This window comes from Pongo pygmaeus, chromosome 21, assembly GCF_028885625.2.
Source record: "Pongo pygmaeus isolate AG05252 chromosome 21, NHGRI_mPonPyg2-v2.0_pri, whole genome shotgun sequence".
Lineage (NCBI taxonomy): Eukaryota > Metazoa > Chordata > Mammalia > Primates > Hominidae > Pongo > Pongo pygmaeus.
In genome coordinates this window covers 915,245-987,333 of record NC_072394.2, presented here as the reverse complement: position 1 = coordinate 987,333, position 72,089 = coordinate 915,245, and the positions used below count along the sequence as shown (strand labels likewise).

Below are 72,089 nucleotides of genomic sequence, written 5' to 3'. Positions count from 1 at the left end.
TATTCCCTCATGAAACATACTTTATGGAACTCCTTGTGAATCAACAGCATGTCTATTTGTCACTGAACTATTCCATTTGCACACTTCTAGCCATGAATAAAAACTACTTTGGAATGGAATCACATGGAATGGGATGGAGTGAAGTGGGGTGGAGGGGAGTGGAATGGTATGGAATCAAATCAGATTGAAGGAAATGGAGTGGAATGCCTGAGAATACTGGTAGCTTGCCAGAAGAATACAATAAAACCCCAATTGTACTCTAGTTTTAACTTCCAAACTGAATTACACACACAATTATACCTGTCCCCCATCCTCACTATCCAGCCATGGACTCTTACAAAACAGCCTTGATTCTTGGATTCTGGCAAGTGGGTCTATTTCCAGGGCACTAGAAATAGATTGGCTCAGACCTACTGTCCTGAGATGTGGCAGGGTCATGGGTAAAAGCTTAGGCCATAGCCTTGCTGACTGAGTGGATCCATGTCTGGTAAACTGATGCACTAATGTGACAAGATACCCAACATCTGCACTCACGTGTGCTAGATACTCAATAGATGGATATTGCTAGAATCAGGGAAGCCTTCAGAGACCTGCTTCCATAGAAACATGGACATCTAGATTTGCTTTGTCCCCATCTCTCCAGATCTGTCTGTCTCCTCTGAGTATTGAAATACTGTGCCATTCTTCTCTGAACGACTAAAGCCTGACCATAGATTCAGCAAATACTCTTTCTTTGGAGCCCTTGCTGATCCTCTAGTCTACTTCATCTTTGGATTCCTACTATTTTATTTTCACTGAGGCTGCACCGGCAGGCTCTGATTAAGCCCAAGTTCCAGAAACCTTTTATTTGATACCCGTATCTAGTTTCAGCTAGTCCCCTGACTTATCCAGAGCTAAGTCCACCTGTTCCTTCCAAACCATTTCTACCTTATCAAAGGAGCTTGTGCCTGCTTATTTTAGAAGGCAGAAAGAGAGGAAAAGAGGCAAATATTCTTCATCGAATAAAGCTCTTCACTAAAGTGAAGTCTCCCTAAGCTTTTACCCATGACCCTGCCACATCTCAGGACAGTAGGTCTGAGCCAATCTATTTCCAGTGCCCTGGAAATAGACCCACTTGCCAGAATCCAATAATCAAGGCTGTTCTGTAAGAGTTCATGGTTGGATCTAGCTAGCTGCATACTCTAAGTTTAAGATGTCTTTTTTTAGCAGTTCTTTCTTGTTATTAAAAAAAAAAGAACACAACAGTACCTGACATACACCTAGTTATCCTTATTCCACAATTTTAGTAAATGGAACTTTCTCTAGCCCCCATTTCTGAGTCCTAGGGTTGGTTGGTGCCTCCAACACCATCGCCTAGTGTTTCTAGGAATTATAGTTCTGCAATAGACTCCAGCCCTTGTGGACAGTAGACCTATCACCTTTCCATTTTCTGGTCTCTGTCCACCTTCTGAGGCCCCAGCCTTTGCCTACTGCCAGTTGCCCCTGATTCTCACTGACTTTCTTCCTCATCTTGTGGAACCTCCCCAGAGAGCCTCTCATGATGGCTGCTCCGGCTAAATCCAAGCCTTGGCCTATTCCACTTTTGATTGAGCCCTGCTTTTCCCACATCTGACTCCAATTTGTGCATGTGTGCAGCAAAGCAGGTCAGTTTTGAAAGGGAAGACAGTTAAGGCCAGATTCTAGATAACCTAGCTTTTATTCGACATTTGCGTGATTTCTAAAGTGGTCAGTTCTTCAAAGTCAGAGACACACCTACCAACCATCCAACAGATTCCAACTCTGGGGAATTTTGTTTCCCAAGAAGAAAGACTTTTCAGGGGAATGATTTATGTTCACATGGCCTGAGTATTCTCTGTTGAGGTCTGAATTTCCAGGGTGAAATGTATCTCTCGGCTGCTTAGAAGTCTCCATGTCTCTAATTGTGCTCCTAGCTTGGAAGCTGTTGGGGTGCTTGGACCCGCAGAGAATTCCTAATGTGTGATGCTTCCATGGGAAGTACTATTTCAATAGCAGGAGGCCAACACATCTGATGGGCAGACTGCCCACTGGGCCATCTTGTCTGCCAACACTCCCACATTTATTAAGGTTCTTTTGTGCGATAAAGAGGTTGGACACCTGGATCCTTCCAAAAACAAAACAAAATTAAAGCTGCAATTACCTGTCTGCCCTGTGCAAGGCAATCTACCCTGCTGTCCTTTTGGTTTTACTGGTGACAAGCAGATGTCACCCAGAGCAATTTGGAAACCTGAGCAAACAGACTTCAGATAAGGTTCAAAAGAAGAACTTAATCCAAAAGTAAAACCTACCTGCCAGACAGTGAATATAGGAGCTAATAGACAGGGAGCTGGAAACAAGCAAAGAGATTCATTATACTGACTCTCCTGGGCCCCAACCCTCCAACACTCTTTCTTCTGCTAGCTGAGGCTGCCTCCTCCTGAGCTGCCAGCTAGTCTTGCTCCAGATTCTGGAGGCTTCATGGGAATATAAAGTACTCTATACAACTCTTGGAATTAAATTTTAGGTAAAATTTGCTGTTTCAGGTTTAACAGTTGATCTTCCACTTGGAGCCTACAATCAAGACATCATCTTGGGTCCCTGTTGAGGCCTATACTGAACTTCCAGTACATGGAGATCTGAAGCCAACCTCAGTTCTGTGGAGAACTCTCTTAAAGAAGTATTGCTGCATTCATTGATGTGAGAAGATACTTTGCATGCATGAAGTACCATATAATGGCCTTCCTTTTGTGCTCAGCTCATTCCATGTGTATTTTGAGTCTTCACTGAGTATAGCCATAGAATATGTTACAATATGCCTGGCTGATGATCCCTGTTACTGGATCTGGGTCTGTTCCCAAATGTCTCTCTAATTCCTGGTTCTATCTTCTCCCAGATTGCTCCTTTTAGTTTCAACAACACTTAGAGTTTCTATCTTCCTGAGAAAGCTACAATATTTCATTCTGCCTTGCATTCCAGTGAGTTGTTTACAAAGCTACCTTGTCCACTCTTTTCGTAAGATCCTTGAAGAACAAGACAAAATTTTATTCTTCATTACAGTTCCTACAGTGTTTTAAAAGTGATTTTCTGTACATAGTAGATGCCTAATAAGAGATTGTTGAATAAATAAATGAATGAAAATGTAAATCAGAAACACTCATCTCAATCAAAAAGAAGTGGCTGTGGCTTTTGATATAATAAAGAAAATTACAAAATATGGGGCAGATAGCATATATGTTCAATAGAGTATGAGTCCATCAATATCTGCTCAATTAAACAAAGGAATGCAGGTCATCCACAATGGCCTGGAACCATAGCTGGTTTTCTAAAGCATCATAGTGAGTTCAAACAGACTTTATAAAGAATCATACCGAAATGTAAAGACCATCGAGACTAGGAAGAGACTGCATCAACTAACGAGCAAAATAACCAGCTAACATCATAATGACAGGATCAGATTCACACATAACAATATTAACTTTAAATGTAAATGGACTAAATGCTCCAATTAAAAGACACAGACTGGCAAATTGGATAAAGACTCAAGACCCATCAGTGTGCTGTATTCAGGAAACCCATCTCACGTGCAGAGACACACATAGGCTCAAAATAAAAGGATGGAGGAAGATCTACCAAGCAAATGGAAAACAAAAAAAGGCAGGGGTTGCAATCCTAGTCTCTGATAAAACAGACTTTAAACCAACAAATATCAAAAGAGACAAAGAAGGCCATTACATAATGGTAAAGGGATTAATTCAACAAGAAGAGCTAACTATCCTAAATATATATGCACCCAATACAGGAGCACCCAGATTCATAAAGCAAGTCCTGAGTGACCTACAAAGAGACTTAGACTCCCACACATTAATAATGGGAGACTTTAACATCCCACTGTCAACATTAGACAGATCAACGAAACAGAAAATCAACAAGGATACCCAGGAATTGAACTCAGCTCTGCACCAAGCAGACCTAATAGACATCTACAGAACTCTCCACCCCAAATCAACAGAATATACATTTTTTTCAGCACCACACCACACCTATTCCAAAATTGACCATATACTTGGAAGTAAAGCTCTCCTCAATAAATGTAAAAGAACAGAAATTATAACAAACTATCTCTCAGATCACAGTGCAATCAAGCTAGAACTCAGGATTAAGAATCTCACTCAAAACCGCTCAACTACGTGGAAACTGAACAACCTGCTCCTGAATGACTACTGGGTACATAACGAAATGAAGGCAGAAATAAAGATGTTCTATGAAACCAACGAGAACCAAGACACAACATACCAGAATCTCTGGGATGCATTCAAAGCAGTGTATAGAGGGAAATTTATAGCACTAAATGCCCACAAGAGAAAGCAGGAAAGATCCAAAATTGACACCCTAACATCACAATTAAAAGAACTAGAAAAGCAAGAGCAAACACATTCAAAAGCTAGCAGAAGGCAAGAAATAACTAAAATAAGAGCAGAACTGAAGGAAATAGAGACACAAAAAACCCTTCAAAAAATAAATGAATCCAGGAGCTGGTTTTTTGAAAGGATCAACAAAATTGATAGACCGCTAGCAAGATTAATAAAGAAAAAAAGAGAGAAGAATCAAATAGATGCAATAAAAAATGATAAAGGGGATATCACCACCGATCCCACAGAAATACAAACTACCATCAGAGAATATTACAAACACCTCTACGCAAATAAACTAGAAAATCTAGAAGAAATGGATAAATTCCTCAACACATACACCCTCCCAAGACTAAACCAGGAAGAAGTTGAATCTCTGAATAGACCAATAACAGGAGCTGAAATTGTGGCAATAATCAATAGCTTACCAACCAAAAAAAGTCCAGGACCAGATGGGTTCACAGCTGAATTCTACCAGAGGTACAAGGAGGAGCTGGTACCATTCCTTCTGAAACTATTCCAATCAATAGAAAAAGAGGGAATCCTCCCTAACTCATTTTATGAGGCCAGCATCATCCTGATACCAAAGCCTGGCAGAGACACAACCAAAAAAGAGAATTTTAGACCAATATCCTTGATGAACATTGATGCAAAAATCCTCAATAAAATACTGGCAAACAGAATCCAGCAGCACATCAAAAAGCTTATCCACCATGATCAAGTGGGCTTCATCCCTGGGATGCAAGGCTGGTTCAATATACGCAAATCAATAAATGTAATCCAGCATATAAACAGAACCAAAGTCAAAAACCACATGATTATCTCAATAGATGCAGAAAAGGCCTTTGACAAAATTCAACAACACTTCATGCTAAAAACTCTCAATAAATTAGGTATTGATGGGTCGTATCTCAAAATAATAAGAGCTATTTATGACAAACCCACAGCCAATATCATACTGAATGGGCAAAAACTGGAAGCATTCCCTTTGAAAACTGGCACAAGACAGGGATGCCCTCTCTCACCACTTCTATTCAACATAGTGTTGGAAGTTCTGGCCAGGGCAATTAGGCAAGAGAAGGAAATCAAGGGTATTCAATTAGGAAAAGAGGAAGTCAAATTGTCCCTGTTTGCAGATGACATGATAGTATATCCAGAAAACCCCATTGTCTCAGCCCAAAATCTCCTTAAGCTGATAAGCAACTTCAGCAAAGTCTCAGGATACAAAATCAATGTACAAAAATCACAAGCATTCTTATACATCAATAACAGACAAACAGAGAGCCAAATCATGAGTGAACTCCCATTCACAATTGCTTCAAAGAGAATAAAATACCTAGGAATCCAACTTACAAGGGATGTGAAGGACCTCTTCAAGGAGAACTACAAACCACTGCTCAAGGAAATAAAAGAGGATACAAACAAATGGAAGAACATTCCATGCTCGTGGGTAGGAAGAATCAATATCATGAAAATGGCCATCCTTCCCAAGGTAATTTACAGATTCAATGCCATCCCCATCAAGTTACCAATGACTTTCTTCACAGAATTGGAAAAAACTACTTTAAAGTTCATATGGAACCAAAAAAGAGCCCGCATCACCAAGTCAATCCTAAGCCAAAAGAACAAAGCTGGAGGCATCACGCTACCTGACTTCAAACTATACTACAAGGCTACAGTAACCAAAACAGCATGGTACTGGTACCAAAACAAAGATATAGATCAATGGAACAGAACAGAGCCGTCAGAAATAATGCCACATATCTACAACTATCTGATCTTTGACAAACCTGACAAAAACAAGAAATGGGGAAAGGATTCCCTATTTAATAAATGGTGCTGGGAAAACTGGCTAGCCGTATGTAGAAAGCTGAAACTGGATCCCTTCCTTACACCTTATACAAAAATCAATTCAAGATGGATTAAAGACTTAAATGTTAGACCTAAAACCATAAAAACCCTAGAAGAAAACCTAGGCAATACCATTCAGGACATAGGCATGGGCAAGGACTTCATGTCTAAAACACCAAAAGCAATGGCAACAAAAGCCAAAATTGACAAATGGGATCTAATTAAACTAAAGAGCTTCTGCACAGCAAAAGAAACTACCATCAGAGTGAACAGGCAACCTACAAAATGGGAGAAAATTTTCGCAACATACTCATCTGACAAAGGGCTAATATCCAGAATCTACAATGAACTCCAACAAATTTACAAGAAAAAAACAAACAACCCCATCAAAAAGTGGGCGAAGGACATGAACAGACACTTCTCAAAAGAAGACATTTATGCAGCCAAAAAACACATGAAAAAATGCTCACCATCACTGGCCATCAGAGAAATGCAAATCAAAACCACAATGAGATACCATCTCACACCAGTTAGAATGGCAATCATTACAAAGTCAGGAAACAATAGGTGCTGGAGAGGATGTGGAGAAATAGGAACACTTTTACACTGTTGGTGGGACTGTAAACTAGTTCAACCATTGTGGAAGTCAGTATGGCGATTCCTCAGGGATCTAGAACTAGAAATTCCATTTGACCCAGCCATCCCATTACTGGGTATATACCCAAAGGACTATAAATCATGCTGCTATAAAGACACATGCACACGTATGTTTATTGCGGCATTATTTACAATAGCAAAGACTTGGAACCAACCCAAATGTCCAACAATGATAGACTGGATTAAGAAAATGTGGCACATATACACCATGGAATACTATGCAGCCATAAAACATGATGAGTTCACGTCCTTTGTAGGGACATGGATGAAATTGGAAATCATCATTCTCCATAAACTATCGCAAGAACAAAAAACCAAATACCGCATATTCTCACTCATAGGTGGGAATTGAACAATGAGAACACATGGACACAGGAAGGGGAACATCACACTTTGGGGACTGTTGTGGGGTGGGGGGAGGGGGGAGGGATAGCATTGGGAGATATACCTAATGCTAGATGACGAGTTGGTGGGTGCAGCGCACCAGCATGGCACATGTATACATATGTAACTTACCTGCACGTTGCGCACATGTACCATAGAGCCTAAAGTATAATAATAATAATAATAATAATAATAATAAAAAGAAAAAAAAATTAAAAAAAAAAAACCTGTCCTTTCCCACATTGAATTGTCTTGGCACCCTCATTAAAAATCATTTGACCATGAAAAAAAAAAAAGAAAGAGAAAGATGAGTGCTAACTTGGAAAGAAAGAGATTTAAGTTCAAAAATATAAAATTTGAGAGTGAGGTGGCTCTGATAATGATTTCACTGTAGCACTTGACCACACCTTACATATGAGATTGGTAATTTATACCAGAAAAAGTAAAAATGGCTAACAGTGCCAGCTACTGTTGTGAGTGATTTATACAGAATAATTGGTTTTACCCTTACAAACTTCCATATGAGATTTGTACCATTCCAAACCAAATTTACAGCCCAGGAAGTTAATGCATAGGAACAAAAACCAAACAAACAAAAAAAGTAGAATGAGAATTTATAAAGAGGAGAATATTCATGTTCAAAACCTTGACCCTAAAATTAATATAATTCACAAGAATCTAGAGGATGAAGGGAAATTGAATTAGAAGAAGTATCAGTAGGATATTGTTTTAATATTTTGTGGTAGGTAGTCAATGGATTCTCAAATTAAAATATTAGTTTAAAATTAATGAAAACTCTAAAACTCCAAACACTTCACATTTTTCATATCTGTTTGTTTTTTCTGATAGGATAATTTTAGGAACTAATACCTATAATTAAAACTGGGTTTTTTTTGAAGTTGAGTAACTTTGTTCCATTTTACTTTAATTATTATTTCTTACGATAAATTAGTTTGTTCAAATAACATGTATTATAACTCCTGTCTCTTTTTCTCTTTTGCTTTTTCTCTCACCCTAGCCCCTCTGAAAAGTCAAGTACAATTAGCATTTACTTATTTCTACCAGAATGCAGACGGTCCCCACCTTACGATGATTTGACTTATGACTTCAACTTCACAATCATGCCCATACAACCAATCTGTCTTTCAATTTCAGCAGAGTACTCAATAAATTACATAAGACAGCAGGCCCCAACCTTTCTGACACCAGGGACAGGTTTTGTAGAAGACAATTTTTCCACGAACCAGGGGACGTGATGGGGGCAGGGGGGTAGTTTGGGGTATGATTCAAGCACATTACATTTATTGTGCACTTTATTTCTATTATTGTTACACTGTAAAATAATACATAATTCACCATAATGTAGAATCAGTGGGAGCCCTGATCTTGTTTTCCTGCAAACAGATGGTTCCACCATTTTAAATCTATGATTTATTTCAGGGGAGACAGTGACAGATCATCAGGCATTAGATTCTCATAAGGACCGCACAACCTAGATTCCTCACATGAGCAGTTCACAATAAGGTTTGTGCTTCTATGAGAATCTAATACAGTTCCCTGGCATGTGCAGTTCACAATAGGGTTTGTGCCACGATGAAAATCAGTCCTGTCAGCCACTGATCTGACAGAAGGCTGACTCAGGCAGTAATGTGAGCTATGGGAAGCCTCTGTAAATACAGATGAAACTTCACTCTCTCGCCTGCCACTCACCTCCTGTTTTGTGACCCATTCCTAAAAGGCCATGGACCAGTACCTCCATGGCCTGAGGAGCTGGGAACCCCTGACATAAGATGTCCAACATTTTATTATACAGTAGGCTTTGTGCTAGATTATTTTTCCCAACTACAGGCTAATGTAAGTGTTCTGAGCATGTTTAAGGTCGGTTAGGCTATGATACATCAAATGCATTCTTTTTAATTTTTTTTTCATTTTTATTTTTTTAAGAGACAACCTTTCTCTGTTTCCCAGGCTGGAGTGCAGTGGCACAAAGTTAGCTCACTGCAGTCTCAAATTCCTGGGCTCAAGCAATCCTCCAGCCTCAGCCTCCAAAATCTCTGAGATTAGAGGTGTGAGCCACTGAACCCAGCATGCATCTTTTATTTACCACATTTTCAATTTATGATGAGTTTATCAGGATGTAACCCCATCATAAGTTGAGGAGAATATGTATACACTGCATGCTACATGGAGTGGGAAATTAAAAATAAATATAAGATAAATTAACTCTATAACTAAGGCCTACATTGGGAGAAAGAAATTATGTCTCACATCTTATCATCTACAGAAGCCAGCTGGAGGCTAGAAACAGAAACTTCCAGAGCTCCACTTGGACTTAGCTTCTTCCCCCATTTGTCTGTGGATACTTTGTACATGTCAAAGTTCTCATAGTTCTCACAGAAAACTTCAGGCTAAGCATTAAACATTTGATTTGTAATACTCATATCTCACATCTCTTTTGCTGGTCTAAGCCGAAGATTTCTTCAAATTAATAATCACCATATTTTCACATTCATTAAAATCCAACCATACTCCAAGAAGTAAATGACTCTCAGTGTGGTTGGGAGAAACCACACAGAAGAGAGAACAGATGACTGCTGTGTGTGCCTGGGGTGCAGGCCCTTGCCCTCAGAGTTAAAGCTAAGCCCAGGCTCAGACTACTCCCTTTCCCACCATCTCACACCAGGGCAGAGTCACTTTGCGGCAGCATCTGCTCACCTATTCCCTTCTTGCCTAGTTCACAAAGCAGTGTGTGAGGTTTCCTTGTCTTGGACACACAGGTTTCATTGGAGAAGATAGGGTTTGGCAGGTACCCCCATTGCTCCAGAGAAAGCTCATCATCAAGAACAGTAGAATGTGACCATTTCTGAGACTGAGGTGAGGGGAACAAAGGGCCTGGGACCAGAGGTGAAGACTGAGGTCTAGGACTTGATGAAAAATGAAAGAAACACTGAGAACCACTCATCCCCCCACCACACACAGAGCAGCCTCATTTGTAAGTCCAAGGCTCACATCTTTCATTCCTGCATGACACAGAAATGAAAGAAGGCTTCTTCCCCATGGCATGAGAGGTTCTCACCCAGTCCACAGGCTCTTTTGGGAAAAGAATGGGAGTCCATGGGGCATACACTTACTTGCAAACATGGCTTTAAAACGGCCACAAAGTGTTGATAATGTTAAAAAAATGACAAATCATTGTTGGGTCCTTTCTTCACCATCATGTGTTCTTCATAAGAACTTGGGTTATTATTTTCAATACAAATTTTTATTACATTTACACATAACAAAATAGAGAAAATATCAGTACTATAAAAATCATTTTAAATCTATGGTTTACTTTAGGGGTTTAGATTATAATAATTCAGAATCTCTAATTAGAGATCATTCTTTATTATACTCTCTGTTCATTCATACTTGGAATTCAATTTGTATTTATAACAATATTCAAATAACAAATTGAAAAATAGATTAGATTCAAAATATTAAACATGGGGAAACCAGTTATGAGACTCACTGTATTGAGTAAGAATCAGGATATTGGCAATGGGTATGAAAAAGACTATGAGAAGATAAAGGCTAAAATAATAGGAAATTATGCCTGTTTGGATAGAGGAATTGATTTAAGTGGGTGGCAGGGGGTTAAATGAAACTTTAGGATTTACTGCCCAGATATACTCACCTTGTTTTTATGTCTCCTATAAAAGGAATTGCCCAAATCCATTAGGTTCTTTGTATACTTCATTTCCCAGCTAAACAGCAGTGGGCCATAGCAAAAAACCTCCAGTGCAAGGGTGGAGCGCAAACATTTTTTCATCAATATATACATGAAAGGCATACAAATTATATGTTCAAAAATAATGCAAGGCACAGTATTTTCCAGGCTGTGACATCAACAAGATGAGGTAGGAGAGGAGTAAAAGTTGCATTCCAGTAGTCATCTTCCCATCCCTTCTTTCCTTTACCCCACATCACAAAACCTGGTGAAATGTTACAGCCCAGCTCCTGTGTCTTCATGAGTCAGACCCAGTGGATGGCATGTCAGGTTAGAATCATTACCATCATGCTCAAAAAGCACCCTGACTCCAAAATGTGTATGAGACAAAGAGAAACTGCTAGACGGCTAGACACTCTGCTGACCATCCAAGAGTTACAGTCTAAAATGCAGACTTTGGACAGTCAGATGACAGAGGAAGAAAATGTTAAATCACAACATCAAAGAACAATCATGTATTCTATCAACTTCCGAGTGAGGAGAAGTATTAGGTACATGATCAAGAGCAGTCCTTGAATCAGATAGACATCTAACAAGGCGAAATCAATGTAGATCCATACACAAAGTGAACTTAAGGATTTAGTGAGTCTTTAAGAGTTATTTCTTTTCTTTTTTTTTTTTTTTTTGAGACAGTGTTTTGCTCTTGTTGCCCAGGCTGGAGTGCAATGGTGCGATCTCGGCTCACTGCAACCTCCGCCTCCTGGGTTCAAGTGATTCTCCTGCCTCAGCTTCCCAAGTAACTGGGATTACAGGCGCTCGCCACTAAGCCTGGCTAATTCTTGTATTTTTAGTAGAGATAGGGTTTCACCATGTTGGCCAGGCCAGTCTTGAACTCCTGACCTCAGGTGATCCACATACCTTGACCTCCCAAAGTACTGGGATTACAGGCGTGAGCCACTGCGCCCAGCCAGGAATATAGCTTCTTATTCCTTGGTCTGTTTTCTCAGGGGAAGTCACCTGGCATGGGGCGTGGACTCTCAGTACTGAGAGTTAAAGACCTGAGCTCTGTTCTTGGTTCTATTGTTAACTTGTCCTGTCATTTTAAACAAAGTCTGTGTCTCAGTTTACCAATTTGTTAAATGGAAGAATAGAGCCAAAACAGACATTCCCCAACTGCTTTGCAAGTCATACATAGAATCAAGAGGTCCATATGGTGCTGAATTATATGCACAAAAGGAAACAGAGTATGTAGGAGAAGAAGGTGAAGATGAAGGGGAGAAGATGCTAGGATATAGTCCCATCCCTGCCTCTGCCAGGGCTACTTCAATCATCTCACTTTCCTAATATTAGCCTTCCTTCTAACATTTCTTTTGAAAACCATGTTCTGATTCTAAAGATGCCTAAAACTCACTGGGATTAATGATTATTGAATTAGGCCTTTCAATTCCATTTTAACTCCTTAGAACATTTTATTTTCTTTGGTTTTTATTTATTTTATTTTGGGTCCTGAAAAAAGCACTTTGTATCATTTTTAAAGGACCAAAGTTTTAATTTTCATTTTCATAGTGATTTCAGTATGTGTCCATATAGTCCGTCTGACTGAACCATTGAGTGTATATTAGGTACCTAGCTGATACTGACTGATTAAATGATATGGTATACATGAAAGCTTTTGGTAGATTGATTCTGCACTGTGAAATCTTGGGAAATGCCAAACATGAAATTTCAATTACCCTGACTGTAAATAAGTGGGGTGATACTCCCTGCTAAGCATAGTAATTATTTTTTGTATCACAAGCCTTCAGGTGTTTCCTTCCTTCTTTGCATGGATCTAGGCCTTTCCTAGCCCCTGCAGTTTTGCACTACTGCTTAGAGAAGACTAGTCGCATTCTTCAGCAGAATACCTCATCCATCTAAATTACACTTCAGTCAGTGGCTAAGATCTGTTAAGCCTTGTCAATAAAAAAAATATATGTTTCTGATCACCATGAAGGGAATGTGCATTTGGGTATCTTTACTGATTTGCAGAGCCTTAGCAGAGGAGTAAACAATGTTTAACTTCAGCTTTGCTACTGACACTTACTATGGAGTTGCATGAGCCAGAATTAACTCTGCCAGTGGTGCTTACTCACCTGTCCCAGTCTTCTGCATCACTTCCTGATGAGACCTCCATCATCATTTCTTCTTTACAAGCAAAAAAAGTCATTTCACCCAGCTTGAAATCCATATGAAAGCTAGCATTTGTGATCCTAGAGAGCAGATATACAAAGAAAGCAACTGATGTTTGACTCAGATTAGAGGGCTGATTCAACTATTACAAATTGCTGTGCTTTTAGCTAGGGAAAATTAGCAGGCAGTAAAGCCATGCCCAGCTGGAACCTAAGCTTCTCAAATGTTACTCCTTGCACAACATAAGTCTGCCATGTTTATTGCCCATTACTCATGCTGTCTTGAAATACTACATCATAGTCTAGTGAGAAAAGCCCTGGGGCCAAACAGCCAAGTTCTAATCTCCACTTCTGTCTTACTTTCCACCTTCTCTGTAGCATAGTTTCTTCTTCTTTAACATCTCTGTCCCACCTATTTCTTTCTGGAGAGGAACTAAGATGAGAAGATAGTAAAAAAGACCAAGTCACATAATTTTATTTCCAGAATCTATTAGGAAAACCAAATCCAATCCCTTTCACCATATCAAGTCTGAATTTACCTGGTCCTCCTAGAACTCTCAGTCATAAGAGACAGATAGTCTTATAGCTAGTAGTCTCTATTTATCATTGTTTTATCACCAACTAAGGTTATTTTCCTTAAAGCTCCTTCCATAATTATCTGTAAGCTTAGGCCCCTCCATTTCACCCAGTCAATCAAGGCCTTTGCTTTTCCTAGGCATGCCCAAAGAAGCATCTTTTAAATTCTTTAAGCTGGAGGAAGGTACAGTCGGCCTTAAGATGACCCAGGCACAGCAAGTATCATCATGTGCATCTCCAAGTAAGTGCCTTAAGGCTCTTCATCATGGGTCAATGCTTTTTTGTAATGGGGCCTGGCAAAGCCTAGAATGGATCCAGCCACCTACAACTCTATATTTCCTTCCAAGTTCCATTAAAAAGTAAAACAAGTCCTTTCTTACAGACAGCACCTAAACATTACAAAGCTCTTACCCCACACTTCTTTTACAAAGACTCTACAAAGGGAGTAGGAGACACCACACACAGCACTAGTGCTTCCTTTGCATCTCTGTCCAGGTAGTGAGGGCATCCTTTTGCTGGCTAAAACCCCGTTAGATGAGCTTAGCAGGGAATAGGAAGTCAAGCTCTGGATTTTTACAGCATAGTTAGGTTGAAGTGTAGAAATGTGAAACATAGGACATAATATAAAAACTTGTCCATCTCCCTCCCCACTATATTTTCTGTTTTTGAAACTGAAGTTGTTTTAGGAGGCTTATTACAACGAGGAATATAAGAATTTGATCTTCATAGGTACAGACACACAGTCTTGTCACCTATAGTAACAAATCCTCAACATACATATAGCAAATTCCAACTGTTAAATGTGTTGACAGTGGAAGTGCAGGTCCGTATGACTATATTCCTCCCTCCTTCCCTCTAGCTTATTCCATTAAAAGATCCCACCTGACACACCATTACAAATTTTATAGACTGTTCTACAAGGCTAAGTGAGAACAGATGTATCTAGCCTTGTTACTCAAAGTGTGGTCCTTGGACCAGCAGCATTGACATAATCTGGGAGTTGGCCAGAAATGCAGACTCCTAGGCCTGCATTTTAACTTCTAAATGTATTAAGAATCTGAATTTTTATTTTGCATTTTAAATTTAATCAAAAATCTGCATTTTAACAAGATTCCCTAAATGACTCATAAGTACATTAAAGTTTGAGAAACACTGTTTATAGCAATGGCTCTCAAACTCTGCTGCCTGTTAGAATTATCTGAAAAACTCTTTAAAATCTCAATGACTAAATACCCTCAGCCAAAATCAGTGAGTTAGAGTCCCTGGGGGTGGAATCTAGAAATCAGTGGTTCTTAAAACCCTCCAGGTGATTCTAATATGCATCCAAATGTCAGAACCAACATGTAAGGTACAAAGACGACAACCCATAGATTTATACCTTTAGGTGGTGGAGATGGGCAGAACAGAACTGAAGGGAGAAATCTGAGAAATGAGACTTTTGAGGCACACTTCCTATGAAATAGGTAGGCCCCAGACTCCCATGTGAGAAGAATGCACAGTATGAACCCATGATACACTCTCATGGCTAAGGCCACCTTGGGGAGTGTAACTATCGCACAGCCACATGACACCCAGATTGCTATGTCAGAAGTCCTCAGTAAATATGCAATTTCACTGAATGACATCTTAATAGTACAAAAATGGAGGCAATCTTCCCTCAATCATTTATCAAATTGGAATATTTTCTGAAAGGTGAAGAGCTGGGAGATTTACCTACATTTTCTTTTATCCTTTCAATAACCCATCAAGGTGGTTTTTATTATTCCCATTTAAGGAAACATATTATCAGGAAGCTAAAGCTTATGGGTATAAGGAAACTAAAGCTCTGATACTGTGTGAGTTTTCTCAAGTTAAACAGCTAGTAGCAAATAAATTGAAGGACTAAAATAAAACTCAGTTCTCCACAACTCTTGACATTGCAAAACTGAGTGCATGGTGAGAAAGAGAAAAAGCCCCTGCCAGCCAGCCTTGGTGATGAGGAACTGGCCTTGTGTTCCTAGCTATGTCATTTTTCTGTCCTGTCACACATACAAAATTTCCCAGAATACCAAGATCGGATAAATCCACTCTGTGACCATGATGGATCAAGAAAAAAACAAGACCGCTCCATAAACACATGTGAGCACAGATTAAAGCATAAATACTGTCCAAGCCAGCATAATGACTAAATACTCCTATATCCTGACTAATAAGAATGTCTGCTGATTCTTCACCAATTAACAGTGTTAGCCTCATATTATTTCTTTTGCCTTCTAAATAGGATCATGAAGATACCCAATCATAGAATTATCTCTGTACCAAATCATAAAATTGCTTCCCAACAGCCTCTACTTAAAAGCAAAGCTCTCCTTCCTTAAACCCTTCCTAAGATCACCCAGCACAAGCTAAAATCCCGTAAGTCCTTTCTAGCACCCACTTAGCGAGACACTGAAAGGTTTCCCGTGCCGTTGTCTTCCCTGTTGAGTTTATTTTAAGCTGATAACAACTTAAGTCCAATCACATCCAACTCTACACTTTTTATTATGCCCTCTTTACACTTCGTTATTGATGGCACAATTTACATCTACTTGTATTGTGTATCTCTTAACATTACTATATTTAATACTTTTAACTTTTAATTAGTATGCTAGAATTAAGTGATTTGCCCACCGTTACACTAATAGAATATTCTACATTTGTCTATATATTTACCATTAGCAACGAGTTTTATACTTTCTCATGCTTCATGTTCCTGTTTACATTTCAAGTTGAAGAACTCCCTTTAGCATTTCTTGATTAGAAAGTCAATGGATGCTTGTTGAGTTGAATAAGTTCTCATTCCACTTTAGCCTGACGTTTTCATCAAATTAAAGAACTGAACCCTCTCTAGTGATAGTAATTATGTTCTCCATGCAATATAATACAGATACAGGTTACTACATCTTGAAAACTCAGATGTAGAGTTTTCTAGTAAGTAGAAAAGGGAATTTACAAACAAAATGTTGACTTTCATATTTTTAAATGACCAACAGAAACTACAACTTACAGAATTGATAACATTCTCTCTAGAAAGAATGCCAAAAGACAGAATAAATATCAAATGATACATACCATACTGTGTTTGCTTTAGGAAGGGCGAGATGGAATGGTTGTTGGCTGAGGAATTTATAGGGTGACTAACAAGCATTGAGGAGGCTGTATACCACAATAATTAAGCACTGAGGTTCTGTAATCAGGAAGAACCGTTCAAATTCTGCTTTCACCAATTAATAGCTGGGTGTCTTGGGCATTACTTAACTTCTTTGATACGGCACTTGCCTAACACCTGACAAGCTCTCAACAAATGTCTAGAAAATTGTTCTCAACCAAAAATAGTTGCCCATTTCCCTGTCTTCCTGAAATGTTTACCATTAGTCTCTCCTTTAGGTGGGAAAATAGAAGCCTGCTATGGGAATTAAAACATTATTTAACAAGTTTAACAAATTTTGCCATTCATTTTCAGAATGTAATACTGTAGGGTAAAGATGTACCATTAGAATATTGGATATCCAAGGAGAAGAGGAGGATATAAAAATTGGAAAGAAGAGGCATGGAAAATAAACATTCATTTCTCAGTTTTTCCTAGGGCCATCCAGTTCTCACATAAGCCCCACCAAACACCAAATAAAAACTTGGTTCAAGACAGCTGAAAGAGAAACAGAAGGAACACGTGTGTTTCTACATTTATAAACAAAAGCATGATGTAGCTCAAGCTCTGGGAGTCACTTGTACTTCTTTAATATTTTAATATCTTCCTTAGCCTAAGTTTCTTTTTTTCTATTTCAAAGAAATGTAGAATGAAAACAAAATTTAGTGAGCTTCCAAAACATTGTGCTAAGTGAAAAGAGCCAGTTGCAAGGAACCACATATTTTATCATTCCATTTATTTTAAATGTTTAGAATCGGCACATCCCTAGGGTCAGGAAATAGATTCGAAGTTGCCTAGGGCTGGGGTTAAGGGATAGAGGAATTGGAGGAAGTGAAGAGTAGTGTGTAAAACCTCAGAAGTGCAGGGGTTCTGTAAAATAATTCAGTTAGTTTTATTTGCATATATTATTTATAGAGAAAGAAAACATTAACAGGAAATGACTCAAGCATGTCATGCAAAGTTGTCTATCATTTTTCTTTTACATTCCCCTTCCCTGTGTAGAGAGCTATATGTAAATATGGAAGTAAGCAATGGGCAAATCATTCAATTAATATCGGTCCTTGCAGGCATAATGCTTTCAGTGTGGAATTGTAGACAGATGTTAAGCAAATAAATATTCAAATCAAAAAAAGTAAGTACAATATTGTGTTGAATGATCATGACAAAGATCAATTATTGGGCACTTGGCCAACTCGGCCTCCTAGTACTGCATTCCCCCTGCTATTTATGCCTCTGTGGCTGCTCTGGGCATGTCTTGTCATCAAGATACTAAGTGCTTTGAGATAGAAGCTGTGCCTTATTCATCCCTGGGCCCAGTGCTCAGAACAGTAGCATGCACAAAATAGATTCTTAATACATGTAATTGACTGCATAACCCAAATATAAAAATCCTGTTATTACTGGAAATACAGACTTTGGCTGAAAATATTGAGAGAGGCAGCCCTAATCAATTGCATGCCTCAACAAATTGACTAAATATAGTCGTTCCTCACTACCTGTAGGGGCATTGATTCTAGACCCACTGCAGATAACAAAACCTGCATATGCTCAAATCCCTTATATAAAATGCAACAGTATTTGCATATAACCTACACACATCCTCCCTACTTTAAATAATTTCTAGATACTTACAATACATAATACAATGCAAATCCTATATAAATAATTGTCATACTATATTGTTTAGGGAATAATAACCAAAAAAAATTCTGTACATGTTCAGTACAAATACTTTTTATTTTCCAAATATTTTCGGTCAGTGGTTCCTTGAATTCATGGATGCCAGAAGCCATGAATATAGACAGCCAACTGGATATCCAAACAGAGAATATGCACCTCCTTATTAACAGGCCACTTTCTAAATATTTGGCTAGCTATTACTATTATAAGTGTCTATGACTTCCATGGTATTCTTTTTCCTCTCTCTCCATGTGAGACATAAATTGTAGCTTCTGCATTTAGAGTCTGATTTTTTTCTTTTTTCCTGAAGAGGCAAACTCAATCAATGTTTCTCAAATTTTAACGTGCACATGAATCCTCTGGGAAGCTTGTTAGACAGCAGGGTCTGATTCAGTGGATCTGCATAGGCCTGAGAGTCTGTGTCACTAATGAGTTCCCAGCTGATACTGATACAGCTGGTCAGAGACCACTCTTTAAACAGCAAGGCAATAAATCTCAGCACAGGATCTCTGGTGGTGCTTCCATTACAGGGGAACCCTTTCATTTATTATAGTGCCAAAGTAGCCTCAAGTCCTTCAAATAGAAGTGTAAAATCAAGCTTTAAAGTGGAGACTTTTTTTTTACACAGTGATTTTATTTTATTATTTCAAGATAGAGTCTTACTCTGTTGCACAGGCTGGAATACAGTGGCATGATATTGGCTTCCTGCAGCCTCAACGTCCTGTGCTCAAGGCGATCCTCCCCCCAGCTTCCTGAGTAGCTAGGACTGCAGGTGCATGCCACCACACCCAGGTAAATTGTTCATTTTTTGTAGAGATGAGGTCTCACTATGTTGCCCAGGCTGGTCTTGAACTCTTGGGCTCAAGGCAACCTTCTGCCTCGGCCTCTCAAAGTACTGGGACTACAGGTGTGAACCACCATGCCTAGCCTATACAATGATTTTAAAACATTCAAACTGGGGAAATTTTATAGGAAAATCCAGGTTTTTAGCTTGTCCTAAAAAGTCAGCAACACTGCTCCACCCTCCCTCCTTCCTACAAGATACCAAGACACAATGTTTTGTTGTCCATGGTCTCCAGACCACTGGCCTCTATAGATACTGAGGGCTTTGTCCCCTCTCTAAACATTAAGGAAATAAGAAACTAGTTCAGAACTCTTCTGACTTCTCTAACAAGGCTAACAAAAGGAGGCACAATGATGGGGAGCATTTATATTCCAGGTGTTGGTCATTGTAAGATAAAATGTTGGGTGACCTTACAGAAACTTGACTTTAAAGTTTAAATCTGAGTTCTTGAAAAAACTCTTTGCTATGTTTTCAAAAAGAAAATATTTTGAAATTCAAACAGAAAAGTAAAAGAAACCGAGACTCATCTGAGAAACATTGAGCAATTTCTAGAAAAATCAAAATGTATTTGAATTCCTTGAGTTCATAGTGTCCCGGTTGGGAATCTAGGACCTCACAGCCTCTGGGCTTTGCCCAGCCTTGTTGACTTACCCATGGTTTCATTTTGATAAAAATAAATTCCAGTGTGGTTGAAATCATGGTAAACAAATTCCTCCTCATATCGCTTCCTGTTTTCCCTTCACTTAGGACCTTGTTCTTTGTTTATGGAAGGTTATGAAATTTTCTGACTCAATGCATTCTATTGGTGGAGCTTCACAGAGAGACATTCTTATCACTTCTGCTCAGCAGAACTTGGGATGACATCAAAAATGTCTTCTACCACTTACTCAAAAATCCTCAAACCAAAAAGCACATAGTAAGTCTTTACTTGTGAACATTAAACAACATACCCAACATATGTTATTGTATGCTTTCCCTGTTAGAGCCAGAATTAAAAAGCATACTGACTGAATGTGTAATGTGGGGGAAAAAACTATGACAGTATGAATCAAACTCCTGGTGACTTCCAGGCAGTAAGTACTATATGAGTATAAATACTTGGACATTTATTCATTTATTGAGGGTTGTCTGAGGCTAGATTTCCCAGAAGCAAAGGGATGTGAGAAAGGATCCAAGTGCAAGTTGATTCACTGGGAGGCAATCCTAACAAGCACTGGGCAGAATGGGGAAATGAGGTAGCAAAAAAAAGGAAGTGAATAAATATTATGTTCTTAGGCAAGTTACCTCTGTGAGCACCTGGAGCTTAATCTAACTGGAAAACCCCTGGAGACAGTGCATAATACATTCCTCAGAGTTACTCTACCCAAGGGGCAAGGAAACCAGGGTTATTTATACACAACCCCCCATGCTTGAGAGTTGCTTCTCCGGCATTAACTCTTTGGCATTTCTGACTTGCCCTGTTCTTGAGGCTAGTGGGTACCTTCAGTCAAAAAAGCCCCAAGGAGAGTGGCAGGTGTCAGCAAAGTCACCTCCAGCATGTAGAGGTGAGTGCTGAGAGGATGTGAGCAGAGCTCTAAATGCACCTGCTACAAGGGCCATCTGGTGACATACTCTTACCTAGGCACTGGGATGAGCAATGAACACACAGCAACAGACAAGAAAAACAAGGCCACTGCCTTCAGTAAAGGACATCAGAGAAGATTTCTCTAAAATGCTGACATTTTAGCTGACTTTGATAAGCATGAATCAACTATGCAAAGATGTAGGGGAAGAACATTCCAGGCAGAGGGAACAGCAAGTCTACACGGCCCTGAGATACGAGCGAGGGACATATTAAAGGAGCAGAAAGCAAAGGCAAGTCCGTGTTGCTAGAGTGTAGTGGATGGGAGAGTGGCAGTTGTTGGGAGGGAGGTCATGGATCTAACCCTGGGTACAATGTGAAGCCAGTGGAGGCTCTACGCAAAGCGAGCAATAATCTGATTGACAAGGACACACACTATGTGGCTGCCAATGCCATCCCCACATGTCCAGGTGAAGGAGACTGTCCATTATGGCTTTGATAGTTCATTCTAGTTCATTGTTGACTGTTGCTTGAATGGCACAGATTATCTGCTTACAAAAGTAGAGCCTGAGACCTACATCCCCAAAGGGGAGTGAGGAGTTTGGGAGACCGAGAAAGAGAAGGAGGACTTGCCAATATAAGGGGTATTATTGAGGTCACCCATGTGGGCAACTGAGACCTGTTTTTTACACTTATAATAAGTGCTTAGTAAACATGTTTAATGACTGAATGGGCCAATAGAATTAGCAATGGAGATAGAGGGTCTTTGAGCTTCCTGATTAGTCACTTGTTTGAGTTCAGGATGAGAAGCAAAGCCAAAAAAAAGAACCAAATAGAATGAATATTAGAGTTTATATGGAAAGGGAAACCTGAATGTGAGCAGCTTTTGGTGGGTAAGGATTCTGTCTTCTGAGACATGTTAGCAGGTTCCAACTTTCAGGGATTTATGTCACTGAATGTCAAGGTGATGAAAAGTAACAGCTACCACAGCTGTTGTTTGTTAAGCCTCCTGCTGAAAGAAACATCTCCACATAGATGTTTTTCAGACATGCTAAACTTAACGTATTCAAAACCAAACCCCTAATTTCCACCAGACACTTCAAATATTCTTCCCTCAATCTTTCCTGTCTCAGCTAATGGAATTCTCCTGGACTCTCCTTTCTCATACCCATCAGTAAATCCTGTCATCGCCTGCTTCAAACTATAGCTGAAGTCAAACCATTTCTCCCCATCGAGGCTCTCAGCTCTCCATTCCAAGACACCATCATTGCAAGTCTCAATTTTTGCAACAGCTTTCTCCTATTCCCATCAGGATAATTATATCTCACCAATATCAATTTCCTGTAAGTCTTCTCTGGCCTTTACCTTTATGACAGGCTGAAAGGTCATGATTCTGCATAGCTGTTCTTCAATGGAGGCACAAACTGTATTTGCAGCATCACTCGGGGCCTTCTTCAATTTATTCTCAACTTTGTTCCTGGCCTCTTGGCTTCCACTCAGCTCTGAATTTCACCTCCTAATTCTAGATTTGCTCATGCCCCCTGGATATGTTGAGTAAGCCCGGTTTCCCTAGATAGATCTTTGCTATTTTGGAGTACAAAATTTATTCCACACTGATCTTCCTGGGCCATTATTCCTTAAGTCCCCTAAGTTAGGCTAGCATCTTTGCTCCTGTTCCCTGCATACGAATCAGATACCACCCCAAATAACAAACATCCAAGCACAGTATAATTTCCAAGGGAAAAACCACATGCTCTGGAATGAGGATCAAGTTAAGGGTTTTCTTGAGACAAACAAGGACTAAAGGACTTGGTGGCTGTGCCCTTCTTCACTTTAAATAGGCATCCTTGTATGTCAGCTCCTGAATGTTTGGGCATTTAATTCCCTAGAAGATTTTCTAGCTGTCAGAAATTACTAGAATTACCAGTCTTTTTGAAGGAGGTCTGTAAAAAAGACTGTCACCACCAAAACTGGGAAATTAAACATCAGCAATCAGACAATCTTAAATCTGTTAAATATGCATCATTCATATTCTAAGGAACCTACCATTATAACATTGCATCATTCTCAGTTGGAAGCACCAATTTAGGTAATTTATCCTGAGATGAGATGTGGTACTCTAAAAACTAGCAATATGCTACGCATTTCTACTTTTTAATTTTTGCATACATGTAACCCGAAATTAAGAAAAAGAGAACTAGGTGTTTTGTTTGCATAACTAAGAGTACCCCTAGTCCAGTACGTCATGGAGAGTTGTATTCCAAATTCTTTGATGGCCAGAGTTCCTTATAATAATAAAGGAAATCATAAGTCTTTCCATGTTCAAAGTTATGTTTCCAATTTTTTTGTACTCAAAATGGATATAAATAAGTATAAAATTCCTGAATTAAACTTATTTTCTTTGAAAACTTTGTAGGCTTTATTGTCCTGAATTATGTTGTATTTTTTGTGATTTACCTATTTTATTCATTAGTTTGAAAGGTTTATTTATATTGCTCTAAGTAGCTAGAATTTATTCATTTTTATGTTCTATAGTATTCCAATATTGATTTATCCATTCTACTATTAATAGACAAGTGGGATGTTTTTCTTTGGTAGCCAAAACAATACAAACAATGTTACTGCGAACATTCATATTATCTCTTGCAGTAAATGTGCAAAATCTCCCCTAGCATCTAGACCTAGCAAGAGAATGGCTAGGTCATAATGTGTGCCCATTTTGGACTACATTACATGATGTCAAACTGTTTTCCAAAGTGAGTATAAAAAACTCCCACTCCCACTAGCAGTGTAAGAGTTATCACTGCCCCACTCTTCACAGCCCTTCATATTATCTGAGAGTATGTATATATAAAACTGTTTTATATATATGTATATATATCAGCTTGAGTATATATACACTTATTCTAATTGATAGAGCGATAGAGGGAGAGAAAGAAAAAATAGGTAATCCATTGTGATATTCAATAGTATTTTCCTGAATGCTAATGAGGTGGATTTTTTTCTTTTCTGAAGTGCTTGTTCAAGTCTTATGCCCACTTTTCCATTAGTTTTTCTGGTTTTTAAGTTGATTTCTCAGTTTTTCATATATTCCAGATATATTCTTTATATTATTTATTTAACTTCTCTCACATACTGGTTAGTGTTTTGCTCTCTTTATTTTCTGGTTACTTTAATATAGGCATATGTATTCATTTTATGATTAATGTGGAGTAGATCACTGACCACCAAAATCTCTCTGTTATTCATGGGAGCAGAGCTACACTACAATTTCCCAGACCACCTTGCCATTAGGCAAGACCATGCGCCTAAGTTCTCTCCAGTGGGATGTGAACAGAAGTAATATGAGCCTTTCTCAAGTCTGGCCCTTAGAAAACTTCTATTATATTTGGGCTCTGTGATGCTTTTTATTTGTCTAGTGGCCTGAAACAGCCCCAGCCAGGTTAACCTTGGAAAGCTACATGATGAAGAAAGAAGCATGGCCTTCAGCTTATACCCATTAACAATTGACCCAAACACCATTCCTTCATTGTTACAAAGAAAGAAAGAAATATTTTTATCTGTAAGCCACCAAAATTTGGCTATTTGTTACTATACAATCTTACCCTAATTAATATAATTAGTGTCATTTTATCTTGTTTTTAAAACTCTTCCTTAGCCACTAGCAATAAAGATAGATATTTTCCATGTTATCATCTGAAAACATTACTGTGTGTCTTTCATATTGTGTATTTAATCCACCCACCTGGAGTTTATTTTTTGTGGATGGTGCAAATTGGAAGTAAATATTTCCAATAATTGGAAAAATTTTATTTCTTTTTCTCCATATGAATATCCAGTTTCCCTAGCACAATTTATTGAAAAGTTTGTTGATTCACCACTGATCCATAATCCACCTCTGCCACATTTTAAATATCCATACAAGTATGGGTCTGTTGGAGTGTTTTCTATCCATGATGTATTTGCTGTATCAGATATATTTGTTTATCTCTAAACCAAACCACGCTTCCTGAATTTCTATAGCTTTATGAGCCTTTATCCTTTGCTGTTTCCTGAAGAGTACATCATATATTTTTACCTTTTTTAAAAAAAAAGTATTTAATTTTTAATCAATACATTTTAATTGCACAGTAAGTCTTCATTTAACATCATCGATAGGTTCTTGGAAAATGTGACTTTAAACGAAACAACTTACTATATGCTGTGGGGACCTAATTCTTGTTTATATCAGTCTATGGTAAAATGAGTTTTGTTTTCCTGTGTTTTGTTTTGCTTAGTCTCAATATTCAAAAACTTATCAAAAATGTTAAATGAGGACTCACTATACATATTTATGGGTTATGATTTGATGTTTTGATACATATCTATGTTGTTTAATGTCCCAATCAGAGTAGTTAGTATATCCATCACCTCATCCATTTATCATTTCTTTGTGGCAAGAATATACAAAAGTCTCTCTCCTAGCCATTTTGTAATATACAACATTTTACTGTTAACCATAGTCACCCTGCTGTGCAATATAGAACATAAGGTAGGAGGAATCAATTCTCATGTTCTATATTGCACAGCAGACTATTAACCAACTTTTTCCTGTTCTCCCCCTCTCCCAGTCTCTGGTAACCACTGTTCTACTCTCTGCTTCTGTGATATCTTTATTTTTTTAGATTCTACATGAGTGAGATTATGCAGCATTTGTCTTTTTGTGTCTGGCTTATTTTACTTAGCATAACGTCTTCCAGGTTCATCCACATTTTTGCAAATGACAAGATTGTCTTCTTTTTATAAGGCTGAATAGTATTCTATTGTATATATACCACATTTTCTTTAACCATTCATCTGTTGTTGGATACTTAGGCTTATTCTTCATCTTGGCTATGGTAAATAGTACTACGATAAACATGGGAATGTGGATATCTCTTTGACATACGGATTTTATTTCCTTTTGATATATATACCCAGTCATGGGGTTGCTGGTTTATATGGTAGTTCTATTTTGTTTTATTTCAATAATTTTTGGGGGAACAGGTGGTGTTTGGTTACATGAATAAGTTCTTTAGTGGTGATTTCTGAGATTTTGGTGCACCCATCGCCTGAGCAGTGCACAATGTGTAGTCTTGTATCCGCCACCCTCCTCCCACCCTTTCCTCCAAGTCCCCAAAGACTATTGTATCATTCTTGTGCCTTTGCATCCTTATAGGTTAGCTCCCACTTATAAGCGAGAACATATGATGTTTGGTTTTCCATTCCTGAATTACTTCACTTAAAATAGTGGTTTCCAATTCCATCCAGGTTATTGCAAATGACTTTATTTCATTCCTTTTTATGGCTGAGTAGTATTCCATGGTGTATATATACCACATTTTCTTTATTCACTCATTGATTGATGGGCATTTTGGCTGGCTCCATATTTTTGCAACTGCAAATTCTGCTGCTATAAACATGTGTGTGCAAGTATCATTTTTGTATAATGACTTCTTTTCCTCTGGGTAGATACCCAGTAGTGGGATTGCTGGATCAAATGGTAGATCTACTTTTAGTTCTTTAAGGAATTTCTGCACTGTTTTCCATAGCGGCTGTACTAGTTACATTCCCGCCTGCAGTGTAAAAGTGTTTCATTTTCACCAAATCCACATCAATATCTATTATTTTTTTGAATTTTTGATTACGGTCATTCTTGCAGGAGTGAGGTGGTATCACATTGTGGTTTTGATTTGCATTTCCCTAATCATTAGTGATTTCAGCATTTTTTCATGTTTGTTGGCCATTTGTATATCTTCTTTTGATAATTTTCTATTCATGTCCTTAGCCCACTTTTTGATGGGATTGTTTGTTTTTTTTCTTGCTGATTTGAGTTCATTGTAGATTCTGGATATTAGTCCTTTGTCAGATGTATAGACTGCAAAGATTTTCTCCCACTCTGTGGTTTGTCTGTTAACTCTGCTGATTGTTTCTTTTGCTGTGCAGAAGCTTTTCAGTTTTTTTTTTAAAAAGAAGTGATATTTTTGATTAATATCATAAATATTATATGATTAATATTATAAATGTTATAGAAGTACACTTTTATTTTAGTTTTTTTTAAAAAAAGCTTTTTAGCTTTTTTAGTTTTAAGTACCATCTGTTTATCTTTGTTTTTGCTGCGTTTGCTTTTGGGTTCTTGGTCATGAACTCTTTGCCTAAGCCAGTGTCTAAAAGGGTTTTTCTGATGTTATCTTCTAGAAATTTTATGGTTTCAGGTATTAGATTTAAGTCTTTGATCCATCCTGAGTTGATTTTTCTATAAGGTGAGAGAGGAGGATCCAGTTTCATTCTTCTACATGTGGCTTGCCAGTTATCCCATTTGTTGAATAGGGTGTCCTTTCCCCACTTTATGTTTTAGTTTGCTTTGTCGAAGATCAATTGGCTGTTAAGTATTTGGCTTTATTTATGGGTTGTCTATTCTGTTCCATTGGTCTATGTGACATTTTTATACCAGTACTGTGTTGTTTTGGTGACTATAGCCTTATAGTACAGTTTGAAGTCAGGTAATGTGATACCTCCAGATTTGTTCTTTTTGCTTAGTCTTGCTTTGGCTATGCAGGCTCTTTTTGGTTCCACATGAATTTTGTCGAGGATTTTTGCATCTATGTTCATCAGGGATATTGGTCTGTAGTTTTCTTTTTGGGTTATGTCCTTTCCTGGTTTTAGTATAAGGGTGATACTGGCTTCATAGAATGATTAGGGAAGATTCTTTCTCTGTCTTGTGGAATAGTGTCAACAGGATTGGTACCAACTCTTCTTTCAATGTTTTGTGAAATTCAGCTGTGAATCCATCTGGTCCTGGACTTTTCTTTGTTGGCAATATTTTTTATTAGCATTTCAATCTCGCTGCTTGTTATTGATCAGTTCAGAGTTTCTATTTCTCCCTGGTTTAATCTAGGAGGGTTGTATATTTCTAGGATTTTGTCCATCTCTTCTAAGTTTTCTAGTTTATGTGCATGAAAGTGTTACTAGTAGCCTTGAATGATCTTCTGTATTTCTGTGGTATCTGTTATAATACTTCCTGTTTCATTTCTAATTTAGCTTATTTGGTTCTTTTCTTGGTTAATCTCGCTAATGGTCTATCAATTTTGTTTATCATTTCAAAGAACCAGCTTTTTGTTTCGTTTATCTTTTGTACATTTTGTTCCAATTTCATTTAGTTCTGCTCTGATTGCTATTTCTTTTCTTCTGTTGGGTTTGGGTTTCAATTGTTCTTGTTTCTCTAGTTCCTTGAGGTGTGACCTTATATTGTCTATTTGTACTCTTTCAGACTTTTTGATGTAGGCATTTAATGCTATGAAATTTCCTCTTAGCACCACCTTTGCTGTATCCCAGAGGTTTTGATAGGTTGTGTCAATATTATAGTTCAGGTCAAAGAATTTTTCAATTTCCTACTTGATTTCATTGCTGACCCAACAATCATTCAGGAGCAGGTTATTTCACTTCCACGTATTTGCACAGTTTTGAGGGTTCCTTTTGGAGTTGATTTCCAGTTTTCTTTCACTGTGGTCTGAGAAAGTACTCGATATAATTTCAATTTTCTTAAATTTATTGAGGCCTGTTTTGTGGCCTAACACATGGACTATCTTGAAAAATGTTCTATGTGCTGATGAATACAATGTATATTCTGCAGTCGTTGAGTAGAATGTTCTGTAAATGTCTGTTAAATCCATTTGTTCTGGGGTATAGTTTAAGTCCATTGTTTCTTTGTTAACTTTCTGTCTAGATGGCCTGTCTAGTGCTGTCAGTGGAGTATTAAAGTTGGTAGATCTATTTTTAATGTTCTGAGGAATCTCCACACTGTTTTCCACAGAGGCTGTATTAGTTTACAATCCCACCAACAGTGTGTGTTTTCTTTTTTTCACATCCTTGACAACACTTGGGGTTTTTTGTTTGTTTGTTTGTTTTTGTCTTGTTGATAATATCCATTCTAACTGGAATGAGGCTTATCCATTCTAACTCATTGTGGATTTGATTTGTACTTCTCTGATAAATAATTTTGAGCATTTTTTGTATATCTGTTGGCCATTTATATGTCTTCTTTTGAAAAATGTCTGTTAAAGTTTTTTGCCCATTTTTAATCTGGTTATTTGGTTTTTTTGCTTGTTTTTTTTGTTTGTTTTATTTTGTTTTTATTTGTTTTTCTGCTTTTTTTGTGGGGCTTTTGTTGTTGTTGTTGTTGTTTTGCTTTTGACTTAAGTTCCTTATATATCCTGGATATTAACCACTTTTCAGATGTATAATTTATAATTTGCAAATTTTTCTCCCATTCCATAGATTGTCTTTTCATTCTGTTAATAGTTTTCTTTGCTGTGCAAAAACGTTTTAGTTTAACGTAATCTCATTTGTCTATTTTTGCCTTGTTGACTGTAATTTTAAGGTCTTGTTTTAAAAACCATTGCCTAGTTAAATGTCATAAAGTGTTTTCCTGATTTCTTCTAGTATTCTAGTTTTTAGTTTTACATTTAAGTCTTTAATCCATTTTGAATTCATTTTTTAATATGGTGAGAGGTAAGGATTTAGTCTCATTCTTCTGTGTATGGATATACAATTATCCCAGCACCATTGATTGAAGAGATCACCTTTTCTCCAATGTGCATGAATTTATTTCTGGTCTTTCTATTCTATTCCATTGGAATGTGTTTCTGCTATTATACCAATACCAGGCTGTTCAGATTATTATCGCTTTATAGTAGATTTTGAAGTCAGGTAGTGAGATGCCTCCAGCTTTATTCTTTCTGTTTGGGATTTCTTTAGCTGTCGGGGGTCTTTTGTGGTTCCATGTGAATTTTAGGATTGTGTATTTCTGTGAAGAATGTCATTCTTATTTTGATAGGGATTACATTAAATCTTTAGATCACTTTGGGTAGTGTGGGAATTTTAACAATACTAATTCTTCCAATCCATGAAAATTGGATGTCTTTTCATTTATTTTTATTCTCTTTAGTTTCTTTCATCAATATTTTATAGTTCTCAGTATAGAGATCTTTCACCTACTTAGTTCAATTTATTCCTAGGTATCTTAATTTTTGTAGCTATTATAAGTGGAATTATTTTCTTGATTTATCTTTCAGATAGCTCACCATTAGCATATAGAAATGATACTGATTTTTGTATATTGATTTTGCAGTGTGCACTCTACTGAATTTGTTTATTAGTCCTGACAGTTTTTTTGGTGGGATCTTTAGGGTTTTCTATATTGAACTGCAATTAATTCTTAATTTGGAAAAATTTATGCATTTACCTATTCTGTCATCCAATTTGTGAATGTAGTTTATCCCTTTATTTAGTCTTTAATGTCTCTGAATTAATTTTTGTAACTTTATCCACCCAGATCTTTCACATCTTTTGTTAGATCTTGTCCTAGTTACTTCACGTTTTAAATGTATTGTCTAATTTCTTTTTTATTTTAATTGATTTTTCTTTTATATCTAGCAATCTTGCTGTACTCTTACTAGAATATGGTGGTGTATTGGAAACAAGGCTCTTTCTCATTGCTGATTTTAAACGTTTAGGTTGTCTGTTACCTTCATTGTGAGGTTGCCAAATGTCCATGAAATGTTACACAAAATGTTCTCCCACTGCTCAGGTAGGAAGCTCTGTTCACATATATAAAGTGCTGCCTACTCTACTTAACAAGAAGTTAATTAGGAATTAATACGGAGACTGCTGGCCTTCATGTAACCCATTATTTTCCAAATTTAATTGACATCAGAATCACCTATGGGGCTTATTAAAGGATGATTGCTGAGCCCCACCTTCAGAATTTCTGATTCTGTAAATCTGCAGTGGGAATTTGCATTAGTAACAAGTCCCCGGTGAAGCCAATGCTCCTCTTCTGGGGACCACTGTTTGAGAAGCACTGGTGTAAACAGTCAATTGAACAAGGATCCCCAGCAAAGTTTAATCGATGGGAACATTCACAGCTAGAGTAGGTAAGAGTGGTGTGTATTACCTACTAGTCAGGGCTTAGTTTTCATCCTGACATCTTAGAGCTAGTTCCTGCCACAGGTATGAATGTTCATTAAGCAGGGAAGGAAAATACTTTACACTCTTCTACTGTGTTTCCTGAAACTGGGGAAGGTTTGGCAGAATCATGTCGTGATTGGCTTGACCAAAGGATGTGCAAAGAGGAAAACATCCAGGGCACACAGGTGAGCAGGAAACCAATCACAGAGCAGTCTCAGCTAATAATCTCAGGGCGTTCAAGTGGATCCAGGGAAACATCAGAGGTGACAAATGGTGACTCTCCAACCCAACAACTTGAGTCCAGCAAGGTACTAAAAGGTAAGAAAATAGGATTGGCTTGACACTGGAGTTTTCTCACCTGGGGCTACTGCTAGCAGGCTGTCCCCACACTTTCCCCCTGCCGCCAAAAAAAAAAAAAAAAAAAGGTCTACATTGGTTCTAACTGGACATTCCAGAAAAGGCCTCATGAAGAACGTCAAGCTCCAGATAGGTTCTAAAGGCTCAGGAGGAGGCCAGGCGCTGTGGCACACACCTGTTGTCCCAGATTCTTGGGAGGCTGAGGCAGGAGGACCACTTGAGCTCAGGAGATGGAGGTTGCAGTGAGCCAAGATTGCACCACTGCACTCCAGCCTGGGTGACAGAGTGAGGTCCTGTATCAGAAAAAAAAAAAAAAAAAAAAACAAAAAACTAGGAGGAGATCCTTGGGCAGAGAGTGCTGGCAGAAGTAGGACAGAACAGGCAGTGGGATGACATTGGTCAATATACTGCTGCCAGCTAATTCACGTTCAGAAAGACCAAGAGCCACTTTGGCCAGAAACGACTATTTGATTGGGGAACTTTGTAGGAGATAAGGTGAGAGGATTGGCTGAACTGGTATTTGGATGGTCTAAAATGCTGTAAGACTAAGGAGTTTTGAAATTATCCTGTGGGCAATTGGCAATGCCAACAGTTTGAGAATGAGTGAAACAAAAGGGAAACATTTGAAGACTATTCTGACAGACTCGTGTATGCTATTGAAAGGAAAATCCTGTTAAGAGGCTATTGAAATAGCCTGAGGATGACAGATAATAAAGACCTGAACCCAATTTCATTTACTTCATTGATGAAACAGATACTGGCAATAGACTAGGTACTTGCTGGGAAGTATTACAAGTGGATAGAACCATAGGAAGAAAAACAAGACGCTATGTCCTGGACACTGGGCAACATGCAAAATAAATGCAAATAAGAATTTCTGTTCTCAAGAGTAAAAACTTTGTGGAGACTACATCTTTTTCTGGCAGGATTAACATTGACCAAGGCATTTTCATTGTTCTCCTCTTAAGAGCCCTTTAGTAGACTTTTGCTTCTTTCACACCTATCTTCCCCTAACAGCTCCCTGGAATTTTTGATGGTGGTAATGCCGAATGGATTCTTCCTATAAATACTCAAGTCTTACTTGCTGGAAGTTTCCTAGGATTTTTTTTTTTCTTTTTTGCTGAGTTGACTAACAAAAACACATGTGAAACAGAGAATAGAAGAGCTGTAAGTCAATGAATAGAAGAGTTGTTAAGTCAAACCTCCCTTAAAATGATGCACAGGATGTCTATTTGTAAGTGGCCTTGAGGCTCTTGGGTACCTTAGGAGAATTACATCCAGCAACTCTGTTTCAGTGGGTAAGTTATGGCTGTGTTGATACAACAAATACCAACTGCCAGATGGGAGCAAGCATCTGAGCTTCAGCTAACAATCTGTGGGCCAGACAATGAACTGATAGCCACCATTCTGGGTTCTTAACAAGGTCTCCCATTGCATACTGACTCTTACTCCTGGACTTGAGCAAATCAGATGTTAGACTGCAGCACAGACCAAAAGGCAGGCATATGGGTGGCATAGCACTGAGTTAACAGACATGAACTCCAGAACATTTTAATAAACTGAGTTACCCAAAGGCTTGGGCAGGGGGAATAAGCCATTTAACAGGAGATTAAATAGGTTCTTCTTACCTCCTGGTTTCCTGGAAAAGCCAAACCCAATCAAATTGCAGTGGCATGAACAGGGCCACATGGATAGTTTGGTGGGCTGTGGGGCTGGGGGAGGAATGCTTTTATATTAAAGGCAGTGTTTGTCTCTAGCATTCTATTACCTACAAACCAACGTGGTTTCAATTTAAGCTCCTGTTAATCTTGACCATTTCTTTCAAGTGTTTCTTATTTAAAATAGACAGTCCACCCTGAACATTTTAATAACATTAACTGTCAAAGCCAGCTGTGATCTGTTTTCCTTTCAGTCCTCTACCAGATGTATATATTTATGATTATTGATGCCCTATGTTTTTCTCCCTTTCCCTTATTAAATATATCATTAGTAAAATACAAGTCCAAAAGAAATTGCTTTTGGCTGAGAATCTACTATGAAGGAGTGAGGAAACAATAGCCAGAGAAACTCACAGATCATGGCAAGTCAGCCATACTCCCAAGAGGATTACATTGTTGCACTGGTACTTTAATGAGGAGTTACTACTTTATGATTTCTTCCATTGTCAGAGCAGATGTTTTTGCTACACAGGCCACAAAAGACAGGACAAGAAAATGAATGTCAAGTTCATGTCTCAAAATAAACCACATGCTTGAATATAGGTTTAAAGTGTATTAAAGCACATGAACTTCAAAGAAGTATTCCCAGAGAATGGCCAATAACTAGGTGGGCCATGTTAGAATGAACCCAGAATAAACCATATTCAATGAGATGAGCATGCCTCCCTAAAGAAATCCTAAGACCATCTTAATATACGAGAAAATCAGATATTTTCCTTTCAGTATCCTAGCAGTCATGACTGCTTGCAAAATTCATCTTTGTGATGGATACTTGGTGTAATTGAAACCAATGAAGGCAAGTCTGGAAACAGCTAGTAGTCGGGAGACTTCAGCTTCTTCACTTATAAGCACTAGAGAACTGCTTGACCAGAGAAGAGCTGCTCCTTTTAAGAACCCTGACTCTAATATTAGCATCCTACAGGCACACTGATCCACCTTTCTGAACTCACCATCCACACACTCCTCTACACAAGCTTTGTCCCTGGAAAGTCATCTACATACCATCACCTGATGTTACTCTGCTATTTCTGCCTCATCAACCTGAACTTTTTAACTCTCAAAAGCATGCACCTGTTCTCTCTAACCCAACTCTAGTTAACCTTCGAGACCTATCTGGCTCACATTCCACCACTTCTGTGATGAGTTAAAAGACCACCCACTTCTAGGCTTGCAGGTCACATGTTGTCTGAACTCTCCACACAACATATCAAGCATATCCTTGGAATATTGTCTAATTTTTTTCTTATACTTATTTTGAAAACTTGTGACTTTCATATTGGTTTCAAATGGAAACACTGAAGTGAAATATATCACAAAGACACTATGTATAATGCCTATAAAGCAGCACGGTTTCCAAATCAGTAGATGACTTACCAAGTGATTGGCAATATGTTAGTCTTGGCTCTTCTGTAGCCAAGACTAGTGATAACTAGTCTGATCCATGTACTAGCTTATGATAATTAGTACTGATAACTCATACTGATCCACGACACAATTATTACTGTCCAACTATTATTAGTAGTAAAATAGATTGGTTAGAAGGAAAAAAAAAGTCATCAATAAGGTAGAATATTGGGTCAAATCTAAGAAGATAAAATTTCATATTAACAGTGTTAGTCCTGAAACTGGTCCCCAAAAAGTTTAAGACACGCATGTTAACAGTAGCATAGGTGACAAAGACTGAAAGATCATAGACTTCTGTAAACTCATAATGAGTCAGTCAATTTTGTGGCTGCCAAAGTCTTTGAATCTTGGACTGCACTGAAAGTAATATGTCCAAAACAGAGATGGTTGTCACATCTGCTTGAGCCCTGTCCCATTCTGTGTTGCTCATACATTGAGTATGAAGTTTAGTTCTTTTAAAAGAAACATGCCAGGCACAGTGGCTCATTCCTGTAATCCCAGCACTTTGGGAGGCCAAAGCAGGAGGATCACTTGAGCTCAGGAGTTCAAGATCAGCCTGGTCAAAACAGGGATTACCCGACATCTGCAAAAAATAAAACAATTAGCTAGGCATGGTGGTATGTGCCTGTAGTCCCAGCTATTCAGGAGGCTGAGGTGAGAGGATCACTTGAGCCTGGGAGATACAGGCTGCAGTGAACCATGATTGCACTCCTGCACTCCAGCTTGGGCAACAGAGTAAGACCCTGTCTCAAGATTTAAAGAAACAGAAGCATATCCATTGTACAGTCACCATAAGAGTAATGAAGAACATGAGGAACCTAGTGATTTCAGTCAAATGCAAAGAGGTCTTGGAACAAAGCTATCTTCAAATACTTATAGGGTTGTCATAGGAGTGAGAGAGATTAGACTTGTTTCAACTGGCTACAAAGGAAATAACTATAATAATTATGGAAGACATGATAAGACAGATCTAGGTTCAAAATAAAAACTTCTTTAGCTATTAAATCATCCCCAGACTGTCTAAACTATTTGAAGTTCCTTATTGCTGCAGGTAGTCAAGACACAGGCATCTAACCACCTGATGGGAATATTATGGATAGAAGGTGAACAGACGGAAGAAATTATCCAACCTTGAGATTCTCTTTTATGAGTAATGGTGGAAGAAAACCGTGTATGAAATGAAGTTCATTTCTTCTGATTTATGTTTTCACAGAAGCCAAGTTTTTGGGCTTCCACATCCATCAAATCATATATATATTACACCTAGAATGAGCCTTATTTCAGAATTGAGTAGATTTTTAATAAATCCTCCCTTTACCCTGAGAATGATGAGCATGGAAACACTGTTACCACTAACTTTCAACAATTTTCTCCCAAAAAACGTGGCATAGTCCATGTGTCTTAACAAGACAGGCTCATGTCTTTCAGAAGTTTCTTCACAATTGCTGATAAGAAAATTATACCTAGTCCCAGGAAACAACAGATGCTGGTGAGGATGTGGAGAAATAGGAACACTTTTACACTCTTGGCGGGAGTGTAAATTAGTTCAGCCATTGTGGAAGACAGTGTGGCGATTACTCAAGGATCTAGAACCAGAAATACCATTTGACCCAGCCATCCCATTACTGGGATATACCCAAAGGATTATAAATCATTCTACTATAAATACACATGCACACATATGTTTATTGCAGCACTATTCACAATAGCCAAGACTTGGAACCAACTCAAATGCCCATCAATGATAGACTGGATAAACAAAAGATGGCACATATACACCATGGAATACTATGTAGCCATAAAAAAAGAATGAGTTCATGTCCTTTGCAGGGACATGGATGAAGTTGGAAACCATCATTCTCAGCAAAGTAACACAGGAAGACAAACCAAACACCCCATGTTCTCACTCATAAGTAGGAGTTGAACAATGAGAACATATGGACACAGGGAGGGAAACATCACATACTGGATCCTGTTGGAGGGTGTGGGGCAAGAGAAGGGAAAGCATTAGGACAAATGCCTAATGCATGTGGGGCTTAAAACCTAGATGACGAGTTGATGGGTGCAGCAAACCACCATGGCACATGTATACCTATGAAACAAACCTGCACATTCTACACATGTATCCCAGAACTTAAAGTTTAAAAAAAATTAAATATTGCCTGAAAAAAAAAAGAAAATTATACCTAATCCCCCCCACTCAGAACTAACCGATGACTCAAACTCTGCCTAATATTTGTAGTAAAGGAACATTATTACCAAACGTAAGAATTGAGGTAGTCCATCTTTATTAAGGTTTTGAGTCCCTATAAGCTGCATGTTAACACTACAAGGAAAGTACTATTGTTACCATTTTACACAGGAGAAAAGCTGAAACACAGCAGTCATACAACTAATAAATGGTGGAGTTGGGATCTGAACCTACACATTGGCTAAGAGGCTGGTGCAATTAACCACTAGCAGTTGACATTGTCAAATCTTTCCTGGATGACAATTCCAGAGTAAGACTGAATCTTAATGTAAGAGAGTCCTGCTATGGTTTGAATGTCCTCTCCAAAATTCACACTGAAACTTAATTGCCATGTAACAGCATTGAGAGGTGAGACCTTTAAGAGGTGATCAGGTTATGAAGGCTCTGCCTTCATGAGTTAATTAATGCCATGATCAAAGGAGTCAGTTAATTATCACAGGATTTTGCCCCCTTTACCTCTTTCCCTCATCATCTCTCTCACCATCTCTCAACCCGTCATGCCCTCTGCCATGTCATGACATAGCAAGAAGGCCCTCACCCAATGGGACCCCTCAATCTTAGACTTCCCAGCCTCCAGAACCATGAGCCAAATAAACTTCTTTTCTTTATAAATTACCCAGCATGTGGTATTCTGTTATAGCAGCAGAAAACAGACTAAGATAATTTATTAAAACAGAGTATAATCTAAATGCTTATATGTACAGTTGACTATTATTTTCCCTTTGTTGTGAAAGATGTTCTTAATCTCTTGTGTATATGACATTTTCCACAAATACCTGCAGTTAGAGGAAATTTTATCGAGATATAAAGGTTGTAATATTAGTGATACCCTGAATTTTTAAAAATCCCTAGGGAGAATAAGGGGTTATAAAGACTATAAGATTTTACAATAATGAACATACTAGGAAGAAAGAAAAGTAAAGACCATTGGTTGGGTCACCAGTAACATTACTAAACATTCTTATGCTTGGAATTATACCAATGAATTGGCAAACTTACAGATCTTGGGCTAGGCACAAAAGAAAGCATTTCTGGGCATCAATAAAAATAGAAAGTGATCCTAGAAAATAAACCAAAGAAAACATTTATCTAATATATACATAACGAATTAGAATATGTTGCCTTTTGATTGTACATATAACCCATGGACTCCTGCTTAATTCCCTTATTCTCATGTTCTACTCTCCCAGGCAACCTCTAGAGATTTTTCTCCTGGCCAAGGGCAATTCTCTAAAATGGGACCATCTGCTACTCTTAGCATACACCACTCACAGAACTGGGATAAATGGGATCTGGGTGGGCCAACAACAGTGTCTAGTAACCATGGTGTCTGGGGTATGCTGTTGGTACAGAGCATTGCCTTCTAAAGGGCAAATGGAGTCCAACAGGTCTATAACATAGGAGGTGTCCCTGAAGAAGGCAAGACCACAGAAGTAAAAATATCAGCTTGGAGCAATGCTCAGGTCATCACTAGTTGGACCACTGACATCCACCCAACAAGCATCAGTTCTCAGATGACATTAAAGATAGGAGGTAGCAAGTAAATTCAGTATCTCCACTCAGTGGAGCTCAGAATCAGGTCATCCACCCTGCAGGATAATTCGGAATTATCCTCATGATATATCCTTTAATTCTCTCCCCATAGCTGAACATCCAGAGCAATAGTCTGATAATAAGTTGTCATGTCCTGCTTTCCAGAGTCTACTGAAAAAGATTCATCTCCTATTCTGAGCTCCTCTTCGAACAGCTCACACAGCCATTTTGTATTTGACCTCACTGGTCTCTTACCAAGGCTCCTAAGCATTGCTCCAAGTTGATATTTTTACTTCTGTGGTCTTGCCTTCTTCAGGGATACCTCCTATGTTATAGACCTGTTGGACTCCATTTGCCCTTTAGAAGCCAATGCTCTGTACCAACAGCATACCCCAGACACCATGGTTACTAGACACTGTTGTTGGCCCACCCAGATCCCCTTTATCCCAGTTCTGTGAGTGGTGTATGCTATGAGTAGCAGATGGTCCCGTTTTAGAGAATTGCCCTTGGCCAGAAGAAAAACCTCTAGAGGATGCCTGGGAGGCTATGATCCCCAACCCTGGGGATATCCTGCAGCCAATAATTGACTCATATAAGGTAACAAACGCTTAGCCCTTTTGCCCCAAAGCAGGAAAACTGTGAGATGCCATTCACGTTCTAGAGTTTTCCATTGCCTCAAACTAGACATTAGCTGAATCCACATCTTTGCTTGGCTACCTCTTCTGCTTTCTTTACTTTTTTACAGATTTCTCCTGAGAGTTTTTTCCTCATTAAATCACTTACATAAGAATCTCCATCTCAGGTCCTGCCGAACCTGGCCAAAATGCAGTGCTTTGACTGTCTGGATACCTTCTTTTCTGCCAAGCTCACTTTTCCGCATCTTTCTCATCTCTGTGGAGGGGTCTAAATGCTCCATTTTCATCCACTCTGCCTAAATCAGCCACATAGACATTATAGTCATTGCAATGACATTTAATTACATTGCAAAGAACATCATCCACATAGACATCACAGCCCATGTCTCTTGGACAAATAACAATGGAAAACAACTACAAACATTTTCTCTCCCTCTGGAGAATACTGAGCATTCTTGAACATACTTTACTAGTTTATCATAGATATGTGCAATACCAATTAAAATTAATCTTTAACTTCAAAGATGGAGAAACTATGTATCATAAAGATAGTAGAAAATCTATTATCAGAAGAAAGTAACACAATAATTCAGTGACCACCCAGGAGCTGGTTTGATCTTTTTTGTCCACTTCTCCTCTTTCTTCTCTAATACCTGAGATTTCCAGTAGCTCTTTGAGAATGGTCTGAACACACTTAAAACAAAATTTGTTGTGGGATTTTTTTTTAACTCAGCTTGTTAGGAAAATGATGGCTCAGAATGTGAGCCTATAGCCATGGTCACTGACTTTGTGTAACTTCTCTTTTTCTTGATGAACAAAACCATGCAAACACATTTTGGCTAGCTGTATTATTAAAAGCTAAATTGCTAGAATTTCTGCATCTAACGGTTTTAATGGTTCCCACATAAAAGGCATTTCCCTCAGCACAAGTCTGTGTTTGTTGCAATGAAAGTAACATAGCAAAGTGTGCTTTTACTGAGGGAAAATAATTAGGGTTACCTGATTAAGGAGGGGAGGGTGGTTATCCCTAGTGTTCACATGACTAATTAATGAGCACCATGTTGGTTATTTCAGCAGAGAGGATGGTGCTGAACTTTGCCCTACAGGTAGAGTGGCAATTGAAGAGAATGTTACTGCAAACATACTGTCAAGGTTAAGTGAAGAATCTCAAATGCCTATTCACACAAGGTAATATGACATGCAATTTTTAGGGAGGAAGAGGGAGATAGTAATATAGTCTGGCAGGAATTATAAAATGCTTAATATTTTTGCCAAACTGTCATCAAAACAATAAAAAAAACCAAAGTTCAAGGTTCTAATTCCAACACTGCAAATACAGCCAGGGGAGCAAGGCACAGTGAATTATGATTGATGTTTGAAAAAGAAAAGAAGGAGATTGTGAGTTAAGTCTATGACATTTATATTTTTATTATTATTATTATTTCTTAAAACATGTGAAGCTGAAGAAGAGATGACTTGGTTGTGTCTTTGCAAGAGGATATTGAGTTCTAATTCAGGTAACCTAAAATAACATATTATTAGCTAACAGCTATTGATCACTTATTGTGTGTTAGGCACAGCACTAAATACTTTCTATGGATTATCTTTTTAATCCTCACAACATCCCTACAGGGCAGAGACTATCATGGTACAGTGTAGTGTAGTGGGTTTTAAAACACGAGCATACAACAGAAGCATCTAAAGTACCTCTTAAAAACGGATCTTTGGGCCCTACTCCCAGAGTTTCTGAAGTAGGTCTGGTGTGCAGCCTACAGGTTTGCATTTTAAAGATCCTGGCTATGCTGAAGCTGCATGTTACAGGCATAATAATAGCATCTGTTTTGTAGGGGGCTGGGAATGCCCTTATGACCTAGATCATGAAATTCTTGGCCTATAGCAGGTACTAAGAAAATGTTTACCAAATTATTTTACAGATGAGAAAAACTAAAGCACCTAAAGATTAAGTTAACCATTTCACGAGTAGCAACTGTAGGGTCTGCACCTGCACTTAAGCCTATCTCCAAGATGTTTTTTACTCTAGTAAACTATCTCTCAAATAATATTTTGAAAAACTATCTGATATACTAGTAGCAAGAAACTAGAAAGCAGTGGTTCTTTACCTTTGGTTCACGTTGGAATCAATGTGATTGATATTGATTCCAACGTGAGCCAAAGCTAAAGGAAATTAGGAAATAATTTTTAAAACTACTGATGACTGGATCTCATTCCCAGAGATGCTGATATAGCTGACCTGGAATGGGACCTGGGTACTGGGTTCTTAAACTTCCTGGATGATTCTAACGCAACCAAAGTTGTAAATCAGTTACATTCTAGAGCAGCAGTCCCCAACTTTTTGGCACCAGGGACCGGTTTTGTAGAAGACAATTTTTTCACAGATGGGGGTGGAGGGTGATGGTTTCAGGATGAAATTCTTCCACCTCAGATCATCAAGCATTAGTTAGAGTCCGTATGGGGCATGCAACCTAGATCCCTCGCTTGTGCATTTCACAATAGGGTTCAGGCTCCTATGAGAATCTAATGCCCCTGATCTGAAAAGAGGCGAAGCTCATGCAGTAATGCTTGCTCACCTGCAGTTCACATCCTGCTGTGCAGCCCAGTTCCTAACAGGCCATGGACTGGTACCAGTCCACAGCCAAAGAACTTGGGAACCCCTATTCTAGAGACACAGACTTGCTATTCACTTCCCAAAAGAAGATGTCAAATGGTGGAAATAGAATTCACTGACTTGAAGCTATTTCAATCTGATATTAAAGCACTAGTAAATATCAATTCAATTGTGGATTATTTTAATGAGAGAAATGTTCCTATAAATATATACAGTAAATCCTCATTTAATTTCATCAATAGGTTCCTGAAAACTGTTACATTAGGCAAAACAGCATACAGTAGGCCTTCAAATGACATCATTTAATTCAATGTTGTTTTGTCATATAACATTCATGAGGAAAAAATTGGTTTCATTATAGACCATTTTGCTTAAAGTTGCAGTTTCAGGAATCTATTGATGATATTAAGTGAAGACTTACTGTATTCACATGAATACAGCAAAATAAAATTATTCTATACTGTCAAAGGCATCATAGTATATATTTGTACTAATATTATTATTCCAAGTTTCTAGTTCCAGGATATTACTATAAACTTTACTCCCTGTAACTGTTTATGTTACACTTTCACCATAATTTATGTCCTTCAACATTTGTAAAGTTTTGATATTCTTAACAGTGTCTTCTAGTGGGGCATTTAGTCTACTTTTGCCATTAATGTCTAATTTACTACTGTATTACCATAGGCAAAATTACAGCAATAAGTCTTATTGAATAGTTCATAATTTCTTGACATAGATTAGTAAATTTTTTAAAATTCAGTTTCCTTAAACTGAAAGAAAAATTGCCTCTTGAAATAACTTAAAATCAATGCTCTTCCCATGGTTCTTATATTCCAGGACACTTGGAATTAAGATTTAAGTTAGTTTGTAAACATGGACTGTATAATCCAGTCAACCTACTATCAAAGTGTATATATTTATTTTTTTAAAGATATTTATGCAAAGCCAGAGTAATTCATGTTACCATTCCTATAGGCTCTGCATCTAAAAATTTCTTTTAAAAAGAGATTCAATTTTTTTGCTTCAGTATAGAAGACTAAACATACATTTCAACCTCCTCCCTTATCTTAAGAAATGACAGGATAAACTACATAGAAGTGCATGCTCACAGGTACACACACACATACACACATAGACACACAGTGTTGTGCTAAAAACAAGAAATATACAAAATAAATTAAAAATTAAAAATATATATTTTAATTTGGATAATCCAACTATTGGTTAAGAGAGAGAAAAAAAATCTATACATGTTGATTTGGAATAAAATCCAAAAGATGGAAAGTATAAAAGGCAAATTGATGGAAAAATACAATAGGAAAATATGATGTTTTCATTAAAAAAAAAAAACACTATGCGTAGGTATTTATTTTAAAAGGGGGGAGCATTTTTAAAATACTCCAAGGGGCATATACCAAACTATTAGAACAGGTTATCTGGGTTTATGCAAGAGTGATGATAGAACAGGACCAAAAATAGTATTTTTAATTTATGTACTTATGACTCATTTGAATTTGCCAAAACAGGTATATATTGTACAATATTTAAAACAATAATAAAGACTATTTAGAAAAAAAACACAATTGAGGTCATAAAGAGTTATTTACATGAAAATTTTGGAAACATATTATAGTAGAAAGAAATATCAATGAAACTGGAAGGAAAATACTTGGACTCTAGGATGAATAATGCCCATAATGACAACTTGCATAGTCTTGACTTAAACTCTTCAATATGTAGGGATCACCAAGCCATGCTAGTATGTTAGAACTCCAGTCAAATTTCCTTTCATTGTTTAGGTAGTCAAGTTTCACATCATGAGGTTATAAACAGTTGAAATGTGTTTCCCACCATGTATGTCAAATGTACGTTTGAGCTCATCTACACAATACCTCACTCCTGCCAGCAGAAGGAACTTTTAGAAGGCAAAACCACGAAATATTTGCTTTCCTGGCTTTGAAAGTTCAAAATCAACAAAATATTATATCAAAAAATAGTCAATATACTACCAAATTATTATAAAATAAGCACTTGTGTTCAATTCTAAAATAAATAACAAGCAAACCAGAAGGAAGGAAGGGAGGAAAAGAGAGGGAAAAAAAAGAAAGGAAAGCGAACTCAACATTCCATTTTATTGATATCCTGTATGATACTTTTATTTGAGCCAATTTTTGTCATGATCAAAACTTCTTCTTAGATTTCCTATTCTGGAATCATTGCTAGGAAAAGACAATTGTCTAGTTATAATAAATTATGTCCTTTGAGATGCTTGTTCCTAGACACCCCCAACAGCAATATAAAACAGCTTTGGTGTGCTCGCCAGGTTGGGAGTGGTGCAGCTGAAATACTGCATGGCATATGCAATTTCTGATCTCTGCACTTACTTGTCAAAGCAAAAAATGAAACAAAATCTTTGAAATGACACTGTGAAGCCCATTTTTCACTCAGGGACTATCTCCAAATGGAAACAAGCTGGCTGTACCATTTAACTAAAATTTCACTTCTGATTTATATCTAGCCTGCCTGAAAGTTTGGAATATTATATGGCACAAGATTGGAATTAAGTATGAGTGAGCTGGATAGTTCAATAAACAATAGTAAGTGCCGAATCCTCAAAGAAAATAGCTTCTTTAAAAATGACTGGCTTTTCTGTTAGACTCATCTTAAGTATTCCTGGAGGCAACTCTAGCTAAATAAATCTCAAGGCCCTCCCTAATTATATAAGTTCACCTCTGTGTCCAAGGAACCATAGTGTCACAATGGAGAACTTTGAAAGAAAACACACTTTCCACTAAAGATCTAGAAACAATTTCCCAATAACTAACTTCAGGAGTAGAAACAAGAGACTGCACTTGTCTCTCCTATGGTGGGAGGTGCCAATATTAATACTGTTGTTTTGTTAAATTTATGAATTATAATGTGACTTAATCTCCTTGGGGTAAGCCATTGCTCCCTTGAGTTTCTCAATGAGGCTACCCCTCAGGGAACAGAGCCTATTAAGACCTGCAGACCTAGCTGGCCAGACATTTGTAAACCTAGGTGGTTTACATTTCCAACTAGATTCATGGGCCCAAGCATCACCTTATACACTTCACGGTCCTTTGATTTTATCTGATTAGGAGAGGTGACACATGGTTTAAAGAGAAAAAGAACTCTGGATGTTCAAAGCCAAGGTCTAGGATATGCTCACTGAGAGATGCTCATTTTATTTGCATGAATTTTAGGTAAAGTCAGAAAAATGTGAAAATGTAATGGAAAGAATACAAATCTTGAGTTTAGATAGAAATGATTCAAATACCAGTCCTATCAAATTTTCCATCTATCAAATAGGGATTATAATAACTTGGATGGATGCTGAGGAGGGTTAGCAGTTTATATAATGCCTGACATAAAGAAGGCCTTTAATGAATGACAGCTATCATTGTTACTACAATTATTAAAGTGTGAAATTCAACTATTTTCTCTGCATCTAACTTTTGCTTTAAGAAAACGTATGTAACTAACCTGCACATTGTGCACATGTACCCTAAAACTTAAAGTATAATAAAAAATAAAAATTAAAAAAAAAACTTCAAAAAAAAAAAAAAAGAAAAACATAGGCCAGACACGGTGGCTAATGCCTGTAATCCCAGCACTTTGGGAGGCTGAGGCAGGCGGATCACAAGGTCAGGAGATCGAGATCATCTTGGCTAACACAGTGAAACCCCATCTCTACTAAAAAAAGAATTAAAAAAATTAGCCGGGAGTGGTGGCAGGCACCTGTAGTCCCAGCTACTCGGGAAACTGAGGCAGGAGAATCGCTTGAACCCGGGAGGTGGAGGTTGCAGTGAGCCGAGATAGCACCACTGCACTCCAGCCTGGGTGACAGAGCAAGACTCTGTCTCAAAAAAAAAAAAAAAGAAAAGAAAAAAAGAAAAACATAAGCTCCTCCCTTTTATATAATTATGCCAAATTAGCTGCCAGTTACCTGGATTCAAAACTCAGTCATAAGTCATATTCTAGGTAGAAATGCATATGAATTGCTACTTTAAGAGATTTTATAAATATGTCTTTTATGATGTAGATTCCTTAGGACTCATTATGTCTGTTCTACCACACACCACCACTGTTTTAATTGCTGCCTCTATGAAATAAGTTTCCTGTGGGGTATCTTGACATGACACTGTCTGGCCTTGTCTTGGCACCAATATATTATGTGAATATTAAGTCATCTCTTCTTTTTCTCTTGAGAACAGGACAACTAAAATAGTGCTACTTTCCTTTATCCCAATTATGAAGTCAGACTGGCAGTGCTTTCTAGATGTCCTGGGTTGAATTGCGTCCCTCAAGAAGATACTGAAATCCAAACTGCCAGTAACTATGAATGTGACCTTATTTGGAAAGGTACTTTTGCAGACAATCAAGTTAAGATGAGGTCATTAGGGTGGGCCCTAATCTAATATGACTGATGTCCCTATGACAAGGGGACATTTAGACACAAAGAAAGACATGCACCCAAAGAGAATGCCATGTGAAGATGATGGCAGAGGCCCTTGGCATCTACAAGCAAAGGAATGCCAAAGATTGCCAGCAAACAACCAGAAGCCAGGAAAGAGGCATGGAATAAGCTCTCCCTCGCAGCGCTGGGATGGCACCAACCTTGCCAGCACCTTGATCTTGGACTTCTAGCCTCCACAACTGTGAGACAATAAATAGTTGTTCAATCCACTCAATTTGTGGTACTTTGTTACAGCAGCACTAACAAACTAATACAGACGTTGATTTTGTATAAGGTTTTTTAGTATGTTCATGCTAATTTGTCTTATACCATTCTTAAAATTTGAGACATATATTAGAGTACTTGCATATCTATGACAATATGTCTATAGGCCACAAGGATCTACAGCTTCCAGTTTGAGAAACACTATAAAACAGAACTTAATAATATTAATACCACATGTTACATGTGTCCCTCCCCTTCTCCTGGAAATGTAGTCCAAAGGCAAAAAGACTTCTATTTGAAGCTCTTTGGCATTATGCCAGATTCATGTACCAAATATTCTAAAGGGCAGAGTTCAAAGAAAAAATCCTAATAATCTGCTTTTTTAAAGCAGTCACATCCATTACATTGCAGCCCTTCCCCACGGTCCAGCAAGACCACACACTGTTTACCATTTACCAATACAGCAGTGAGTTACTGTAGCATTGGAGGCTGACACTGGTTTTACAGTCTTAAAGGAAACATTTCAAAAATCCACTAAAAGATTTGAGAAGAAAATCTGATCTCCATCAGTTTGTTTCCTGCATTTAGCAGAAATCTGCTTATTTGTTTAGCTCTGGGCAGGAGATATTGCTTCCCTTGATTTTTTTTTTTTTTTTAATATTCCAAATGCTTTGGTCTGAAGCCTTCAGGCTCTACTGCATTCTGTTTAGCCTATATTTAGAACAAAGCAAACACATGTGATTCTTTAGAACTAAGCACTTCTTCCAGTGGGCCCTGGAAAATTGCTAACCCCAAAATAAAACAATACTGCTTTCTTTAAATACTTCTGCTTACACTTACAGTGAAGAGATATTGACAGCACGTGTCAGTTTGAGTGACTGAAAATAAACAGAAGTGAAGAAAACACGGACTTTTGCTATTAAAGCCAGATTTATTTAGAGGAAATATATGACAAGTATCGTTATTTTCTCTAATAGCAATCTCAGGATATCTCACCCATGAAGAAAAGTTATGATGTCATTTCCATGACTTCTAAAGCTTTATTAACAAACAGCTCTCCCAGATCTGATCCTACTGACCACTGATTCTAAATCAAGGACAATGAAGAAAGGTAAAGAAGACAGCCTGGTCCAATGAGAGAGACAACCTACAGTAAGACAAAAATAAACCACAAGCTAAAGTGACTCCATCTCTGCGAAGGTCTAAATTTACTCTCCAGAAGTAGCATCTATAAATGCTGGAGGAGTTCACAATGGGGCACCCTGTGCAAGAACAGCAGGAAATTCCATCAAGTTGTCTTCACGTTTTTCCCACAATTCCGGACCTACCACAAGTTCAAGGTTATGAACATAGACAGAGAGTGAGGAGGTACGTGTTCTCGCTCTGATCCCATTGTTGGGAGAGCTTTGAAAACTCACAAGCCTTCTGGGCCTCGTTCTCCCCATCTGTGAAATGATTGCCTTGGATTGGAGACTGTAAGGTTCATTTCAATGTCACAGTGGGGGAGAATTCAATTATCCAACTAACATTTACCAATTAAATTTGCTTTGACATTGTCAAACCAGCCATTTTTATATTTATTCAATACTTCTTTCAAAGTTCAGGTTCAACCCTTATTGTTAGTTAACACTTTCATACATAAAATCACATACCATAATGATTTTCTCAAGACATCATAAAAAAGCTTCCAATTAGCTTTATCAAAATTAAAAGAGTTTCTGCACATTTAAATTTTGCTTTACAAATGGAAAAGAAAACCTGAAAATATAGACATTAATATTAATGATGGTTATCCTGGGCATGACGAATACTGGTAATTTGTATGTTCTTCATTGTACACATCTAAATTTTCTAAAATTTTCATAATTAACATGTATTTTATGTGTAACCAAGAAAAATAAATAGTACATTTTAAAGGTCTGTTTTAAACAATGCCATAAATCACACTATCACTCAAATTCTCTCTTCTCAGAGCACTTGGTATTTTATATTTATCTGCACTATTATGATTAATGGTACTATAAGGGTATTATTTGCAGGTACTTTTTGCATTCATTTATTTTTAAACAACTTTGTTGAGATACATTTTACATATTTTTATAATTCATCCATTTTAAATGCACAATTCAATGACTTTTACTAAATTTACCAAATGATGCAACTATCACCAGAAATCAGTTTTAGAATATTTTATATCCCCAACAGGATGCCTCATGACCATTTACAGTTAATACCTTCTCCCAATGCAGCCTCAAGCAGCCACCATTCTGTTTGCCTTTTCTGAACATTTCATAAATACGAAATCATACAATATCATGATGTTGTCTGGTTGCTTTCATTTCATATAATGCTTTTGAGGTTCATCCTTAACGTAATATATGACAATTTACTCCTTTTCATTTAATAGTATACCATTGTATATTTATGGCATTTTGTCTATCCATTCACCTTCCAGATGTTATTATAATTTTTATTAATATTTTTAACATTTTTATTTCTACTATAGTGCTTTCCTTCTCCCTCTCTCAGTTGTCATTATTTATCAACTTTGTCACTCTAGAGTACAATGTCAAGCTACGTTCCTTTTTTCCAGGCTGTTGGAGAACTAAGGCTTCCTGCCAATAGGTAGAACAAACCTGCCAGCCACGTAAATGAGCCTTCTAGAAAATAGATCTTCCAGCCCTGGGTAATTTCCAGGTAACATCTTGACAATAACTTTATGAGATGCTCTGAGTAGAGCCACCCATCTAAGCAGCTCTCAAATTCCTGACCCACAGAAATCAGGTGAGATAATAAGTGTTTGTTTCTTTAGTCACTTAAGTTTGGATAATTATTTATGCAGCAATAGATAAATACAGACACTAGGTAGTCTTCTGTCTTCCAGAAATTAACAGAATCTTTGTTTTGCTTGTGTCTTCCGACCTCCCTCCCCATCCACTTTCAGCTTTATAAATTTATTATTTTAGTATTTCACTGCCATTTTAATAGGTTCAGAGAAGGAGATGAGACTATTTCCACGTTGTCCATTATCTCGAACCAGACAGACCTCAGACTATTTTTGTTTAAATGATGCACACTTTCCTTAATGAAATCTCAACATCAACTGCTGGGAGGACCACTTTATCTACACAAAGTTGTTGGTCACAATCTATCCTTTGTACCTCCTGATGACCTACTTTCTTTTTTTTCCTTTTTCCCCTTTATTTTACATTTAGGGGGTACATATTTAGGGTTTGTTTTTACCCAAATATATTGCATGAGGCGTAAGTTTGGGGTATGAAGGATCACATCGCCCAAGTACTGAGCATAGTAGCCATCAGTTAGTTTTTCAACCAGTGTCCCCTTTCCTCTCTTTCTCCCTCCCTTCTCTAGCAGTCCCCAGTGTCTATTGTTGCCATATTTATGTCTGTGAATACCCAATGTTTAGCTCCTACTTATAAGTGAGAACATGTGGTATTCAGTTTTCTGTTCCTGCATTAATTCACTTAGGAAAATGGCTTTCAGCTGCATCCATGTTGCTACAAAGGACATGGTTTCATTCTTTTTATGGCTGCATAGTATTTCATAATGTATATGTACCATATTTTCTTTATCCAATCCACTGTTGATAAGCACCTAGATTGATTCCATATCTTTGCTATTATGAATAGTGCTGCAATGAACATGCAAATGCTTATGTCTTTTGGTAGAATAATTTGCTTTCTTTTAACAATCTACTTTCTTAAGGTAATAAGAAAATTTGTTAAAATTTCTGAAGAAGATGGAAAGGAACAACTGTGTGGGCATGAAAATCACCTGGGCAATTTATCTAAAATGCTAATTTTCATATCTACTCATAAAGTTTCTTATATGGGAAAGTTTTGGTGCATTTTTACAGCAATATCATGGACAATGGAATAGAATAGTCCAAAAATAGAACAAACTAACCACAGAACTTTAGTACATGGTGACAATGACATCTTAAATAATTAGGTTAAAGATGAACTTTTAATAAATGGTGCTGGGCCAACAGGTTTACCAATTGAAAATAGATAAGACCAAATCCCTATCTCACACCATACATAAGAATAGACTACTATTAAATCAGGGATCTACTATTAAAAAATCTTTTTAATGTATACATTCTTTTATAACTTGGTGATAACAAAAGTTTTTCTAATTATGACTAAAATATGGATGCAATAAAAAACACCCCAGATGGTTCTGTTGCAGGCTATCCCCAGAGGTGATGCATAGAGATACCATAAATACATGTAGCTGAGAAGCATATTTGCATACCATGTCTATTAGGCTTATGGTAAAAATTGAATTGAATTTTTATGATTTGTGTTGTGTCCTGTATTTGAATGAACATTTTTTTAATTCCTAAAAAGACAAGACATCTCCTATTCATTATTTCACTCTTGACTAGACCACTTATTAAAAATCTCCTTACCTCAGCCAGGTGGAACTCAAAACAGGGTTTGTCCAACATTTGTCTTGGTCAGGTTTTGGTTCTTCCTTCCTTTGAGTGTTTCCAGTATCTCTGACAAATTGTATCCTTTTCCCACACAATAAATGGCTTGTTCTATAGTCAAGAGAAGCTTCTGAGGTCTTACATGTACCTTACAGAGATTAAACATTTCTTACCTCCTCTGAGAAAATGTCAGCCTCCAACAAAACAAAACTTGCACTTGAATTCACCAACCAGGCAAGAAAAAAAAACCACTCCTCCAATTCCAGCCAATACTTAGTAGAAGAAGAGAGGATAGCTTTTTACCTAAGTATTATTTTCAAAGCAGCGAATTGTACAGCTTCACATTTAATAATATAATTACAGTTTACAAATATACTTGTAAGACTTGCCAGAATTCACTTGGCAAACCAGCGACATTACCACTTAAGCTTTCCTTAAAGGAAAGGCCATGTACTTAGAAGTGACCAGCGTTCCAAAATATTACAATCACCAGGGAATGGAATTCTGTATTTGTAAATGCCCTTTATGTGACAACCAACTGCTGTCTACTAAAAAGCTTACTACTCTTTAGTAGCTTCAGTTTATTTGCGTGCTTCCACTATGACTCTAGGAAAACCTCTTATCTTGAATAAAAGTAAAGACATTTGTCATTGTCCCATTGGTCATTGTGAAGGAGAAAGCCTCTCAGAAGCAGGAGAAGCCACAGAATAAGCAATTTTTCATGGTGTGAGGTTAAGGATGCAACTTCTTTTTCTTTTTCCTTATGGATAGCTGATTGTCTCAGTGAATAATTCATTCCATTCTCACTGATATCCATTGACAGCTCTGTTATATATAGGACTTTATATTAATTCTTCCCCATTCTCTTCATATTTTTCTCCTTGTTTATCCTTGTAACATACCACTGTGTCTAAATTAAGTAGTTCTACAATAAATCTCGGTATTTTAAAGGGTAAGTCCTCACCCCACCCCACCACACCCATCCATGCACACCTTATTTATATTCTTTAGGAGACTCTTGGCTATTCTTAACCCTTTGCTCTTCCATACAAAGTTTAGAAACAGCTTGTAAAGTTCTGCAAAATAGCTTGCTGTGTTTTCATCAGGACAGTACAGGATCTGCAGATTATTTGGGGGAGACTTGATATCTTTAAAATACCAAAACTTCCCTTCCACAAACATAGTATATTCTCTACATAGTTTTTCTTTAATGTCTTTCAATAAAATTGTATACTTTTCTTCAAAAGGTTCCTTACTGAATTTACATTTAATTCCAACTATCCTATATGATATCATCTATCATCCAGAATAGATAGTAGAGATAGACAGAATGATTGAGGGATAAAGAGATATATACACATATACATAGACAGAATTACTATGATAAAAGTCACCTTTTGAATTTTATTTTTTTATTTTCTGTTAATATATAGAAATGTCAATTACTTTATGTATTAATTTGGCATCCAGCATCTTTGTTAAGCTCTTATTAATTCTAATCATTTTTCTATTGTTTCTTTTGGATTTTCCAGTAGACAATCATAGCATCTATGGACAACGATATATTTGGTTCTTCCTTTCCAATCTTTGCACCACTTATTTATTTTTCTTCTGTTACCATACTCATAGTTGATTTTGCTTAGTGTTTGCCTAGTACATCTTCCATCCACTTTTTTAAACTTCCTATGCTTTTAAATTGTAATTACATCATACGGAGGCAATATATTGCTGGTTTCCGTTTTCTACACATATTTTTTTAGAGAGACTAGGTCTTGCTATGTTGCCCAGGTGAATGCCTTGGCTCAAGCAATTCTCCCACCTCAGCCTTCTGAATAGCTGGGACTACAGACATGTGACAACATGCCCAGTTCAGACTATTATCTTTGAATTGGCTAAAACCATTTATTTAATTGCTAGTGTATTTGCATTTATTACTACTATCTTATTTTGTGCTTTTATGTTTTCATTTCCCCCTTTCTTTTCTTACCTTCTTTACTATTAATTTTTCACCATTGGATTTTTTCCCCTATTACTTTTTCTCTTTAGGGATTGCCCTAAAATACTTAATAAGAAAATTTAATTCAATATAATATAGTAAATCAATATATTTATCCATGAGACCAAAACAGTGCCTTAGAATTATTTGCCACTTATTTCTCTTTTCACGTTTCTTATTCAACACTTTAGCTTTATCCTATTTTTCTAACCTATAAATTAGATATTTATTTATGTAGTAAATGTTTATTTAGATAAATATGTACCATATTTTTGGTGTGCAGTTGTTTGCATCAAAATAGCTTCTATTTGAGATTTTTACTTTTCCAGAAATGCATATTTTAGAAATTTTAATTGAAATTTATAAGTAACATATTTTTATGTTAATTTTTTCTTTGTCCTACACAGATGGGTTTATAGGATATTCAGTTTTAGATTGGCAGTAATTTTCTCTCAGAAAGTTGAAGATATCATTCTATGGTTTTCTGTTTCGCATTGTTGCTGTCAAAAGTCAGTTTGTAACCTTATTTTTGGCATTTGTAAGTAGTTTCCCCTTTTTCCTTGGTTGCTTTTAAAATAATTTTCTTGTCTTTGGTCTTGCAGTTTTATAATAATGTGTCTAAGTATAGATTGCCTTCTATTTATTCTACTTGAGATTCACTGGGCTTTGTGAAACTGATAATTCATGCCTTACATCGATTGTGGAAAATAGTCATTATCTCTTCAAATATTGCCTTTGTTCCATTATTCCTGTTTTATTATTCTAGAAATCCATTTATAAGCATATTAGATATTTTCATTCTTTAATCCTTTTCTTCTATCTTTTGTATATTTTCTGTCATTTTATCTGTGTCATTTATTTTTACATTCTAGTTTATTTTTTCTACAACAATACATGATATTGTTTAGCATTTCATTAAGTTTACAGTTTCAATTATTATATATTTCAGCTGAATTCAGTTGAAAAATTTTTCCTGGTCATTTTGACAGTCTCTTGTTCTCATTCTCATCCTTATGATCCTCTGGCCTCCCCGATGGTCGCTTTTTCTCTCATCCATTTGGTGATTTTTGGTGTTAAATTCATGCTTCTAGGAACTTCATAATGGGAAGTATTTATCTGATGGGCCTGATAAAATGTCCTTTTTCCAGAGAATATTTGAGTTTGCTAACACCAGATACTTGGGAGGAATGCCAATCTGAGGTCACCATAAATTTTAGATTTTTTAAAATTTTTTGAGTAACTATTGCCTGAGCATTTTCCAAAACTGATAGAAGATACCAAAAAACAGACTCAATAAGCTCAGAGAACATCAAGCAAGATAAATACCAACATACACTCACACACCTATACACAAACACAGTGCTGGGGAAATCACATTCAAACTGCTGAAAATCGCATAGAAAGAGAAAATATTAAAGGCAGCCAGAGGAAAAAGACACATTGTCTGCAGTAGAATAAAGATAAGATTTCTCATCATAAACCATGCAAGCAAGAAGACAAAGGAGTGGCATCTGTAAAGTGCTGAAACAAAAATCCTGTCTGATTAGAATTCCAAACCCAGAAAAAATACCTTTCAAAAGTGAAGAAGGAAGAAAAAGTTTCTTAGACAAAAACTAAGAGAATTCATTGTTATCGAAATACTCTACAAGAAATATTACAGGAAGTAATATAATAACAGTTAAAACAGCTCTAAACAAAGAAAGAAAAAGCACTTGAAATGGAATAAATGAAAGTAAAATAATTTTTTCTTACTTGTAATTGCTATATGAGAAAACTAATGCAAAAATAGTGACAATTTATGTACATTTATAGCATATATAAAAGTAAAACATATGGAAGTATTAGCATGTCTTCATTTCTCCATGAGAAAGATGATTTGGGAATATAGTGTTCTTCATACTACATATGAAGTGGTATAATATTGCTTGAAGGTAGGCTCAGATTAATTAAAATGTATGTTGTTAACCCCAGGGTAATCACAAAAAAAAAAAAGTAACAGGAGATATAAATAACAAGTCAATAGAGGACATAAAATGAAATCATAAGAACATTGAATTAACTTGAGAGAAAGAAAAAAGGAAACTAAAAAACAGCATATGGAAAAATAGAAACAAGAAGATAATAGATTTTAATACAATCATACTGGTAATCACTTTGAGTGTGGATGATCTAAACTCCCAGTCAAAAGAGAGACATTGGCAGACTGAGTATAAAAGCAAAATTCGACTTTATGCTGCTTCCAAGAAAGAATGGGCCCATCATGATTAAAGAAGACAGGGAAATCAGATGGTGTTATATAAGAAGCTGATCACTGATCCAAGCCTTTGGTATTTCTTCCTAGCTTCTCCAGATCTACATGTTCCACCCAAATTATGTAGGTAACAAGACAAAAGAGATCTCCTAAGGGGATCTTGTCAAAAACTAAAAATAGTTAAGAAATTACTTTGCCTCACATACTTTCTCTCTTCCATCATTAGCCTACAATTCAGTAGGATATTACTAGGCTTTTATTTCATTTCCTTTCAACAGAATTTATGTCAAAGTTTATAAATGGTTTATGTAAGATCTTTTAAAAAAACATTTTGTGCAAACTCCTAAACCTTAAGGAATAGTCTATGAATAACTGACACAAGAAAAGTAAATTAGCAAAGACTTACAAACCTCATGTGAAAGAGTCACAGACACACTTGATCAATTATGTCATATCAAATTAAAGAATTATCCATTCTGTGGAATATAATCACAGTGATGTTTTTATAAATGAAGAAGATGGGTTCCACGTTTCTTTGTCAGAAATAATAACTAGAGGTAGAAACCCTAAAATCCCATTATGAGACTTGAGTTAAGGGGAAATATGGATGAAAATTATTAGATACAAACTGAAGTAGCATCAAATGTTTCAGCCAACTTGAAAATACATGTGTGGGTACAAGGGTAGGGAAGTGAGGACCAAGATACTGAAGCTTCTGAGAGATGAAGAAAGGGGCTAAATTGTGTTCAGGAAGAAAATAATTAGAAAAAATAATTGCAAACACTTATGATATACTATTCAGTTACATTGATTTATTTAAGAAAAGAAAAAATGTCTCGAAGGAATGACTTTTGAGTGATCCTCAGGGCACCTTAAACCTTTATATTTCTCATGCTTTATCTTAATAATTTACTTAATTGCTCATTTCCCCTGCTAGGCTCTGAGAGTTATCTGAGGAGAGCCATATCATTCATATTTCCCCAGTGTATCCCCTGACTTTGTTAAATGAAACATTTGCAGGATGGGGAAGACATGTCACATGTATTCTGCCTCCCTCATTATCCACAAGTCACTCTAAAATAATTACATCAAAGTAATCATCAAGGCCACCTAAGTAAAACTAATATGAGACACTCATTGCTTCAAATAACCCTCAAAAAACACTCAGCCTCAAGTTCTTCATTCTATGACTAAAATTCTTTTAACAAAAAGAAAGAAAAACTAAAACTTCAAGCACTGTTGTATTTTGGTAGATAATTAGCCAATCAACCAGTGAAGATAAAGAACATCTCTCTGTATTAGCCAGCTTTCTGTTGTAATTATGCTGCATAACAAATAACCCAATGAACTCAGTGGTTCATAACAAACCTTTCTTTTGTTTCACTTTGATGTCTGTAGGATGGCAGGGGCTAATCTGATCTCATCTCAGATTCACTGTATTTAGCTTTGGCTGCCAGCTGAGTTTAAGTTTTTACCTCATGGTTAACCAGCATATAAACAGGACAGGTTCCCTTCATGGAGGATGAAAGAAGTGGAAGAGGTCAAGCCAAATATTGTAAGCACATTTTTACCCTAGGCTTATATCATACTGAGTCTCACTCCTTTAGTAAAAACAAGTCATGTGGCCAAGCCCTGTAACAATGGAGTGGAGAAATACACTCCAGATATTCTAGGGGGAAATAGTACAATGTCCCATGGCATAGAGACTGAGCACGTAATTCTGTAACAGACAGGTAGTGAAGATTGAGAACAATACTCAGTGCATTACTCAGAACTTTCCTGTTTTTGCAAGAGAAAGGAGAGAATAAAATGCTGTAGTATATCTAAGGATAGTTAGAAATGTGCAAAGCTGCACATTTTGAAGAAATAGTTCACAGATACCACATTTTAACCTAAGATAGACTCTACTTTCTTTCCCTAGGATAAATATAAGTCATGTATGCCCTAAAGCCCTTCTTCCAGTTCCTTAGACATAACATGCTTTTGGACAGGTTAAGACTGCCCTTTGCTAGAAATGTTCCTACCTTTACTCTTTCCTAGCTAATTCCTTATTTCTGCTGAAGTGCTGCCTTTTCCCACCATCTTCAACTTAAGAACACCATTATAGTCTTTTACTGGAGTTTTATTCTGCTGTATGGTGCTCATCTCAATTTGCAAGTGTGTGATTTTGTTTTAACGCCTTCCCTCGTTGTGAGCCACATGAGGGCTGGACCACAACCATGTTTCCACCACTGCAGCAAACGTTAACCTTAGAAGCGGATAGACAATAAATAAATATTTGTTGAGTCAGTAAATGGACAATTTATTTTCAAATGGCAATTTTTGTTGCCAAGTTAAATTTGAATTTCAATCACACATGCTAAAGCAAATATCTTCCCTGAACTAAAAGGACAACCACATATTGTCAAACATGATGACTTAGAGATCCTTTAGCATTGCACTGTTCAATATTGTAGCCACTGGTCATGAGAGGATATTTAAATTTGCATTTAAGTTAAATGTAAAATCCAGTTTCTCAGTTGCACTAGACACATTTCCAGTGCTCAAAAGCCACACAGGACTAGTGGAGTTCATATTTGACAGCATAGATAAAGAACATTTCCATCATTGCAGAAAGTTCTTTTGGACAGTTATCCCATTCTGTTGGAATGCTTTGGAGGAATCATTCAAATACATAATCAAATTCTCTTCTGTTAAGGTATTCTAAAATAGTGTGAAGCTTCCCAAAACATCATATTTGTAAAAATTTGTTTATAAACCTTGAGACTCTGATTCACCATATTTGAAGCACTCTTGCCTGGCACACAACTCCTTAAGAAGTATTTGTAATTAAACCAAATAATTTTACATTTCCATGGACACAGGAAGGGGAACATCACACACTGGGGCCTGTTGTGGGGTGGGGAGAGGGGGGAGGGATAGCATTAGGAGATATACCTAATGTTAAATGACAAGTTAATGGGTGCAGCACACCAACATGGCACATATATATATATGTAACAAACCTGCATGTTGTGCTCATGTACCCAAAAACTTAAAGTATAAAAAAAAAAGTATTTTCCAATAATGTTGACAAAAAGGATGTTCTAGTTTACTAAGTCTAACTCATCATCTGCCATTACTAAAATCAGCTCAGCCAGGTTTGCAAACTCCACAGAGTTATCTATGATTCTCTCTCCTTTTTTGCCCATTATATTAGGTTGGTACAAAAGTAATTGCAGTTTTTGCGTTGTTGAAATTTGCTGTTTGATATTGGAATACATTCTTTAAAAAATGTGGTTATGTTACAATCATTTTAATGAGGATTTCTCACTTCATTTTTTTTGATAATGACATTACTTGCTTTTTATTTTATGTTTATTTTAGACTATGGAAATTATGTTTAAGACAAAAAGCAAATTTGAGCGATTTTCTTATTCAAGTTCAAAATGGGTCGTAAGGCAGAGGAGACAACTCACAACACCAACAACACATTTGGCCCAGGAACTGCTACCAAATGTATTAGTGCAGTGGTGGTTCAAAAATTTTTGCAAAGAGAGCCTTGAAGATGAGGAGCATAGTGGCCAGCCATCAGAAGTTGACAAGGACCAATTGAGAGCAATCATCAAAGCTGATCTTTTTACAACTACATGGGAAGTTGCCGAAGAACTCAAAGTCACCCGTTTCGTGGTCATTCGGCATTTGAAGCAAATTGGAAAGGTGAAAAAGCTTGATAAGTGGGTGCCTCATGAGGTAAGCGAAAATAAAAAATAAAAAAAAGTCATTTTGAAGTGTCATCTTCTCTCACTCTACGCAACAACAATGAACCATTTCTTTTTCTTTCTTTTTTTTTTTTTTTTTTTTGAGACAGAGTCTCACTCTGTTGCCCAGGCTGGAGTGCAGTGGCATGATCTCGGCTCACTGCAAACTCTCCTTCTTCGGTTGACGCAATTCTACTGCCGCAGCCTCCCGAGTAGCTGGGATTACAGGTGCCCACCACCACGCCTGGCTAATTTTCATATTTTTAGTAGAGACAGGGTTTCACCATGTTGGCCAGGCTGGTCTCGAACTCCTGACCTCAGGTGATCCACCCGCCTTGGCCTCCCAAAGTGCTGGGATTACAGGCGTGAGCCACTGCACCTGGCCTCATTAGCCATTTCTTAGTAGGAATTGTAACGTGATGAAAAGTGGATTTTATAGGACAACCCGCAACAACCAGCTCAGTGGTTGGATCTAGAAGAAGCTCCAAAGCACTTCCCAAAGCCAAACTCACACTAAAAAAAGGTCATGGCCACTATTTGATGGTCTGCTGCCAGTCTGACCCACTACAGCTTTCTGAATCCCAGTGAAACCATTACATCTGAGAAGTTATGCTCAGCAAATTAATGAGATGCAACAAAAACTGCAAGGCCTGCAGCCGGCATTGATCAACAGGAAGTGCCCAGTTCTTCACAACGATGCCCGACTGCACATTGCACAACAAATGCTTCAAAAGTTGAACGAATTGGGCTACAAAGTTTTGCCTCATCCACCATATTCACCTGACCTTTTGCCAACCAACTACCAGTTCTTCAAGCATCTCAACAACTTTTTGCAGGGAAAACGTGTCCACAACCAGTAAAATGCAGAAAATGCTTTCCAAGAGTTCATCAAATCCCAAATCACAGATTTTTATGCTATAAGAATAAACATATTTATCATTGGCAAAAATATGTTGATTGTAATGGTTCCTATTTTGATTAATAAAGATGTGGTTGAGTCTGGTTATAATGATTTAAAATTCACAGTCCAAAACCACGATTACTTTTGCACCAACTTGGCCTCAACTCAGACCTGTCAACTATTGTCTCCTTACTTCTCTCTGTGTATCTCTTTTTTTCATATATGCTGTGACACCTACAGGCCAGGCTCTTTTAAGCTCTTGTTTGGATGATTTACAATTGATATTACTTCTAGACACTCCCCTGCCAGTCCATTCTATAATCAGCTGTCAATTAAATAGGACCTTATTGCATCACTTTCCTGCTCAGGTAACTTTCGAAGATACTTATTAGCCAGCATTTAAGACTCTTGACATTATGTTCTCAGCTTACCTTCCTAATAATCCTAATAATATTCCCCCCACTCCCAACTTCTGCAGGCAGATTCACGTACTCACTGTCTCCCAAGCACACCAAGGCCATTTCAGCCTCAGCACATTTGGTCTCACCAGTTCCCCCACTGATTGTTCCTTTTCTTCCTCTACAACTTCCTCAAATGTCTCTAACTCTCATTGCCTCTTCTTTTTAATAACTTTTGAAAATGTGCTTATTTATATTGTTCTTTTGGGTCTGAATCATATACTGTTCCTGTCATCCCTTATATTATCATCATCATAAATGTTAGTATTATAATAAATGGGTTTTTTTTTGCTTAAATAGCAATATGTTAACATATCTTTTTCTTTCCTGACATAAAATAAGCTCTTAAGAGTAGACATTTTGTATTACTTCCTTTAGCACCTCACAGAAGTTAGGACAACATAATACTACAGAGACAGAGAGAAAGAGAGAGAGGGAGAAGGGGAGGGAGAGAGAGGGAGGATGGGGAGAGAGAGACAGAGGGAAAGAGAAAGGGAGAGAAGAGAGAGAAGGGGAGAGGAAAAGATGAAAGAAGAGGCAGAGAGAAAAAGAAGGGAGTGGGAGAGGAGGAGGAAGGGAGCGAGTCAGGGAAAGAGAGGGAGAAAGGAGGGAGGAAAGGGGAGAGAGAGAGAAGGGGGAAAGACTGGAGATGGGGGTAGAGAAAAAAAGAGGGGAGAGAGGAAGGGAGGGGGAGAGGAAAAGAGAGGAGAGAGAGAAAGAGGGGTGTGTGTGTATATATATATATACACACACATAGATATATACACATGTGTACATACATATATTTAAGGAGTATATATATACATTATAAGTGTACATATTATATATACATATATGAGTGCATGTGTGTGCATATAAATCCACAATTAATGAATGAGCAAATGAAAAAGCCTGCTTCATTCTCACAGGTTTGCCTTGACTTCTTAGCATGTGTCTTTAATTTTTCTGGTAAACATTCAGGATATCATATAGGAAAATCACATATCATGCCAGAAACCACTTAACAATGTGGGCTCAAAACCACCATGCCAAGGCAATTACTTCCTTCAAAATGTCATCTTTGGTGTCTTCCTTTTTATCCTTGCTACTTTATTCACAGAACCACCACTCTCTCCTCATTTAAAAAAATGTAATCTTAAAATCCAACCTCGTGGTCTGAAGCCTATTTTATAAGAAATCTATTTCTTTTGGCAATCAGATATTGAGAAACAGTACAAAAATGAATGAGAGACTATATCAGTATTCAACTATACATATATGGTAAAAAAGAAAAACTGAAGCTCTGTGTTCACTTAATTCAAACAGAAGCTTTTACTTTAACATATTGTGCAGCTTAAAGAAAGAGATGACATCAAAACATATGAAATCATGTTAGGGTCACCCCTGGGCATCAATTAATGCCTTCTGTCACAATGTTGACATACGTCTTCTAAACTTTTCATTCTTAAGTCCTTTGGAGAAAAAACACTACTGTCAATTCTCAAGCATTTATATTTAAAAAAAAAAACAAAATTTGAATAACCCCAAGTAATAAATAAGCAACAATTATTTAAATTTGATATTAAAATATGTTCTAACATTTTAATATGTGTGTGCCAAGCTTTTCAGGAATTCTATGTCAAATAAAACCCTGATACCAGATCATGAAGACCTAGACAAGTTCAGAGGTTGTCCAAAATCTTTCTTTTCTTTTCTTTTTTCTTCTTTTTTTTTTTTTTTTTTTGAGACAGAGTCTTGCTCTGTCACCCAGGCTGGAGTGCAGTGGCGTGTGATCTCACTGCAACCTCTGCCTCCTGGGTTCAAGTGATTCTCCTGCCTCAGCCTCCCATGTAGCTGGGACTACAGGCACATGCCACCATGCCCAGCTAATTTTTGTATTTTTATTAGAGAGAGGGTTTCGCCCTGGTGGCCAGGCTGGTCTCGAACTCCTGACCTCAGGTGATCCACCTGCCTCAACCTCCCAAGTACTGGGATTAAGGGTGTGAGCCACTGCACCTGGCCCAAAATCTTTCATACTTGCCATTTCTTACCCTTTTTCCACTTTCCTCTCCCACCCTGCCTGGAAATAATCTGATAAAAGATTTGTCTTCTCTCAAATCTCCCTTGCTTAAAAGAAAGTGAAGACAGTCAAGCATTTAAGTTTCAAAGGTCTTTTCTGAATGCAAAACAAGTAAATATTTGAGATGTCAAGAATATTACAATTGTTGACATAGGTGCAATAGCCTGTGCAATAGGTACAATCCATAGGTGCAATCACTTGTGGAGCCCTTCTCTGTAACCCTCCCTGCCCTCTCCGTGTCATTTTTATCCAGAATTTTAGTTCCACCTTTAAAAAATATTAGTAATATTTACCAATACGGCCAGATGTGGTGGCTCAAGCCTGTAATCCCAGCACTTTGGGAGGCCAAGGAAGGAGGATCATCTGAGGTCAGGAGTTCAAGACCAGCCTGCTCAACATGGTAAAACCCCGTCTCTACTAAAAATACAAAAAATTAGCCGGGCGTGCTGGCGAGCGCCTGTAATCTCAGCTACTCAGGAGGCTGAGGCAGGAGAATTGCTTGAACCCAGGAGGCAGAGGTTGCAGTGAGTCAAGATCGCACCACTGTTCTCCAGCCTGGGCGACAAGAGCAAGACTCCATCTCAAAAAAAAAAAAAAAAAAAAAGCCATAAACAAAAACTTCTAAAAAAAAATATTTACCAATACAATTTATGAATTTGCTTATTCACAGTTCCTTCTTTAAAAAGTCATCTTCTTAGATGGTATATCATTGAAGGGTGTGAGTGGTACACTTTCTTGGTTTTTGCACATTTGATGCTCACTTTCAAATGGTAGTTTAGCTGGTACCGAATTCCTAGGGAGTAACTTTAATGAGGGAATGTTCTTGGCAAACTCTGTTGGGTTTTTGCACATCTGAAAATGTCCTCATTTCATACTCACTTTTAAATGACAGTTTAGCTCAATATGGAATTCTAGTTTCTTTTTCTTTGCATTTTGACAGTACTATTCCTTTGTTGTTAAGCATCTAGTTTTGAAGCTGAGATGTCAGCTATCAGCCTAATTGTCATTCCATTGTAGGTAATCTGTCTTTTTTTCCTCTTTGGCAACTTTTCAAGTTTTCCACATATCCTTGATGCTTAGCAACTTCAATTAATCTTTCTGAATTTACTTGATGTAATTTTCTCAATACTTGGTGTGCACTTTCAATCTGAAAACTCATGTCTTTCTGGCATTATTGAAAGAATCAGTAATAATTCATTTTAATGTTTTTTTAACCATTCCTCTTTTCTCTCCTTACAAAAAATTATATATATTTAGGGGTCTTTCAATTTATTGTTCATTACCCTAATTTCTCTTCCAAGATTTTATTCTCTTTACCCAGTCTAAGCAGCATTATGGGTGAATTCCTCAGTAACATCATTCAATTCACAAATCCTACTTTTACTGTGAATAACCAGCTAGAATATTTTTAAATTTCAATGACTGTATGTTTATTCACATATCCAGGATTTCTAACATATTTTTTCTGTACTTATCTGCCTCAATACACAGCTGACAGCCTTTGTTTTATAACTTTTGTTACTTTCCTTAAACTTGTTTATTATGAAGTCAATTTTCATCTTATCAGGAGTTAATCTGAGTTCTGATTGCTGTGGCTGTGTCTGTCTTGGCACTGGTTACTCTTGTGTGCTTCAGCATTTTAGTTTTCAGATTTATTTTGAAGGTTGGGGGAGGTTAGGATTACCAGTCATCCTGATTTGCTCAGGACTAACAGTGTTCCTGGAGCTTAGAACTCCCCATGGTAAAACTGGAAAAGCCCCAGCCAAACTAACAAGAGTTCGTGTTCTTAGAGGATGCTTGCTTCCTTCTCTCTGGCTAATGGTTTTTAATTTGCCTCCCTCCTGTCTTCTGTAAGAAGGACTGGTACATCTAGAACTAAGCCTTCTATTGGCAGCTGAAGGCTCTTATCCCACAAAACAATACATTTTCTGAACCAGCAAAAGGCTTAGTCCGGCCCTGCTTGCAAGGCCCTCTCTCCAACCCTGAGCTTTAAGCATTGATCCTGTCTCTTCTGAGCCTTTTTCATGACAGAGGAATGCCAATGCCACCTGCAATTTTATGTAAGGAGGCTAACTCAGTCCCCAAACATAAGTTGGTGCTATAACCACTCATCCTCCAGAGCCAGACTCCTGACTATCCACGCTTATTTCCAGACCAAGAGCACAGTGGGCCTACAGCTTCAGTCAGGCTCACCTTACCACTGATTCCCTGCTCTCTTTCTATCTCTCAGTGTACCCACATCTTTTAAATTGTTAAGAATTATTGAATATTATATCTTTGTTTGCAAAAAAAGGTAGAGTTAAAGGTAGTTAAAGTTGTTTCATAAAACCATTTTCTCCAAAAACCTCTATCATAAAAGGCAGACATTTAAACACCATGCCAGTTGAAAGCCTTGTAGAGTCTTTCGAATCCCTGTATGGCCACTGATTCCTCTCAGTATTATCTCTGTTCATTCTTATCATGCAACACCATTTAACATGCAAAAGGAATTTCTCAACTCTTGGAAGTTTAAATATTCATCAACTTCAAGTAGCACAAATACAGCTGAGAATCAGGAATTGAGAAAGAACACTTGGCAAAAAATGAAAACAGGTGTCTCAAAGTTTACAGAAGAAATTATAGGCCTATTATCCACAGGGAAGTTTATAATTCATCAGCATGTGCAGCCCTTGGGGATGGATGTTTTATTCATCTTTATATCCTGAGCACTTAGCATAGTGCCTGTCACATATTAGGCACTCAGCACGTTTGGAGTGAAGTTGTTTGAACTATAAGGAGAGCTCTTTGGGCCTTTATTCAGAGGCTAATTACTTTTACTTTATAAATATTTGTGACTTGTTTGACAGTACATCAGAAGACAAATAAAAGCAAGAGAGAGAACAGAATAAAACTTTAAAGGCATACACGGGATTCAAACAGACTAGCTCAAACAGACGTTTATTTTGTTAATAGATCCCGAGAGCATCACTATTATGACACGACATAAAAACTAAAAGGTATAACGATTCTCTTGATGCAGGAAGAAAAGATTAAATTACATAAGTATAAGTATGTTTTGCTTAAAAAGACAAAGTAATAAAACATATATTTTAGAATGATTTCCATATATAACGGGTAAATTTTTTAAAGAGGTGTTTATGCCTGAAGGTATTAAACCCTAAACTGCTTGGAATACTCGAATGCTATGAACAATGCCCTCTTTGAACATGGTGGAAACAGTTGAAATCTTTCCGCATCACAAGATCTCAGTTACCCACCATTATGATGGAATGGCCAGTTCCAGAAAAGCGTTTTTTTTTCCCCCCGTTAATAAGATTTTAACTCCTTCAAGCAAACCACCATGTTACCCTTGGTGGTATTTGAGCTGTAAAATACCAACACCTCCCTCAGAAATACAAGTCTGCCTTAAGAATCGCACAGGTCAGAAGAGGCTTTTGGCCTCTGCAAGTCATTGGTCTCATTTTCCACCATGGATTTCCTCTGGGTTGCTTGCCTATTTCATATCCCTTTCAATTTCCAAGTCTCCCACTGGCCTATTGCCTCTGTGTCTGCCACTACTTAAATCCTGCCCACTCTTTTTCCTATTCCTTACTGATTGCCCTAGGAACCCTAATTTAATGAGGCACGCTATGTGACATTACTAGGCTTACAACAAGTTATGATAGTTCTCATTTTATGGATGAAGAAACAGAACTTTGGAGGTCAGTTACAAGCCCATCTAGATAGAAAGTTACAGAGTGCATGAGAATTTATTCCAAGCCTAAATGATTCCAAGAACACCAGGAGTCTTTGCCTCAACCTAGCACTACTTCCATCACTTCACACTGCCTCCCTGGAAGTAACCAGGAGGATGTTTACTGTGGGCTGCCAAGGGGAAAAGGAAGCATGAACCAAATGCGAGAAGGGACAGCAAAAAGGACAGACAAATACCCATAGGTAGATGAGCTTTGATTTTCAAGTAAAAAGGACTTTACTCATAAATATCTATACCTTTGTAAACTGTCTAATGCATAAGATGATTTAGTTTTTTATGCAAGAAGTCTAGACCACGCTCTATACTTCTCTAGAAATTAGATTTTGTAGTCTTTGGGCCCAAAGAGGACCTCAGCTGAAGGAAAAAAATACAGTGAAAAGGTTCTCTGAAGGATCAGTTCGGTTTCAAGGTGTAACAAATAGACATTCCAGGAAGGTAAAATGATGACATCAGCTGGTCTTTTACAATTTCCCATAGAATTGTTTCCAACACTGTAACAGCTATGTGTAGTCTTCTCTACATTCTTCAAAAAATGCTTTTGGAAAGGTACTTTTCCCAGTTTAGATTTCATACCCATGAAATATGACATTTGAGTCACCTTAAAATCTTAAACTTTTGATAAATTTTTATCATATTTGTTTATAAATGGTTGTTAAACACGAATGAAGCTCACATGAGTAAATAAATATACTTTTTGTTAAGTACTCATTTCATAAAATTGTAATAAATTGGTCCAAATACCTCTTCTTCAAATCAGTAAGGAAAAGAAACAACCAAAGGTGAAGGATTCCAGGGCAGCTCACAGAAGGAGAAATCCAAATGACCAGTACAAATATGAAGATTTTTCAGGCTCACCAGAAATCAGTGAAATAACAAAATACAAATGAAAACAATGGTAAAATATGACTTTATACTCATCAAATTAACCAACTTTGAAAGCCAAAAGTCTGAAAGTACCAATTGTTGGTAAAAATAAGGTAAAATGAGACTTTTACACAACTGACATGGGGTGTAAATTAGTTCAATTACTTGAAAGAGTAATTTGACAATACCTAGTACATTTGAAGATGTTCTACCAGTCAATCTATCAATCTGGGTTTATACCCTAAAAAAAATTCCTCACATGTATTCACAAAGAAATTTGTAAAGGATGTTTCTTACAAAATTTTCATTATAGTAAAAATTATGGAAACAACTTACATATCACAGACAAAGAGGTTAAGTCATTGTGAGTTATTCATAAATGGAATGCCATATAGCAGCTAAAATGGATGAACTAGATGTATATGTACCAACACAGATACATATCAAAAACTTTATAATGAATGAAAACCGTGTGTTGTAGATGATAACATTTATGCACATTTGAAACATGTAAGATAATATTATAAATTATTTGTGGATTCATATATTTGTAAGAAAACTAGAAAAGAATAAATGAGAATGGAGACCAATTTCAGGAGGGAAGAGAAGAAAGGAATAGGATGAATGTGGTGCAGTATCCACAGTATTTTATTATTTAAAAATAAAAAGATCCGAAACAAGAAAGAGATCTGACACGAACATGTCAAAACTTACCTCTGAAATCTAGGTAATAAGTATATGATGTGGCCTATATTATTTTCTATATTGTTATAGAGGTCTGAAACATTTCATAATTTATCATTTAAGCAACATATACATATTACATATATGTATAATTAAAGTTATAATATATAAAAAGAAACATGCACAAAAAAAACCCAAAATATTAAACATAGTGATATCAGTGAAGCACCAAAGCCGTTGGTGAATCTTTCTCCTATTTCCTTTCATGTCCAAATATTGTTTACTGTGCATATATTACTTTCACATTTTAAGAATGTGTGAATTTAACTATAAAATTTGATTTGCATGTTTTCTTATCTTTTAATATGAGAAGTTTTGTCTTTTAAGAGATAAAGTAAATGACTCATACTTCTTTTAAGGCTACACATTACTAATGAATGTCTTTAAATTTAGCATTGTAAATATTGAATTCAGTAGTTACAATTACTTAAATGAGTCAGCGTTTGTTTACACAGTCAAGCCAAAGCTTCTAAAATAGTTTTAGCTGCTGTTTTTTTTTAAAAAAAAATGCTACTGCAAGTTTTGGTCATCGTAAATTCTCTTTTCAAGTAATTGCGTTGTCCCCAGTTTGTCTGTAAGTAATATCCAACTGAAAGCTGCATCAGTGTGATGGAAAATCCCCCATACTGGTGAGTAGGCAGCTAAACAAATGTATTTTATAAATAAAGTTAAATGGTCTACTTTTTTAAAGGTTAACAAGTACCCTGATACATATTTACAATGTCAGAACCAGGAGGGAACATAGAAACTAGCTCATTTAACCCCACAGTCTTACAAAACTAGAACAACATGCAAGGAGATTAAGTGTTAATGTCATTCAGTTTATGAGGGACAGAGGCACCACCACATCCCAGTTGATTCTCCTTCACATGGAATGCCCTGCATAAACCACCAAATTGCTGGGAAGACTTCTAACATCCATGTAGAGTTCTAAACTATAACGCTTAAAAAGCATTCAGCTGTGTCACGGTCTGAAAGCTCAAAGAAAATAGAATGGAGAGAAGAAAGCAAGTTAAATCTTTAAACTGAGATTTAGTCTTTCAAAATCTCAACTATCTGAGTTAGTGCTTTTAAGTGATTCTTATAGAGTAGAAATACCTTCCCCAACACAAGAAGTACACAGTCCCACTGTTCCCCATCCTTCCAAATTTCTACCTGTACGTTCATCCACATGTGAGATTCCATCCCCTTTTCTCTCTCCCTCTCTCTCTTCCTTCCTTTGTTCCTACATACAATGAATATCCCTTGATTGCCTACTATTATTTAGGCACACGATGATGGTGCATGTGGTCCCTAGGTTCACAAAGCTTATAGTCTACAAGTCTGGGGTCCAATATGGTAGCAACTAGCCACATGTGGCTATTTAAATGTAAAATTAAAATTTTAGTCTTTAATTGCACTAGCCACATTTCAAGTACTCAATAGCCACATTGCAAATCCAGAAAATTTCCATTGTCACAGAAAGTTCTATCGGAAGTATTTATCTAGAAGGGGAAGATAGGAAATTAAGCAATTACAATGCAAGTTGTTGTATAATGCTATACAGAAGTTCAGGAACCACTGGAGCACTAAAAAAGTTATTCCAGATGATGATAAATGTCAGGGAATAAACACAAATGTTGCTTCCATCAACTCCATCTGTATTAGAATTTCTGGCTGTCTCTCTGATCTTCTCTATTTACTTTGCCTCTTCTTGTCCTTCCCCTTCCTCATTGTCCTGGCTGGTGGGAGCAGTAGGCCCCACATCCCCAAAGACAATTAAAATAAAATGCCACCTTCTCAATCCTGCCCAATCTATTCCTCAAGTTTGTTCTCAATGACTAAATCTGCCAGCTTAATACTTGCCCATTCAAAACAAAATACTTCCAACAAAGGTTCTGCAGGAAGCTTTTTGTCGTGGGCATGACCTCATGGTCTCTGACGCCAAATGACCAGGGCAGGCCTGAAAAGGGGGAAGTTTATTAAGTTCCCAAAAGGGATACTTGCTTTGAGATCCTGTAACAATACAACAATCTCTTCTGTTTGTCTACACAGGCAATCAACTAATTATGAGATCTGTTTACTCGCTGGTTTTAAATATTCTAATCATCCCCTAAATGTCCTCAGAGCCAAGAGTTAACTCAAACACAGGTGCAGAAGAACTAACACAAAGAAAGAGAAATAATATACAAGATCAAGTGAGAAATCAGACCCTCTATGGTTTACTTACATAATGGCTGTTGTCATGTCCATAATGGACACACCAGAGGTAAACATGTGACTACAGAAAATCCTGGCTCAGTCAGATTGGGTTTGAGGAAACCAAATGGACAAGGAAAGTGCATTCAAAGAATATTTTTTAAAGCAAGATTTCTGGTACATTCATTTCTGAGAAGGTAAATAAGGATTGACAGGTCTTTGGGAGTATATTTGCTTTAAAAAAAAAAAAAGGATAATGATTATTTAACTACCAAAGCAATTACTTGCAGGTAAAATCCCTCAAAGTGCTTTCATATCTTTATATCAAGAAGATTTAGTGATACAATCCCACCCAAAGCAATTTTATTTATGCTATACAATTACATAGCAAATCTTTTTCTGTTTTAACAGAGCAAAGTTTAGCTTAATTCTGGGTTCTTTCTGAAGGATCACAAATTCAAGATGATTTTGATTGTCAGAGGAATCATTGTTAATATAAAGTTAATCTTCTTCAAGAGAACTATTACCCGTATATTACTTTGCCCTTCTGGATCCATTGTGTACCCTTTTCTACTCTGCTCTGCATCCCAGGGACTGACTTCTACAGAAGGCTACATTGGGAACCCTGGGCTTGGCCAGTAGGAGGCACTAACAAGCAGAAGCATGGTGTGAAGGAGGAAGAGGGCAGGATGGGATCAAGGTATTTTTCTTCCAGCTGTCTCCCTTTAGGCTTTGGTAGGCAGTGGCTGCATTCCTCTGTCAAATGCCATAACTTTTGTTGAGTGATCCCTTTTTCATGAACACAACCACAACTAGAGAGCCTTCCTGTTTTGATAACGTCTCCATCCCTTTACCCCTTTAGGTCTAGGAGTGGTAACGCTCCCTGATGTTAGTAGCCCTAGATGCTCTGCCATTCTGCTGGTTTTCCTCAACCTATTGTAGTTTTGTACAAAGAACCCCATCATTAAACTCTCAATATGCCAGTTAAGTGTGGTGTCTGTTTCCTGATGAGATGTTGAAGGAAACAAGCCTAACTGAAGATGTCTTTCTCCAAGATCCATCTGCCTTTATGGGAGTGTAACCAAATTGAGAATTGAGTATTGGAATACTGGAATATTGGAAGATAACCAACCTCAGATGTTATCTTAGATTCTTTGAAGCCCACAAGCTCAAAAGAAATGGAGTAGCTACAAAGAATGCTGACAAAGACTTCCAGGAATGCAAAGATGATCAGTGTCTTAACTGAGACAGTCAAGATGCAACTGAGAGAAAAAAAAAAATGCACCTATGATTTTACTTCTCTGCCCTCTCTCATTCATCTCTAGAGATGTTCCCTATCTACAGAATCATTCTGAATGCTTTGGATAGAGAAATGGTAGGTTCCTAAAGCCTTTCTAATATCTTCTCCTTTCATGTGTCCCAGCTCAGAAAGCAACAGACCTCTTGATTTTTCTTGAATCTTCCAAGTACATTCCTGTCTCAGGCTTTTGTACTTTCCTCAAAAAGCTCAAGGACCTCATCTCCTTCATCTGCTGCTTTATCTCTAAAAACAAGTACCAAGGAGGTGCTCCACTAACTAATTTATTAATCCCAAATTAACCTATTGTTAAAATGTTTTGATGAATTGTGCCATTGCTGTTCTCCATCAGAGTGGGTCATCAGTGGAAAATTATTTAATACAATATTTCAGAAATGTATAGAGTGCATATGCATTGTCCTATTTCCTCTTGTGTGACCCCAATCCTTGGGTTCTGAGAACACCACCTCCTCCCTTTGTTGCTGCACACCTAATGGTGGCAGCAGCTTCCTGATGTTGCTGATCTATGGGCTGTCTCAACTGCTGCTGTTTGTCCTTTCAGTTCTTCCAACCTCTTAATTCACTTTCATATTAAATTCCCTTTAATAAACAACCAGGTATAGAAGAAAATTTTACCATTGGACAAGGAATAAAACATTTTTTTAAAAAATAAGCATTTTTTTTAGATTCATGATTTGGAGGCTTTATTTATGTCACAGTATAACATGATGGGCACTGAATTGGGAATCAAAAACTATAGACTCAAGACTTACTTCTACCACAAGTTGTTTAGTAGACAGATTGGAGCCTGTCTCCATATCCCTCTGGCCCCTTTTATTGCAGTCTGCCAAACCAAATTTTCAATGACAAAATCTGCAGATCGCTCTACATGAGCACACAGCAGATCAGAAGACCCAGAGAAATAATTACCCTTGCATTAGTGCAATACATATATTAATTGTACAACATATGTGTATATAATTTTATTTACATATATATACATTTTTACATAGATATAAAATTCTGGAGGTCAGAAGTCCAAAATGGGTATTGCTGGGCTCAAACCAAAAGGTCAACAGGGCTGCATTCCTCTCTGGAGGCTCCAGTGAATAATTCATTTTCTTGCATTTTCTACCTTATTAGATGCTTCACACATTCTTTGGCTCATGGCTC

The 72,089-nt window shown here is 37.2% G+C and overlaps 1 pseudogene; it reads left to right on the top strand.

Annotated features, from left to right (window-relative positions):
- Positions 1–31,141: 31,141 nt before the first annotated feature.
- On the top strand, positions 31,142–59,643 carry LOC129022136 (histone-lysine N-methyltransferase SETMAR-like; annotated as a pseudogene).
- Positions 59,644–72,089: the final 12,446 nt, after the last annotated feature.